Below are 72,089 nucleotides of genomic sequence, written 5' to 3'. Positions count from 1 at the left end.
AGTCCCTGTCTCCTTTCCTGGAGCGACTGCTGCTGCCACCGGTGCAATATTAGGATTATAGGGAGCATAAATTGGCTCCTTCTCCCAAAAAAAAAAGGAATCTTATTGTTTACACATAAATTTCAAGCCTGAATTTTCATCAGACTCGTATTTTGGCCAAAATACTGCTGTTTCCTTAATTGGTTCTTTTGTCCAGACTGATACACAATATTTAACCACTTTCTTCTTTTATCATCTCCTCCAATTTTGGGATTATTTTTCCAATTTCTTATCATTCTTCAGGAAGAACGTTTGGTAGGCACTCCCCCAGGGATATTTCCCTGTCCCCCGGAACTCATATTTCCCATTTTTCTTAGCCTTTGTCAGTGTGCTGCTACAGAAATTTCCCTCCTGCAGGGTACCACACACTAACTTTCCGATTCTGGAAAATGGGGCTGTACTGCCAAGCACTTCCCCGTGCAAGGGGTACCGTACACCAAATTTCCCAAGACTCTTCCTTTTTCTCCCTTATCTCATGCTTTGTCCGTCTCCGGCCGCACCCCTTGCGGAGCTACGGAACCGCGGATCAGGACTCCACACTCGCTTCGTACAAAAGTACGTCTCAATCACACGTCACACAGAGTCTCACCCGACCCCCAAGGCAATACTTCATATTTCTTACCTTGGTCTGTGCACAGAGTTACCGGATCAATTCTTAAACCCGGAGTGCCTACCTTCTTCCCTTCCCCACTACTTCACGGATCCTGCCTCTTTAATCAGTCTCAGGCCCTCTGTCAGCTCACCGCAGAACCGCCACCCTCGATGCACAGGACCCTGAAATCAGTGGGGCATGCCTTCCTGCTGCTGCGGCAGTGGGGCTCCCCAGTAGGTGACTGGATCCTGGACGAGCCCCCAAATTGTGAGAAACGCTCCGTAGCCAATAACTTTGGCTCAGGCGAGGATCTCAGTGAAGTAGTAATTTATTCGCGATTGCAATGGCGGGCGTCCCAAAAGCAGGAGCGCACCTGCTAGTTCCATAACAGTTTATATACTTTCTTTCTCGACGACCAGGACCCTCCCCTGTTTCCCCATTGACTGGGTAATCCAGGTTCACAACCTATCCGATGCTTCACAGAGAATACATGGCTTTCAGTTGCCGGCCTGTTATAAGTCAATTTATTTTGACTTTTATACTCTTTGAGGTGGTAATGTTTCTTACACATTCATTTCCACCTAATTGCTCTAAGGATTCTGGTTGTCTGCATTTTACAAGGTCGTCTGCTAAGCTTTCTTATCACTGCAAGCATATCTCAATACCACATTCCTTCCCTCTAAACAATGTAACTCTGTGCAAAAACAGCATTTTTATTCCCACACTCCCTTACGGGGACTATGCTGCATGCCAGACGTCTCTGCGCGATTTACCAGCTGTCCCGGCCACACATACGACTTACAGGCCGTTTTTGTACTGTTACACATACCGTTTGTCCACGGTCCAGCAGGTCATTGTGTGCCCCCGCAATGAGCGGCCAAGGAGCAGAGTTCCTCCAGGGAATTGTGCCCAGTGCGCTCTAGGACATCTGCGGCGACGCTACGCCTGTGGACAGGCAGAGAGCCTCCTGCCTGGCTGTTGTGGTTTAACCCGGCTGGCAGCTAAACACCACACAGCCGTTCGCTCACCCTCCCCCCTCCCTCTCTGGGATGGGGGAGAGAAACGGGAAAGTGAAGCCGGTGAGTTGAGATAAAGACAGTTTATTAAGACAGGAATATAATAATAACAACAATAATAATAATAATAATGTGTACGAAACAAGTGATGCACAATGCAATTGCTCACCACCCAGCCTATCCCCGAGCAGCCGGCCCCCCACCCCGGCCAGCCACCCCTATATATTGTTTAGCATGACGTCAGATGGTATGGAATACCCCTTTGGCCAGTTTGGGTCAGCTGTCCTGGGTCTGTCCCCTCCCAGCTCCTGCTGCACCCCTAGCCTGCTCGCTGGCAGGACAGAGCGAGAAGCCGAAAAGTCCTTGGCTTGGTGTAAGCACTGCTCTGCAACAATTAAAACATCAGCATGTTATCAGCGCTCTTCTCATCCTAATCCAAAACATAGCACCCTACCAGCTACTAGGAGGAAAATTAACTCTGTCCTAACTGAAACCAGGACACTGGCTCACCAAAATGATTCGTGGAAGAACTGCAATTCAAAGCAAATGAGTTATAAAGTAGGTATGTGGTTTATTTCGGTGCCGGGAGCATGCGGGATAGCTCCCAAAGGCATGCGCACCCCAACACGGCAACTTGCTTTGGTTATATGCAGTAAAAAGTTACATATGCATGAAGTTTCCCAATACGCCTATACATATTCATAACCTATCCCCGCTTTGTATTAAAATTAGCTCCAAGAAGCCATTTCCATAAACTCCTCCCATCTGCGCCTACGCAGTGCCTTTTGGTGGTAGTCGTCGGGGGGGTCATGGGGATGAAGGTTGATAACTCTTCTTCATCACCACTAGTTGACCCCCTGCCTTTGTACAGACTCAGCTGCTCCTTGGCTCTTGTCCAAACCACAAGGTCGGTCTCAGCTGCTTTTTGAGATAGGTTTCCCAGTTTTGTCAGGAAACATCTTCTGTGAGGGGCCCCGAGACTCCTTGTTTCGGTTAATTTGCACAGTAGTAAGCAAAGACACTCAGCAACATCTATTTTAATGCGATTAAGCAAGCCCCCATTCTTCCATTCCTGGCTTTAATAATAACAATTGTTTTATTTAGAAATCATTAATGCGATTAAACAAGCCCACATTCTTCTATTCCTGGCTTCAGTACCTATGTATAAATAAATTATATAACTGTCTGTGCATTTTTGTGCGAACTCATACACATGTAAAATGCATAAATTTTTATATATGAGCACTTGGTTTCAGCCAGTCACAAGGTGCTCTGAGATCATGTAGGTATGGCCATTTTCAGACATTGCAAACAGCTGATTGCAGCACAGTTTAAAAGCATAGGGGGGTATGACATCTAAAATGGTAGCCTCCACGTATGCAGGGAGTAGGAGCTTCCTGCTCAGTTGCACTTCCATGTAAACTGGAATGGAGTCCTGGGTCCTGCCAGTCAGTCATAAGGCTGTATGAATGTAGATGGTTATGGCCTTGCCAGAAATGGTGGCTCCCTGCTCTAAAGTGGCAGCTGAAACAAAATGTCAGAAAGAGAAGGCTTGCAAAGCCCAAGTGACTGGAGGGCTGGGGGAGACTTTTGGAGCAAGTAGAGCAAGTGGCTACTGGATAGGGTGGCAGTTCTGATGGAAGTTGGGGTCTGGATTCCTGCCACTCTATCTTGGAGAAACATTGCCCTCCTAGTGACTTTAAAGCTACCACCAAAACCAGGAGAACTCTTGATCCATTTAGAGGCCAAGGTCACAGGCTAGGAAGAAGGAAAGGGGAAATTACAGGGAAATAGGGCTTGTTTTTGGAGTTGGTAGGAAAATACCGCCATGATGTCCTTGGTTCTGGACAACTGTGGCTTGTTCATGAGCTGAGAGGAGGCTGAAGAAAAAGAAAGAAAAAAAAAGTGATGCAATGACAGTCTAATGGAGCAATAATAAAAGAAGGAAGAAATGCTGTCTTCATTAATCCTTTATTAAGATTCACCTAGTACATCTGATAACATTAAGTAGCTACCAATAAGATATGAATTAGCATCTGCATCACTGGAAACCGTAGTATCTCCCTCAAGTGTTCTCTGTTCAAAATGGAAGAGGAAGCATGCATAACATTTTTAAAAAGTTGTAAATCTGCTATAGCAGCTGAACAAGGCAGATCTCCTTCTGAGTTAATTCCTCGTGGTGTTCACTGTAAAGTTTTAATCACCAGCTGCTAATCGATTTAGTCCTGCAGTAATATTGTAAAATGGGAAGATACCATCATTAAAAAATTGAAGCCTGTAGAGCTACCATGTTTGTCTACATGGATATATAAAATTGAATCTACAGTTACCCCAAAAAGATTGACACCCCATGAGCTACTCTTCACAGTCCTGTAGTCAAAGCTTATCCTTTCCCAATTGACTTAAAATCAAACCAGTCTTATCCCCATTGCTGTTCTTATTTGCGAAGTGGAACATTTCTGGAAATTACTCAATAGCTTCTTTTTAAAAATTATTTCAGTAGCTTTTATAGAGAGACAAATTATAAAATTAGAGAAGGGGTATAGGAGGAGAGGAAATTAGGAGTAGAAAATTGTGTTGTTGTTGTTGGAGGGCTCTGCTTTCAAATATTGTTGTGAATATGAAGGTCGCAAGCACAGTTCAGACATGGAAATAAATGAGAATAGGGCCAGCATAGTCAGAAGTGAAGCAGAGTTTCCAAGATCATCATGGTTGGCTCCTGAAGATAAAGATAAGCATTCAGTTTAGAAGTTCAGGAGGAATGATTTTAGGACCACATTAAGATCAGATTTAGTGCCTTGTGTAAAATTAAGCAAAGGAATTGATAAAGTTCATATAACAAGTTCTTGAAATAAATTCCTTGCTCAGATCCTGATCTAGCAGAAAGTGGCATAGAACAGAATCACACTGACCTTAGACAGCTGCATTTCTGGCCCCAAGATCAGAAAATCAAAGTTACATTTACTGGATGGAAAATTCTATTCTGAGAAGCTGTGATTTTGTAAAAGATTTGAAGGAGAAAATGAGAATCAGTGGTAGCTCATCAGAAGAGTACAAGATCCCAATGAGATGTTATGTTGTAGAAGACTAATATGATCCTTAAACACAAAAATGGAAATATTTCAAATAGGAGAAAGGAATCTATTTATTAGTTTGTACTTGGCATTGGCATGAGCATTACAGGAAAACTATCCAGTCTTGGTACCTGCTGCTGAGAAAAGATATTGAAAAAGATTGGAAAGGGTTCAGAAAAGTTTCATAGGAATTATTACAGATTTGAAAACTGTGTGCAATGAATTACTCCATGCTCTATTTAATTTTTCAAAAGGAAGATAAAGGGGTAACTAGACATAAATATATAAATATCCACTGAGGGAATAAAAATGTGATAACAGAAGTTTCTTCAGTCTTAGAAGGAAAAACTAAAAGATTCAATAGTTATGAACTAAAACTCAGCAAACTGGTTATATATCTTTTATCAAAAATGGTAGAAAATGGTAGAATGACTTATCAACAGTTATAGCAGGATTTTCATCACCTGCCATTTTCAAATAAGGAAATAAAGTTTTTGTTTGTAAAATGTACTGTAATTCAACCATAGATCCTAGAATTAAAACTGGAATTTCTTCATGGATGTTGTGTACAATTAAAAGTTCAAATACACTTCATGTATTTTGATCAGCTAGAAATTAGGTATTTTTTTCTAAGCTAATGTAAAAAGATTTTCTGTGTATTCAGCAGAGAAAGACCTTTACATGAGTATTCGCTCCACTTTCCTTAGACATGGGACTTAGGTAGGCCAAATCATCCTGCAAAGGTATCTATTTCCATTGATTGTACAGAGAGATAAAGGGTAAGATTTGTCTGAACAAGCACAGATACCTTAATTTAGTCTTACTCATAGTCTATCTTGTGGTCAAAAACAGAAATTGGTATTTGTAGGGCATAATTCAACTCATTCTAAAGTGAATTTGAAAGTAGGGCTAAGGAACCATCTCCTGAAAATGCCTATTTATTTTACTGTCTTGAAAGTGATATTAGACCAGGTGCAGACGTTGTCATCTTTTGAAACTGAATGAGATAAATCCCATCCTAAACAAATACAGTGATTTCTGTTGGTATTAGGCCAACAGGAAATCCTGTGAATAATTAAACATTCAGATATCACAATGGTATTTTGCAATATTAGTGAGGATTCATAGCTGAAACTGAAAGAAAAAGAGTTGGTCTTTCTGTGTCATTTAAATTTTGCTGAGTAACCAACATTTTCATGCAGCAGTTCTATTTAGTCACTGAGTGGAGCTTTATTTTAAAGGACCAGGTCACGACTTTGGGTTATATTACATAGGCAATCTCTATTCTACCCAGAATGCTTTATGTGTCTGAGATCAGACTCTTAGACACCTCATTAGCATCTTTTTAACTTAAAGATGCAAAAATCCAGTAAGGTGAGACTTGGCCTGGGCAAAAGGTGGGAAATCAGGAAGCTTAATAAAGATTTAACAGTTTTTACTATCTAATGCCTTGAATTCTGTTGCCCAAACAGCTGCCTCTGGTACCATAAATTATATGTCTATTTTGAATAAAAGGAACTGCATGATGAGTTGTGAGGCTTATAAAAATTAAGTCAACATTAGAGGAAGTATCTGGATGATAGGCAAATAGACAAAGTATAATCTCTGTGATTCCCTGATGAAACATACACTGAGGCTTAACACAATCCCTGAAGGAATGACAGCAAAAATAAGGTGCAAGACCAATTAGCCCTCTCCCATACTAATCCTGGTTAGAGCACCATGGAAAATCAAAATTGTACTGAACATACCTTTTTTTCAGAATAATTTCACTCAAACCTAACTACCAACAGGTTTGTCACACACCAGAGTTGAAAGATTTCTAATCCCGCTGTAAGATTTGGTAGTGGTAAATTAAGAAGATAAGACAGGCATGAAAATTAACCCCGGATAGAGTGATTTTAAGTTGATTCTATTCAAATTAAATGAAATTATGAAAGTAGGTCTGTAACTAAGATTTCCAGTGATAAAGGAACAAAAGGAACAAGAGGAAATTAGGCTGGGCGGAACAGATCCAGAACATGAATATAAAGAAGGTCTGTATATTTTCCCTTTCCAACATGGGAAAAATACAGATGACCCCCCCGCCAAAAAAAAAAAAAGTTAGTGTTGTGGTTTAACCCGGATGGCAGCTAAACACCACACAGCCGTTCGCTCACCCTCCCCCCTCCCTCTCTGGGATGGGGGAGAGAAACGGGACAGTGAAGACGGTGAGTTGAGATAAAGACAGTTTATTAAGACAGGAATATAATAATAACAATAATAATAATAGTGATAATGATAATAGTATTAATAATAATAATGTGTAAGAAACAAGTGATGCACAATGCAATTGCTCACCACCCGCTGACCGATGCCCAGCCTATCCCCGAGCAGCCGGCCCCCCACCCCGGCCAGCCACCCCTATATATTGTTTAGCATGACGTCAGATGGTATGGAATACCCCTTTGGCCAGTTTGGGTCAGCTGTCCTGGGTCTGTCCCCTCCCAGCTCCTGCTGCACCCCTAGCCTGCTCGCTGGCAGGACAGAGCGAGAAGCCGAAAAGTCCTTGGCCTGGTGTAAGCACTGCTCTGCAACAATTAAAACATCAGCATGTTATCAGCGCTCTTCTCATCCTAATCCAAAACACAGCACCCTACCAGCTACTAGGAGGAAAAATTAACTCTGTCCTAACTGGAACCAGGACAGATATCCACCCCTTATTCCATACCATTTATGTCATGCTCAGGTTACACTCTTTCCAATACCTTGTAATTAATCACCATTTTCATCTATGATATATAGCAATCATGGTAGTGATGACATACATTATTATATAATAATTAACATACTACAATTCAACTCATGGGCTATTCTCACCCAGTATCAAATCCCCTTGAGGTACACACTGGACCTCCCCATTCTTTTGTATTACCCACCAAGTGCATCCAGGTCCCTGAGCAAAAGCAATTGCACGAATGGGTTTGCCTTTTCCTGAGGCAGGAGTAGCCCAGACTGTTTTACCCAGCATGTTTCTTACGTGCACTACAGGAACTTTATCCCCTTCTACAGTGCGTAACAGGTTTGATTGGGCAGGTCCAGCTCGGTTGGCAGATCCCCTGGTATTGACTAACCAGGTGGCCTTTGCCAAATGTGTATCCCAATTTTTGAATGTCCCAGCACCCATTGCTTTCAGTGTAGTCTTCAACAGTCCATTGTATGGTTCAACTTTTCCAGAGGCTGGTGCATGATAGGGGATGTGATACACCCACTCAATACCATGTTCTTTGGCCCAAGTGTCTATAAGGTTGTTTCGGAAATGAGTCCCGTTGTCTGACTCAATTCTCTCTGGGGTGCCATGTCGCCATAGGACTTGCTTTTCAAGGCCCAGGATGGTGTTCCGGGCGGTGGCATGGGGCACAGGATATGTTTCCAGCCATCCGGTGGTTGCTTCCACCATTGTAAGTACGTGGCGCTTGCCGTTGCGGGTTTGAGGGAGTGTGATGTAATCAATCTGCCAGGCCTCTCCATATTTATATTTCAGCCATCATCCTCCATACCAAAGAGGCTTTGACCGTTTGGCTTGCTTGATTGCAGCACATGTTTCACAATCATGAATAACCTGTGCTATAGTGTCCATGGTCAGGTCCACCCCTCGATCACGAGCCCATCTGTAGGTTGCATCTCTACCTTGATGGCCTGAGGTGTCATGGGCCCATCGGGCTATAAATAATTCACCTTTATGTTGCCAGTCCAAGTCCACCTGAGCCACTTCAATCTTAGCAGCCTGATGCACCTGCTGGTTGTTTTGATGTTCTTCAGTAGCCCGATTCTTGGGCACATGAGCATCTACATGGCATACCTTTACAACCAGGTTCTCTACCTGGGCAGCAATATCTTGCCACAATGCCGCAGCCCAGATGGGCTTGCCCCTGCGCTGCCAGTTGTTCTGCTTCCATTGCTGTAACCACCCCCACAGGGCATTTGCTACCATCCATGAATCAGTATAGAGATAGAGAACTGGCCACTTTTCTCGTTCAGCAAAATCTAAAGCCAGCTGGATGGCTTTTACTTCTGCAAACTGACTCGATTCACCTTCTCCCTCAGCAGCTTCTGCAACTCGTCGTGTAGGACTCCATACAGCAGCTTTCCATCTCCGATGCTTTCCGACAATACGACAGGACCCATCAGTGAACAAGGCATATTTCTTCTCATTTTCCGGTAGCTTGTTGTACAGTGGGGCTTCTTCAGCACGAACCACCTCCTCCTCTGATGATATCCCAAAGTATTTGCCTTCTGGCCAGTCCATAATCACCTCCAAGATTCCTGGGCGACTGGGGTTTCCTATTCGAGCCCGCTGAGTAATCAGTGCAACCCACTTGCTCCATGTAGCATCAGTTGCATGATGTGTAGAGGGGACCCTTCCTTTGAACATCCAGCAGTCGGGGTGCCAGGAGGAGCTGCGCTTCAGTACCGACCACTTCCAAAGCAGATCGAACTCCTTCACATGCTGCCAATATCTCCTTTTCGGTTGGAGTATAGCGGGCTTCAGATCCTCTGTATCCCCGACTCCAAAACCCCAAGGGTCAACCTCGAGTTTCCCCAGGTTCTTTCTGCCAGAGGCTCCAGGTGGGACCATTCTCCCCAGCTGCGATGTAGAGCACATTCTTTACATCTGGTCCTGTTCGGACTGGCCCGAGGGCTACTGCATGAACTATTTCCTGCTTAATTTGTTCAAAGGCTTGTCGTTGCTCAGGGCCCCATTCAAAAGCATTCTTCTTACAGGTTACTTGGTAGAGCGGGTTTACAATCAGACTGTAATTTGGAATATGCATTCTCCAAAACCCCACGACACCTAGGAAAGTTTGTGTTTCTTTTTTGCTAGTTGGTGGAGACATAGCTGTTATTTTGTTGATCACATCCATTGGGATTTGACGGCGTCCATCTTGCCATTTTATTCCTAAAAACTGGATCTCTCGTGCAGGTCCTTTGACTTTATTTTGTTTTATGGCAAAACCGGCCTTCAGAAGGATTTGGACTATTTTCTTCCCTTTCTCGAAAACTTCTTCTGCAGTGTCGCCCCACACAATGATGTCATCGATGTACTGCAGGTGTTCAGGAGCTTCCCCCTGCTCCAGCGCAGACTGGATCAGTCCATGGCAAATGGTAGGGCTATGTTTCCACCCCTGGGGCAGTCGATTCCAAGTATATTGGACTCCCCTCCAAGTGAAAGCAAACTGTGGCCTGCACTCTGCTGCTAGAGGGATGGAGAAAAATGCATTAGCGATATCAATTGTGGCATACCACTTGGCTGCCTTTGATTCCAGTTCATACTGGAGTTCTAGCATGTCCGGCACTGCAGCACTCAGTGGTGGCGTGACTTCGTTCAGGCCGCGATAGTCCACTGTTAGTCTCCACTCACCATTAGACTTTCGCACTGGCCATATGGGACTATTAAAAGGTGAATGAGTCTTGCTGATCACTCCTTGGCTCTCCAGTTGACGAATTAGCTTATGGATGGGACTCAGGGAGTCTCGGTTGGTGCGATATTGCCGCCGGTGCACAGTTGTGGTAGCGATCGGCACTTGCTGTTCTTCGACCCTCAGCAACCCCACAACAGAAGGGTCCTCTGAGAGACCAGGCAAGGTAGACAACTGTTTAATGTCCTCTGTCTCCAAGGCAGCTATGCCAAAAGCCCAGCGGAACCCTTTTGGGTCCTTGAAATATCCTCTTCTAAGATAGTCTATGCCAAGGATGCACGGAGCATCTGGGCCAGTCACAATACGGTGCTTTTGCCACTCATTCCCGGTTAGACTCACTTCAGCCTCCAATACAGTTAACTGCTGGGATCCCCCCGTCACACCATAAATACAGATGGGCTCTGGCCCTTTATAGCTTGATGGCATTAGAGTACATTGTGCACCGGTGTCTACTAAAGCCTTATACTTCTGTGCGTCTGACGTGCCAGGCCATCGAATCCACACAGTCCAATAAACTCGATTGTCCCTTTCCTCCCCCTGGCTGGAGGCAGGGCCCCTCTAGTCCTGGTCAGAATCTTCGTTTCTGTGTTTAAAGGACTGCCTGCTGGAAGTTGGAGCAGCAAGCTTTTCAGAGAACCCCTTTTTCCCAATTGTTTTCTTTTGCAATTCACGTACCCATGCCTCTAGGGTCGCAGTAGACTTTCCATCCCATTTTCTCATGTCCTCTCCATGGTCACGTAGGTAAAACCACAGGGTGGCGCGGGGTGTGTGCCCACCATATTGTCTTCCTTGCATAGATGAACGTTTACCCCTAATAGCTGAGACACTGGTTTGTACAGGTGGGGAGGAAAATAATCTCTCTTCAAGTTGGTGGATCTTTTCAGAAAGTTTCTCCAAAGTATTCTCTTTTAGCTGGTGGACACGGGTTCGTTCAGGTGGAGGGGAAGATAAATTCTCTTTAAGTTGGTGGACCTCTTCAGAGAGTTTCTCCACAGCCGAGACACAGGCCTGTAGGGAAGAGGAGAGATTTCCTTCGTACTGCCGGAGTATTTTAGTCACTTCATTCACTGGGGGATTCTCCTCCTCTTTCCAGGTTAGTATTGCCAATGAGCTGGCATATGATGATGGCGCACTCCGTACAAACTTCTGCCACATGGGTCGTGTACACTGGACTTCATCTGGATCTGTGGATGTTTGTGCGTCGTCTAGGTCCTTATAAATTACTTCCCGTACGGCCAATTCCCTCAGGTACTGAATTCCCTTCTCCATGGTGGTCCACTTGCCTGGTAGACATACAAGTTCTTCCTTGAAGGGATACCTTTCCTGCACAGCTGACAGGAGACGCCTCCAGAGGCTGCGAGATCGTGCTCCATCTCCAATTGCTTTGTCAATACATGCGTCCCTAGCAAGGGATCCCAGCCGCCTGGCTTCCTTGCCCTCTAATTCCACATAATTGGCTCTGGTATCCCAGCACCGGAGCAGCCAGGTGACAAGCTGCTCACCTATACAGCGACCAAAATCTTTTCGCACATCTCGTAGCTCACGCTGGTATAGAGTCCGGGTAGTTACTGTTGATTTTTCGACATCCCCATCCTCATCTTCAGTCTCCTGCACCTTTGATGGCCCAGCCTCGTCTTCACTATGCCCAGACCTAGCAGAAGACTGTCTGCGTTCTAAATGACCTGAGCCTCTATACCATTTTTTCACCTTGTCTACAGGGGCAACTTGCACTGCTACAGCTCGTTTCTCTGACCCAGACACAGGGTCTGCCACAGGGGTTGGAATACCCTCTGCGGGGTCAACTTGCACTGCTACAGCTCGTTTCTCTGACCCAGACACAGGAGTGGGAGCAGCTGCAGGAGCTGGAGCTGCTGCAGGGGCTGGAGCGGCTGCGGGAGCTGGAGCTGGAGCGGCTGCAGGAGCTGGAGCGGCTGCAGGGGCTGGAGCTGGAGCGGCTGCAGGAGCTGGAGCGGCTGCAGGAGCTGGAACTGGAGCGGCTGCAGGAGCTGGAGCGGCTGCAGGAGCTGGAGCGGCTGCAGGAGCTGGAGCTGGAGCGGCTGCAGGAGCTGGAACGGCTGCAGGATCTGGAGCTAGGTTGCTAGTAGCATCAATTGCAGCTCGATAGGCACAAGCCAGACCCCAGCACGCTACAGTGATTTGTGTCACTTTGGAACTGCCAGAGTCATGACACCTTTTTTTCAAGCATTCTGCCAGCTTTTTAGGATTTTGCAGTTGTTCAGGGGTGAATGTCCAAAACACTGGAGGTGACCACTGCTCTAGAAACCTGCCCATATCCTCCCACACTCCCTGCCACTCGCAACTATCCTGCCTCAAGACAGATCTCCGGATGAGATTCCTAAGTAGTTGTTTAACCCTCAACAAAACCTGAAGCGCATTCAGGAGACATAACAACAAGAGCAGGCTGGTCTGAGTATCCCAAGGATATTCAACATCTCGGAGAACCACCGTAACTAGCTCGGGGGATAAGAGGGTGGTGAAGGACAAAGGGAGAGTGAACAGGTAGGGAAACATGTCTTCCCCTGTCCCCTTCACAGATTGGCTCCCTAACGAAAAAAGGCAATAGGTGTAATTGCTAATAGTTTCCGAGATATGGTTTCCAAAGTATAGAGTCGACGTCAGTGCTGAGTACAAATACCAGGTTAGAGTCATGACCAGATATTTCATCATTTCATAAGCCATTGTTACACCGCACAGTACCATAACAATCTTAAACCAGGGCCCGGAAAGGATAAACAGTGCAACAGGGAGCACATACAGAAAGTAACGCACTATAAAACTCAATCTGGAAAACAGGCACAGCAGACTTGAGATTAAGGCAATCCACATCGTGACTAGCAACTATTAAGCAGGTCCAATACTTATATCAATTTTAGTTTAACACACTCTGGTCAAATTTGTCGATATCTCAACCCTTCGAGCCCCACGTTGGGCGCCAAAAGGGCTGTTGTGGTTTAACCCGGCTGGCAGCTAAACACCACACAGCCGTTCGCTCACCCTCCCCCCTCCCTCTCTGGGATGGGGGAGAGAAACGGGAAAGTGAAGCCGGTGAGTTGAGATAAAGACAGTTTATTAAGACAGGAATATAATAATAACAATAATAATAATAATAGTGATAATGATAATAGTATTAATAATAATAATGTGTAAGAAACAAGTGATGCACAATGCAATTGCTCACCACCCGCTGACCGATGCCCAGCCTATCCCCGAGCAGCCGGCCCCCCACCCCGGCCAGCCACCCCTATATATTGTTTAGCATGACGTCAGATGGTATGGAATACCCCTTTGGCCAGTTTGGGTCAGCTGTCCTGGGTCTGTCCCCTCCCAGCTCCTGCTGCACCCCTAGCCTGCTCGCTGGCAGGACAGAGCGAGAAGCCGAAAAGTCCTTGGCCTGGTGTAAACACTGCTCTGCAACAATTAAAACATCAGCATGTTATCAGCGCTCTTCTCATCCTAATCCAAAACACAGCACCCTACCAGCTACTATGAGGAAAATTAACTCTGTCCTAACTGGAACCAGGACAGTTAGAAAGTTAGATACAGCAAAATTATGTTGGACATCAAAAGACTAATAAAAGAAATATTCTTGAGGTTCTTCAGGAGTCCTTAGCAAGAGAATATAAATGAAGAGAAAGAATAAAGAAATAAAAGATTAACAAAATAAAATAAGGGAAAATATTATCAGACTTGAGAAAATATATATTTTGGTTTTCAAGGTAAATTAAAATATTCAAGAAGCATTGAGAAAAAGTAGAATAAATGTAAAAAAAAATTGTTCCAATATATTCCAGCCATACATTTTATCATTTCAATCTGAAGAGAATAAGGGATACAATAATGCATGACTTAAGTGATATTGGAATGGCAGAGGATTAAAAACAAGCAAACAAACAAACAAAGAAAACCAATAACAAACCAAACAATACATTCCAGCTGAAATCAGTACAAAAAGTTGGGGAAAAGAGGACAGATATTGTATGTGTCTGAATCTTCAAAACCTCGTGATAGATTTTAGTTTGATTTATGATTGACATTAAGTCTGACAGAGGTAATTTTCATATGAGAGGTTTGCCTATTTGTCAGTGAAAAAGCATAAAAAATCTTGTAATATTTATATAATTTCTTGAAATGTGACACTCATCTTTTTTTACTATACCTTTGCCATGTACCTCTGGGGGGTTGGACACGATGATCTTTCGAGGTCCCTTCCAACCCCTTCGATTCTGTGATTCTGTGATAATGAAATTCTAAAAATTCTGTTTTACATAGAAAGGTTCATTAATAATGGATCCTAGGATGATTGTCATTCAAAGTTTTAACTTCTTCACTGTTTGATGAGAAACAATCAATTTCTACATGAAATTCAACATTCAAATTCAAAAACATTCAAATTCTACAATGAATATCTACATGAATTCTTTTAAATGCTTTGCATGTTTTGAATTCTGGAAAAGAAAAACAAAAAAGGTAGAAACTCCCTTGCTCAAACAATCCAATATACTTGACCTAATAAACACAGGTGGATAATACTACCATAGAGATACTACCATATCTCTATAAACCATTATTCCTTTCAGAACAGTATAAACAAGACATATTATTGTATGCCCTTTTTGTGAGAAGAACCAGCAATCTTTGCATGTGATCACAAGAATGTCCTCCAGCTGGGGACAGAAAAGAAAAGACTGAGAGTGTGCAACATCCAAACAATGTCCGTAGGAATTAAAGTCATGTTACAAAAGTTGAACGTTTGGAGTAAAAAATACCTCAATAAATAGCTGATATTTTTAGCAGAAAATATTCACTCTTGCAATACATTTTGTATAATCAATAAATTTTCAAGGATTTTTTTTTTTAGCTAGAGCAATTCACCATGCTGTAATGTTAATTATTCTGTTTTCAAAAGAGGAATTAACATGATTCTGGATTGAAAATAAAATAAAGATCTGATATAATAAAAAAATAAATGAAACCACAGAACAGAACAATGTGGTATCAGCTGGGAGGGACCACTGGTAGTCCCCTTCTCTACCCTACTGCTCAAAGCTGAGCCAACTTTGATCAGGTTGCTCAGCGTCTTGTCCAGCAAAGTTTTGAATATCTGAAAGGATGGGGTTTCCAAAGCCTCTTTGAGCTTACAGTGAGAAATTATAAGTGGAAAAAAAAAAAAAAGGAAGAAGAAAACTAATAGACAGAATGAATAGTGAAGAGGAAGGCCTTTAGAACCAAATCAAAAAAGTGCATAACAGAAAAAGGCAGACCCAGCCATAGTAATGTCACTCATCACTCATACAACGTCTAGGGTGGTTGAATGGTTATAGTAGATCCTGATCTCATTATGATCCTTGAATCCTTTTTATTTGAACCAATGTATGCAAGATCTACTTCATATGTCCAGAGATACACTTCCCGAAGTGAACCTATTGGTTTTGTCTCACCGTATAGGTACTATAGGCTAAAAGGGGCACCATTTTGACACCAGCATTTATAATAGTGCACTGAGTCTGTCTGGAATGGAGTTAATTGTTGTCATAAGAGCCCATAAGAGCCCACATGGTGCAGTACTTTGGGGATATGACTGAAAGTTTTGATAACACACCAATGCTTTGGCTAACCTTGGCTTGCACAGCATCAAGGTTTTCTCTTTCTCACTCTACACCTCCACAGCAAGTAGGCTAGGGGTGGACAAGAAGTAGGGAGAGGAGAGCCAGAGCAACTGTCCCTAACTGACCAGAGGTATAGTCCATGCCATGCGATGTCATGCTACACAATTTAAAATTGGGACCGGGGAACTGGGGAGTTGTCTTCCAAGGTAGTTGTTGCCCAGAGACTTGCAGACATACAGTCTGATTGTGCAGGTGGTGAATGATAGTCTTTGCATAACTTAGGGTTGTTTGGTTGTTTGTTTGTTTTCTTCTGTCTTTATCTTAACCCATGATTTTTCTCACTCTTGCTCTTCCTGTTTTCTCTCCAGTTCCACTGCAGGGGTGGTAGTGAATGAGCAGCTGTGTCAGTGCTTAGTTTCTTGTGGATCAACCCACAGCAAATGGCCGGAAAACAGGATGGAAAGGACCATATAAGAATTTTCCTTATATATATATATATATCCCTGAAAAATCATAGCTCTACTTCTGGAGCTGTTTGACTACTGCTACCATATAATGTTATTTCTTTTCCTTTACTTACACTTAGAGACCTTAGCTATATTTAAAATCTTAAACATAGGTATACTCTATTCTATTCATATGCATACTACTTGAGTTTATACATTTGCTTCTTTGTGTACTTTTGTCTTACACAACATTTGTTTGCAGAGGAAAAAGTGAAGAGTTGGTGTTATATGTGAAACAAACAGGTAGTGTTTCACTCAAGGGAACACCTCCTCTAACAATTATAATTTATAAAATAGAATATCCTGAGTATGACACTAGTCAATTTAGTCTGATATAAAACAGGCCCTATGTTTTCTTTCATTTATATTTTTATGATACGTAATGTCTTTATAATTTCCACCACTCCACATCAAAGCTGCCAACTGCTGAGTGTCTAAATAAGTAGCATGTGAAGAAAATGAATGAATTGCTAAGTGTCCCATTACATCCATGGAGAATACCCTTACATTTGGAGTCAGGAATCTTAAAACTGAGACGACAAATGAATGGTTTTCACTCCAGTGAAGTGAGGGTTTTGGCAGTGGGCTTCTCCCTATGAGAATAACTTGGCACTGGGCTGTCAAACTATGATAGGAAAGATTTAATCCTGTTACACAGCATCATTTTGGGGATGAATGCTACCAAAAATAGCTATCTTACCAAGAAACCCAAGGAAAATCCCTGAATGTATTATGTTATAGTAAGTAACTGTCCAAAGGGTGAAAAAAAACTCAAGTCTTAAATTATAATTCATGAAGTAAAAACAGGATGTCACGTTGTGTTAGGATACTCTGGGTTATTATGTCTTATATGGTGTATCTTAATGTAAATTGACAGAAGAAAACACTCACTGATTTATGTCACTAATTTTAGGACATGATTTTCTTTTTTTTTTGGTTTTGCTGCTGCTCTTGTTTTTATTTTTATTGTTACTGTTATTGTCATATTATTCTTGATCTATTATGGCTTTTTTCACACCAAGATTTGAGAGGTGGATAATGAATATTGTCTATTGTGCCATTCCTGTGATTAGAAGTGGATAGCATTTGTTCTGCTATTGACTCATTTCTGCTATTGACAAGCTAATTCTGACTTTTTTTGACCTTTTTTTTTTTTTTTGCTTATCAAGATCTATTGTCAAATGAATTGTATCCATTTTGTGGTTAGCAAGCCAATCTTTTACTAAAATTATAGGATCCAGCCCATTATTTCATCAGTCAATGCATGCAATAGTTTTTTATTCTATGCAGTTATTTAACTGTATTTTAGTGGCATTCTAAGTCATCAGTTAAGATCAAAGATGAGTGATTCACAGACAAAAAAAAACCATCTTGGAATAACCATGCAATCCTCAACTAACCAGTAGTTTGGGTGTTCAAGGTGAAATGCTTTGCCATATCATCATTTTTAACAGTCAGAAAGTTAATTAGCTAATACAGGCTAATCTTCTTCGTTCACACTATAGTGACTCCAGAGAGCATTTCATCCTGCTTGTCACTGACATTTTCTTTTACTGATGTGACCTAACTTCTGTAATACTGAATACAGAAAGAGCCTGTATAAACTTTTAAGAGTGACTGAGTTCATAGGTTTGTAGGAGAATTCAGGTTGGAAGGGATCTGAAGTAGCAATCTTGCTCAAATTCTTGTTCAAAGTAGAGTTAGACCAAGTTGCTGAGAGCTTTATTTGATCTTGTCCTGAAAATCTTTGAGGATGAGGACTGCACAGTCTCTCCGCAGAACCTGCTTGGAACAAGCAAAGTTAGCTGAGATGAATCTTATACCAAGGATCCCAATCCCATACTGAGGATGTCTAAATAAGTAACAGTCAATATAGGATTTAAAATCCTGACTTCTGGATGTGATAGGTAGAAGGTATCCTTTTACATCTATATCTAAATGTGTTATTACCCATTTCTAAAATTAAGAAATATTAGTGAGTCACTCAGGGTTTTGTTTGTGTGTGTTTGTTTGTTTTAGTATCAGTTATGGTAACAGAGGATATACTATTGCTGAAGTTCCAGCTTCTATGTAAAGCACATTTAGGGCAAAAAAGTCTTGTTAAAGTGCATAGTAAAATATATAGTAAGCCTGGAGTTTTCAGTTTACAGGGGAAATTATTGTCCCTGTACATGAAAAAGTAACCTCCAGTGGGCAATAATGCCTGACGCTGAATTATATCCAATTTTTCATCTTATAAGTCAATAGCTTTCCACTATAAACATCAACTCTAGTCAGTATGATATGCTGCATACTGATATATTGACTAATGGTACTATTAAAAGCTCACAAAATGTCAGCAACTGGGAATTTCTCATGCATATCTGTCTGCATTTCAGTAAGTAAGGGTGCTCTGTGTAACTTAGAAAGCCATGCCCAGTTGGGAACAGTCTATGTAATGCTCCCTATTTTGTTTTCCTAAGGGATTCAAAAGTTCCCCAATGCCTCCACTCCCTTAGTTTTATTTTGTTTTATTTTTTACTATTTTTTTAATAGACTTCTTCAGTCTGTAAAAGAAGTCATCCAGAAAATTCCTCTCACAAAACAGCTATAAGAGGTAACATATGATTACCTTTTTTCTTCTTCATATAAAATATACTATACAGTGAGATTTTTCTTTTTTCTTTTACAGTGAAGACACTGGCTCATATCTCCTTTGCTGATAGAATGTCTCTGAAGAATGAATTTAGATGGCAGGTAAATGAGAAGTAACCTCCTAAGTTTTCAAGATGTGTTTGTTTAAACAGTAATGATCAAGGCTAAAGGTAACTCCTGGGGAAGAGCTAGGAAAAGCTGCTGGCCTGGTGAACACCTAGAGAACATCATCGCCACCTAGTCATTAAGTCCAAATAGATGCCTTATATCAAGGTCATCTCTTCTGTTTAAAGCACAGTAGAAGCAAAACAGTTATTCTGTATGGGCAAATCATTTACACTTAGTTTGAGATGAACATTTCTAGAAATATAAAATGTGTTTTTGTTTGTTTGATTTTTAAAGGTTTACCAGCCTAAGAAAAGGTATGGGTTCATAAAAGCCAGTTGAGCTGGAAAGACAAAAATAAGTATGGAAATTGATTATTTTCAGGTCTTAGTACACTTTCAGCTTGCAAATGTCATATTTACACCTACAATTGTATTAAAAACCTGCATAAATTAGAAATGAAAATGTACATTTATTTGTGAAGCTGGTCTGAAGTTCCTGACAGTTTGTCAATGACCACTTCAAGATCTTGCAGTCTTGTTAGTCAGACAGATCATTTGAATTTTCTTCAGCTATACAGATGTCACCCTACTAGTGGCTGTTCGCCATGCATGTCATATGACATCATTTGTTGACAGTCTAAAAAGCCCTTCAGGATTAAAAACAGCAACCACAGGAAGAGTGGTGTTGGTTTTGTTATTAATCAGATGCACTTTTCAGGAGAATAATTAAAGGGTGTAAAACAGTAATAGCATTTTCATGAAAGATAATTTCTCTTTTTTTAAAAATTTATTTCTATTCTCCAATTATTTCCACTACAGTGGCTGGAAAACATTTCTGTGTATGTTTTTAGCTCTGTCATTTCTCTTGCGAGCAGGTCATTTTTACCTTTCATGGAAAACATCTTTTTTTAATAGCACTTATTTATTAGACTACAAGATTTTCACACAAGCCTAGGACCTAAGAGCATGTACCATTTCAGAAACCTACATACTATGTCTATTCTGACAAACCTGTGTTAGATCTTTATCCTGTGCTTCTTGTGCATTGACAAATTAACTTTAACAGACACCCAAGAGGGAATAGCAGCTCACCACAGAAGTTTTATTTAGGATGATCAGTGTTTTGGAATGTTTAACAGAAACAGTAGCAAATAAGAAAAAAAAAAAAAGGTTTTATCCATGTGACATATTCAGCATTTTTGACACCCCACTTGCTGAGTGGAGTTCAACATGGGAATGCATAGCCATGGAGGAATTGGGGAAACATCATCCATTTTCAGAACTCAGATGGCAGAGAAAAATGAAAAGATGAAGACCACGAGCTATAAATCCTACTAGGTAATTTGCTGACTTTTTCTAAATCCAAATTCTTTTGGTTTTAGTTGAAAATTTTTGAACCATTTTTTTTAATTTTTTTGTTTTGATTTGAGATGTACCTTTTTCCTTTCCAGAAAAGTTAAAATTTTTATGAAAAGAAAATAATCTCAATTTATTTTAAAAACAGCTTAATTATAAATCCAGGTTTCTATCAAAAGGAGATTAGATAGATTTTTTTAGTCTAACCTATAAATAGCCATGATTTATCCTGATTCGTCTGACCACACTGTATCAGTTGAGAAAATAGAAATAACGATAACTACTGCTATTCTTGTCGGAGCTGTGAGCATGAATGGACATTCTTTAAGCACACTAAGATAGAAAATGACAGACAATGGGAATGTCCAAAGTACCCTTATTTTGGGTTGTACCTGACAAAGGCAAACGCAGCTATGGGAATTATTATACACAATATCTCATTTTGGTATCAAACTTTTCTTATTAGCATGGTTTAAAAAATAATTATCATAGTCTTTATTTTTTTTATCTAAGAAATATATTTACAATGTAGATCTTTTATAATTCTTTCAATTAACAGTAGACACTGCTTGATTACTTTCTAATTAAATCATTTCACTCCAAGACTTGGTAATTACAACAAGAAGTTATTAAAATTAGAAAACATTTACTAACTCAGTACTTTTGATTATTAAACCTTTATCGCTTAATGTCGCCAGTCTATGAAGATATATGAGGCTGGAAATGGATTTTAATGTATGCAGCTATGATAATTAACCACAGGTGTTCCAAACAATGCAATGCCTCTTTCCTGTCATATACTTTCCTATGAAATGTATTGTTCCTGTCATTGAACGTATTTTTCGTTTTATTAAGGTACCTTTCTATCAACAATATATTATTGCTCCTACTACAGGAAAGAACGCTCTTGATACTACTCTATTCGTATGGAAGAGTTAGCAGTGAATAAAATAATCTCTATTAATGTGTCTCTATATAGGAGAAGACAATTTATGTGCATTTACATATGGTATCTAAACATGATATGTCCCTGCTGTCCCTGCACATACATGAAGAGAGGAGTCAAGTGCAGAGTCAACAAACAACATTCTTAATAAGAGAGAATTTTGGTCAAGGGCAGTATCATGGAAAATACTGCACTTAAGTAGAAATGCTATCTTGTATTCAGCGTACTCAGAGAACAGAAGGGTCAGCAATTTTCCAAAACCACACAGTAGAAAGAAGGGGAAAGAAAGAAGACCTATAATAAATAAATAAATAAATAAATGCATGCTGGTACGCAATTTAACAATCTCTTGAGTTGGCCTGAAGAGCTGCAGTGACAAAGGCCTGTTTCAAATGGAAGTCTCCACTACCACGTGGAATGAAATCTTGGCTCTACCACAGTCAACAAGAATTACTCCTGGAAACAGAGGAGCCAGGTTATCATCCTGGGTTTTTAAGGCTACTGTTGTCTTTCCAGTTAAATTCTACTCAATAAAACTGAGTTTCCATTGATAGTACTCTTACTTTGACCAATGCTCAATTTGTTTTCAATTAGATACATACAGTCTAATAATGTTCTTCTGATGGAAATACTACATGAAGGAGTCAGCCAAAAATAGTAACTTGGACTTGGATTAATCCTGCTCACTTGCGAAGCATCTGAGGGTTTTTAAACTGGAATCACAGAATCATCTAGGTTGGAAGAGACCTCCAAGATCACCTAGTCCAACCTCTGACCTAACACTAACAAGTCCTCCACTAAACCATATCACTAAGCTCTACATCTAAACGTCTTTTAAAGACCTCCAGGGATGGTGACTCAACCACTTCCCTGGGCAGCCCATTCCAATGCCTAACAATCCTTTCCGTAAAGAAGTTCTTCCTAATATCCAACCTAAACCTCCCCTGCTGCAACTTTAGCCCATTCACCCTCGTCCTGTCACCAGGCACGTGGGAGAATAGACCAACCCCCACCTCTCTACAGCCTCCTTTAAGGTACCTATAGAGAGTGATAAGGTCGCCCCTGAGCCTCCTCTTCTCCAGGCTGAACAACCCCAGCTCCCTCAGCCGCTCCTCGTAAGCCTTGTTCTCCAGACCCCTCACCAGCTTCGTTGCCCTTCTCTGGACTCTCTCGAGCACCTCCATGTCCTTCTTGTAGCGAGGGGCCCAAAACTGAACACAGTACTCGAGGTGCGGCCTCACCAGAGCCGAGTACAGGGGGACAATCACTTCCCTAGACCTGCTGGCCACACTGCTTCTTATACAGGCCAGGATGCTGTTGGCCTTCTTGGCCACCTGAGCACACTGCTGGCTCATATTCAGCCGACTATCAACCAATACTCCCAGGTCCTTCTCTGCCAGGCAGCTTTCCAGCCACTCATCTCCCAGCCTGTAGCTCTGCTTGGGGTTGTTGCGCCCCAGGTGCAGGACCTGGCACTTGGCCTTGTTGAACTTCATACAGTTGGCCTCAGCCCATCGGTCCAGCCTATCCAGATCCTCCTGCAGAGCCTTCCTTCCCTCGAGCAGATCGACACATGCACCTAACTTGGTGTCGTCTGCAAACTTACTGAGGGTGCACTCGATCCCCTCATCCAGGTCATCGATAAAGATATTAAAGAGGACTGGCCACAGCACTGAGCCCTGGGGGACTCCACTAGTGACCGGCCTCCAACTGGATTTGACTCCATTCACCACAACTCTTTGGGCCCGGCTATCCAGCCAGTTTTTAACCCAATGAAGCGTACGCCAGTCCAAGCCACGAGCAGCCAGTTTCTTGAGGAGAATGTTGTGGGAAACGGTGTCAAAAGCCTTACTGAAGTCAAGGCAGACCACATCCACAGCCTTTCCCTCATCCACTAAGCACGTCACTTTGTCATAGAAGGAGATCAGGTTCGTCAAGCAGGACCTGCCTTTCATAAACCCATGCTGACTGGGCCTGATCGCCTGCTTGCCCTGCAAGTGCCGCGTGATGACACTCAAGATAATCTGCTCCATGAGCTTCCCTGGCACTGAGGTCAAACTAACAGGCCTATAGTTCCCCGGGTCTACCCTCCAGCCCTTCTTGTAGATGGGCGTCATGTTTGCTAGCTTCCAGTCGACTGGGACCTCCCCCGATAGCCAGGACTGCTGATAAATGATGGAGAGCAGCTGGACCAGCTCTTCCACCAGTTCTCTCAGTACCCTCGGGTGGATCCCATCCGGCCCCATTGACTTGCGTACATCCAAGTGCTGTAGCAGGTCGCCAACCATTTCCTCGTGGATAGTGAGGGCCACATCCTGCTCCCCATCTCCTTCCACCAGCTCAGGCTACTGGGTATCTAGAGAACAACTGGTTTCGCCGCTAAAGACTGAGGCAAAGAAGGCATTAAGCACCTCAGCCTTTTCCTCATCTCTCGTCACTAAGTTTCCCCCCGCATCCAGTAAAGGATGGAGGTTCTCCTTGCCTTGAGCTCCATATCTACTTGGTGAAGAGAGATAAGTCCCTTTACCAGTTAACTGAGATTAGAGGAAGGCTGAATTAACCTCTGGAGAAATTAAGCTCCTGCTTTTAACATCGTAGAGTAGTTTGTATGATTATAACCAGTCAGTTGCTTAGGGTACAGTGAATCTAGGCAGTTGTGAGTGTGCTTTTCAATGTTTGGTTAGACATCCTTGACAGGTCTTTTATTTTCATGGGATTTTTACATTTTATTTATTTATTTATTTCATTTTTCTCACCCGTTGACAATGAAAATGTAATCTGTCGGAGTTCAAACAGAGAATTCTGCAGGATCCAAAGCAGCTCATCTTTCCCTTTCTGTCATCCATCCTGTGTAAAGAAATCAGTTAGTGACAGAAATTAAGGGACCACAAATCTGGAAACAGGCTTTAAGAAATAAAAATCAAAAATTAAAATTAAAAAAAAATCACAAATCTTTTTACTTGCTAGAATTTTCATGCAGACCTCTGAGTGAATACCATCTGAATCTACTCACCTTCTTAAAAATAAGACTCTTGGATTTAACTTCCTTATATTCAGAGAGTGTCAGCAAGTATATTTGCCTTTTCTTATGGATCTCAACAAACAGTTTTAAGGCTTAATTAATGTGGAGCATTTTAAGAACCTCAGATTAAAAGTGATATGGAAGCACAAAAGCACTGCCATTAATGTTAATGTCCAATACTCAGCAAGCATGCCAGATGGCTTTATTTATTTATTTACTTATATATTTCACAGCAAGTTAGTCATAGAAAATACTAAATAAATGTAAATAAATAGTAGCATTAATGTTCCTTTCTATATGTCGTATTACACACCTGGTGATTAGAATACCTAAATGTCCTGACCATTACACATTGCCCTTATGGTGCTTGTTTTTCAACAGTCACCTTTATAGTTCCACCTATTTCTGTATTCTTCTGCGCCTGAAACATGAGTCTGCAAATAGGGTAGTTTCCTTTGTTTATTGTCCGCTATTAATTCCAGATCATTTATAAGCTGGTCTGCGAGAGGGCTTTGATAACTTCAGCAGAGCTCTGTGATATTCTGGCTGAGGAATTAACTGGATATTTCTGACAGCTACTTATGAGAACTCACAGAAAACCAAGTCCTATTTTTTTCTAACTTTTCTGTTGTCATCAGCAATCTTGCCCTGATTGATAGGCAAGATGAAATATATTAAAAGTTTTGGAATCTATAATGATACCACGTTTCTCTGTTCCTGTCTGAAGCCCATCACAACCTAGATTTCCTCTCCCTTAGGAATCAGAACTGATGAGAGTAACTATGTAAGAATGTGGTTAAACATGTATGGAATATATACCACTATGATAGCCAATCAGATAAGAGTATTTTATGATTTATTCTAATTACCCATACAGATACTTTCATCTCACCAACACCAACAAGATGCTCTCTATATGCTGTTGAGCTCCTAGCAGCACTTAACACTGAATTAAGATATTCTAGAAAAATAAAAGACACCACCACCACCAGCAACAACAACAACAACAAAACCTGCCTGAAACAAGGCCTAGAATGGGAAAATCTGTGTGCTTAGGTGTGTGACATCCATTCTCAACAACCATACACAATCTGTGTTACTATTGTTTCTAAGATAACAATGCCCTTAAAAATATAAAATGTAGACTAAAGTTTCTCCTCATTTTTTACCTCCAATAACTGTCTCTTGCTCAGAAGTGGAAAAACCCTGCTGAGTTGCACTTAATGCCTGCACTTAATGCACCTGTCCATAAAATTCTCTGCCTTCCTCACCAGCCTTCTACAGCCAGATGCTCCCTTGTGTGATTATTGGAGCTGATAGGAAACTTTTTAGCATTTGTTGTCACTGCTGTCAGAAAAGACTGATTCATTGAAATGAAAACTTTTCACAAGAACCCAGCGTACCCAGTGAATCAGCTATCTCAGGAAAGAGTCTCAGCTGCCCCATAAAATGCAATATCCCAGTAATGATAGGGGACTCCAGTTCAAATGCCTGGCCTACTTATTTCCCACAAAAGACTGTTTCTCCCATATCACAGGAGGACTTTGTGCACCATATGCTACACTGTGAGGTGCTTCTAGTTGAGTGTGCTTTGGAAAATGTTCATGAGCTAGAGTGTTTGCTTCCTATCATCTCTCGTCTTGTGACACTCAGGACAGAACGTCTAATCCTTTGGTATTTTCCGGTCAGTTGTTCTGATATGACATGCTGAAAAAAAGGGAACTATAATAAATCCTGGGCTAGATCCTCACCTCAGGCTATTTCTTAAACAATGGCAGTGGAATCAATAGAATTTCTCCAAATTTACAAAAATATAATTGACAACAGAACTCTCCACATATCATCACTCTTAGCACCCTGCAACTGCTAGTACCACCACGTTGCTACTGAGGCTAGATTATCAGGGTGAAATTAATTTTGTCACATTTTATTACATGATCCCTGCTGAAATACAGCTCTCTGATAAAGGAGAGAGCTTAATTTAAGAGCCACGGATCTGAGCTGTGTAGCTGTGGCCTCCAGACTTTCATCAGTCTAAATTATTTGATACAGTTTAATTAGTCCAATCAAAAGGCCCAGCAGTTCTTATAACTCTGCTCAGAAAAGAGGAAAGGAAAAAAATCAGTGCTTTGTTTACTTACAGTGTTGTTCCTGATGCATGAAGACACACCAAAATAGCTGCTGTTTATTTTACAAGATGGAAAAAATATTGTACACCTTCTGGTCATAGAAGCCATTTTCTTTTGGGATTACAAGTGCAGAGATGAATTAGGTACGCTTAGGATCAATATCTATTTCTCTTCTCAGCTCAAGATGGGATTTGTCAAAATTCGAGAGCAGCTTCTATTGAGTGTCAGCTACAAATCCTTCCAGTACTGAGTCATATACTCACTGAAAGTTGAAATATAAATGGCAAAGGGCTTTTTCAGCTACAATATCTGAGGTCAGAATGGTGAATCACCTCTCTTCATTCTTTTTAATGAGCTTTGGTTTGATGAAGTGACCTTGCAGGTCTGGAATCTAAGGACGTAAAGGGTCTTTACAAGCTCTGGCTGTGTCAGGTTCTGCGTAGAACAGCTCCAGGAAGCAAAAAGCACCATACAGTATAATGGAGATTTCAGGACCTGATCATTAGCATTGATAAGTGAAAGATACAGCACATACTGAGAAGATTTTAATTGAGTCTTGAATGTGGTCTGAATGCAAGAGGAGGAATTAGCTATGGCTATAAGGTTTCAGTATGGTCAACAAGTGTTAATCAGCTGCATGCTGTTGCTGGGGACAGTGAAATGACCAGCATTATCCATGCCTCATGAAAAATGAGGGTGTGTTGCAGTGTAGAGAATGTTAATGTCTGTGTCCTAAATTCTCATCTCCAAAACTTTAGATGAGTTGGGGTCTTACTCCACAGTCCAGAAATTCAGAAATCTCCAAAGTGGATCTTCTATCAGCTATTTGTAAACTGAAACAAACTTTGAAGATAGAACCAGGATGGAAAATCAAAGAGGTTCCTCATTCAAGATAAGATTTTGCTCTGTAAGTTGGAAAAAAATATATTTTCTAGAAGAACAAAACACTTTGAGGTTTCAGTTGACCATGGAAGCTAGGTCTTGCCATTCAGCTTCTTGGTGATGATAAAGACAGTAAAAACAAGTAAGCATCATCTAGGGCAGAGAAAAGAGAGAGAGAAAATATTCACTCAATTCATGAGGATTTTGTAAAGTTTCAGATTTATTGGAGTTTCTTTGGGAAGTATGATCAAAAGAGTGCCTTCTGACTTTAAATATCTTTGTTTGAGGGCAATGACATGCTATAGTGAGGGTAAATTGCAAAAGAATAGGTCATTAGAGAGAGAGAAACAAACAGATTTTTCAAGGGCACATGACCATTTGGTTATGTAGTCTGAGCTTCTGTGTATCACCATAAAATTCACCTATTTGTGCCTGCAGGTGAAGAGACAGAAAGATACTGCCCTGCAGAGCACTTTGTATGATTGAAACAAATGCCTGAATTACCTTTTCCACTTGGAAAGATTGGATTCACACCTGGGCTATCCGTATGTCACAATGCACTCAGTTTTCAGAGGAGCCTAAATTTTCAGCATGTCTGTTGGGCTGATGCACCTCTAATTAGCACCATTAAACATTGAGTCTGTGTCTTATGTATGAATTATCACCTTAAAGAAATTAACTAGGGAATTTGAATTGAAGGAGCTGATTTTTTTTTTTAAGTGGAAAAAATACTGTATAATTAATATTGAAGCCAATAACAAAGCAAAACTATGCTTTTCATCCTTGAAACTTCACTGACTGGAAAAGTTAGCCTCCTCTCCTTCTCTCTGTCCCCCTGCTTCCCCTTTCTCTCTCTCTTTTTTTTTAAATTATAACTTGCTGAAGCACTAGATAACACCCTTTAATCTCCCTTAATAACTACCCTATCCCAGATTTTACTATGCATCTTTTTGCACAACATCTGCAAATCCAACACTGAATCGCTCTTAAGATTGACTGACTGACTGAGCTCTGAGCTCTGCTGATTTACTGATCCATGGCTTGTTCCTGCAGTTCCTCAGATTGAGCGTAGACTAAAGGGTGGGAGAAGAATGGAGGACAGTTACTGTCTCCTGTAGAGCCACCACCTGTCCTCAGTTTATCTGACTCATCCTCATGAGTTGACAATAGCACTGTAAGGAGTCCACTGAACTGAAAGTCAGGCTGACCTTGGAAGAGATGATAGCTGAGTCATTTTTGCATCTCCATAAAGGGGTAGAGTAAAATACTGGAGGAATAATGATGAACTAATTGACTTTATGGCACTGAAGTCAGCTGACTGCAGTTTAACTCCCTACATTTCAAGAGATGCATGAAGCACGAACAAACAAAAGAACTGATATTTTTCAGTATTTTCAGTCTTAACTCATTGGATAACATTCATGTAACATTATTTAAACAGCCCTCAAGCATCATTGCTGATGACTTTCATTCTTTCACATTTCTCATGTTAGTTAAGGTGTCTCTAAGTATATGATGAGTAAGGCAGATGGTACTGGATTTACTATATTGTGGCTCTACATTTTGTTGATCAAGATGCATCCAAATCTAGTGTTGGTCATATTTCACTATTTACATATCACTTACATTTCTTGTATTATTTACTTGGTATTTTTGTAAGAGAGAAATTTTCCAGCAAGAACCCCACTGAATTTTAAACATCTACTTCTAGTTAGTATGTTTCCTAGACAGAGTTTGCTTATGGAATGATCAAAAAAATAATCCATATTTAAATTCTCTCCAAAGCTGTGCTAGAGTTATTAGTTGCCAGTATCTACACTGCTTTTGATCATTATTTCAAGGAAGGTTTTGGGACATTTACATATGTGAACAGAGGTTCAGTGTCAATGAAACACCACCTCAAACCAGAAAACTTAAATATATGTATATATTTATTTTACTAATTCTAAGCTATCTTAATAAAAAAATCTAGCAAACTATTTTAAAATGTGTGTAACTGTTAATAGTATAAGATTGTCTTATTAAACAAAAGACAAAAGATGGTTTGTCTTTAACCACATTTTCTGATCACATCCAACAGAAATTTTGTAGCCCATTTCTCAGTTCTGAATTTTCCCATCATAAAAAAGAGTTACCTTATTTTCCACTATTATGACTAAAACCAACCAGGCCATATATTGCCTCTAATTTACTCTTTTACACTTTGCTAGTCTGTCATCTATATTGTTGTCTTCAGATACTTCTTGTATTTTCTAATATTGAATAATTGAATATTACTAACTACAGTAAATGTCTTAAAAGAAAGTAGTAGGTCAATAATAAAGATGTGCATTCCTTTAAAAAGTGTTGTCTGTCAAAAAACATGGCTTTTGAGAAACAAAGGAATTATGTCAGTCAAAAAATTGAATTAAAATTTGAAATAGGTGGAGGGCATGGGATCCGCTGACTTGCATCTTAGACTAAAAGAAAGGAGATTTCAATTTATTTCCTCATTTTACTATTGGGTGTTAATGGACAAGCTCCTTCACTGGCTCAGTTCTATCTATGTTTGACTACATTCACACTGGCATTCTTCAAGGACATGCACTAATTCTGTATCCATGCAATGGCACCCTAAAAACAGTCAGGGGCTTTTAGAAATGCCTGAAATATAGATAATAAGGAAAAAAGAAGAAAAAAAAGGAAGAAAAAGAAGAAGACTTACATCTCAGCTGTAGTGGAGCGTTCTGCAGTGCTTGGCTGCCTTATTATTAATTAACAAACAGCAGCACTATGTTCCTTCTTTCTTTTCCTCTCCTTGATATGAGTTGCAGCATGAATGCAGCTCCTACCAATACCACTTTTTAATTTCATGGTATAAATTGGGATTGTTACGCTAGTTAGCAATAAATAAAGACCTTCTGAATGATTGAAATGGAATTTCTTAAGGAAAGAGCAACAAATAATTAGACTTCTATATCACTAATTATTATTGGTGGCTTGAACAAAATTATGTTTCTGGCCTATAGAATTTCTAATCAGTAAATCAGTAATCAGTAAACTCAGAGCATCATAATATGATCTCTTCAAACAGATTTATTTTTCAGATGACTGGTTCCTAATGCCATTTTGGCATTGCACACTTTTGCTATTGGTTATATGTCTCCTGCCCTTAAATATATTGTTTACTACTGCTACAAATTTTATTTTATTTATTTTACTTTTTTTTTATTTTTTTATTTTACTTTTTTAAAAATTTTTTTTTTAAAATTTTTTTAAAATTTTACAAATTTTATTTATTTTACTACTGCTTACAAATTATTATTTGTAGCATGGTAATGACTAGAAACTACAGGCATGGATTAAGCCTGTAGTGTGCCAGGAACTGTACAAACCTGGAGTCAAAGACTGTCCCTGATGCAGACTTTAAGATAATTACATAATCATTTAGATATACTGCAAGCCCTTATGTCTAACCATGTTCACCTATTGCCCTTCTCCTGCTTATTTGTAAAAATCAATTGAAAACAATCAAAGCAAAAAGCTTGGGCTTTGTGGCATTTTTTGTGCCCAAAATCAAAGTAAAGAATTGCATCTGGAAGGTCTCAAGTTTAGATAATAATGCAAGGCTGGTTTCATCCCAGTTAACTTTTGACATCTAATGACTAAAGCATCTAATTTAGAAGCCTGGTTACTACAGGTGATGAAATCAACCTTGCCGAGTGTCCATGAACAATTAGGTCTTTTCTAAATGTAAGTGTATAAGGATGTATAATGAACATGTAGCACTCACTTATGTCTTTCACTTGCATACAAACATGGGAAAACTTCAGAGATCAAAATCATCCCTCACATTAAAGATTAATAGGATTTATAAAGGTCAGTCAAAAAGCTAAATGTCTTTTCCCTCCCTTAATAATGTGGTTCAGCCCATTTTAGTTGCAAATGGAAACGCAAAGTTCTTCCTTGATTCTGCTTAAACAGAAAGCTATACAAATCTTGAGTCTGGGCCTCTTACGAATGTGGAGATCTGTGCAACCAGGGACCACTGAGGCAAATAAATAGAAAAATGGGAAAGATAAATACTAAATTTTAAGGTGGCGAATGACGATATGCTTTGGGGTGACAAAAAGACAAATAATTTTACTGTAAAGCTTGTGTACATAGATATTTATAGAAATTGCAATGGCTCCCTTTTTCACCTCCATTAAGGACTGTTAAAGAAAAGAACAAACACTGAATTAGGATGATGAGTGACTGTCCTGGTTTCAGTTAGGACAGAGTTAATTTTCCTCCTAGTAGCTGGTAGGGTGCTATGTTTTGGAATAGGATGAGAAGAGCGCTGATAACATGCTGATGTTTTAATTGTTGCAGAGCAGTGCTTACACCAAGCCAAGGACTTTTCGGCTTCTCGCTCTGTCCTGCCAGCGAGCAGGCTAGGGGTGCAGCAGGAGCTGGGAGGGGACAGACCCAGGACAGCTGACCCAAACTGGCCAAAGGGGTATTCCATACCATCTGATGTCATGCTAAACAATATATAGGGGTGGCTGGCCGGGGTGGGGGGCCGGCTGCTCGGGGATAGGCTGGGCATCGGTCAGCGGGTGGTGAGCAATTGCATTGTGCATCACTTGTTTCGTACACATTATTATTAGTAGTACTGTTATCATTATTATTATTATTGTTATTATTATTTTCCTGTCCTAATAAACTGTCTTTATCTCAACTCACCGGCTTCACTTTCCCGTTTCTCTCCCCCATCCCAGAGAGGGAGGGGGGAGGGTGAGCGAACGGCTGTGTGGTGCTTAGCTGCCGGCCAGGTTAAACCACAACAGTGACAGATGGGTGGCAAGGCATGGACATGCTAGCTGGTTGTGTTCTTTCACTAGCATATAATGAAACTGTGGTATGTCCCACTGAAAGGTGGTACAGAGGCAGAAAAATGACATATTTTCAAAAACTAATTAGGCTAATTATAGAAAATTTTAATCGAAGGCTATCAATTAAAAGTCTACATCTGTGGATAAGAAATTGTCTCAAAATGTTGGAGGCTGGGAGACTCCTGAGGAAGTTTTGCTTAAAACCGTCAGAGACAACACACTGACCAAGATGGATATGGTTCAATCCAGTCCAGTTATTTCTGTGTTTCTATGGATGGGTCTACAGGTGCAAACAGGACAACGTGGGGCTGCTGGGGGCAGAGGACTGGTAGAAAATGATGTAGAGCAGAAGAAAGCTGAATGCACACAGGGGTCATGAACAAACCCTTTTACTACCTGGTAAGAAGGTGGGGATGGGACCACAGGAGAATGCTCTGCCATGCCCCAGTGCCTGTCATGGAACAGATAACACCAAGGCCTTTGTGTGTCTTAAAACCTGTGGCATGAAGGTCCCACCAGGTGGAAAGGCCAGTATTTGTAACACTGCACTAGGTGCTATAAATATAGTTTGCAAACTCAGAAACCTTTCAGAAGAGCCTCCTCAGAAGGGAAACAAATACTGCCAGCCCATTCCACACAAACGACTGTACCTGGCTTGGCTACAGTACACTAAACAACTGCAGAAAGTAACAAATCACCACTCTATGTGACAGGCCATCCCAGCTAAATCAAGCCATCATTTATTTTTGACTTGCTCTTGCCCCAGGATCAGTAGCTGTTTCAGGTTGAGAATGGAGCAATTTGAAAGTGCAAAAGTCTATTAGAAAAAATGGCATGAAGGGTTAGTTACAGCACTGACGGTTGCACTTTGTCAAGTTTGTCAAGGGTTTTCGAGACTTTCTGTATGGTTCACAGGGCACTCAGAAGCTCTGCTACAAGTAAGCATTTAAAGGTGGAACCTAGGAGCAAAGCTGCCATGAAGACATGGGTGTGTACGTGGCAGAGGGGAGCTGTTAATCAAGATAATATTTTGAATGCAAGGCAGCTCCCTAGGAGGGAAAAAAAAAAAAAGAAGGCAAATTTACTTCTTTCACTTGGTAGTAAAAAATGCCATTCGGTTAGGGAAAGTAGATGTTTTCAAACAGTATGTTGCAGCTAGCTTCTCTTCTTCGTTGCTGCCATACAAACCAGAGATCACTGCTGAATCCTGGACTTGATTGCATTAAAAAAAAAAAAAAAAAAGGCAATAGCAAGTGAAATTAATGGCTCTGCAAGGAGACCCAACCGTTCTTCCAGGTTCATATCCAGAAAACCAGTATCTGACATCTGCATGTACAGTGAAGTGTTTAAGAAAAATTTTAGTGAAATTGTGGCTGTACTATTTTGATTTAAACTAGGTTTTCTGTAGAAGGCAGTGCCTATATGTGTTTTTTGTTCTACTAACTGCTTTGCTCAGTACTTTGTAGCTTGATTATATTTGCCTCATACTAATGGCAATGTTCAGAGAAATATTTCCTTTTTTTTTTTTCATTACTGCACTAAAGGATGGCCAGCCAGACATGCTTGTACAGTTGGATGGGTGGGGGTAAAAAGCAGGATTTAGGAAGGAATGAGGTCTTCAACTGATCTGTTAGCCACTGAGCTGGCAAAGAGACATGTAGATGCAATGCCAGCCTCAAGAAAACAAAACAGCAACAACAACAAAAAAGGCAGCTTTTGTGCATTTTCTCCGGCCTGTCAAGATAATATGTGTATCTGAGATGCATATTAAGACTGAATAAAGCAGTTCTAACTATTATACTGTTTGTTTATTCAAACATTTCTGCAAGAGCATGTCAGAAGGGCTTACCTTAACAGTGCTAGTATGCTATCCCCTGTTAAGGGATGCAGCCTTTCCAAAAGACTGCATAGCAGTAATCACTAACGGTGTCAGAATAATTACAAATTTGCACATGATCAGTGTTGTGGGCTTTTTTCTTTTTTTTCTTTTTCCCCAGACTTCCTTGGTCTACATAAACAAGTGCAAATCTGCCTCTTACTCTGCTAACCTCAGATACTGGTAGTCTTGGATATCTTAACCCGAAGAGCTAAAGCATTTCTCTTTCTCCTACTATTCCCACTAGATCATGAATAACTGTGCTATGACACTATGTGTCTATACTGTACTATGATCTCCAAAAGTTTGCTATAGCTTTTTTCATCTCTTTAAACTTGGCTTTTCTAAAAATCCTTAGGCATCCCGACTTTACTTTCAAAATAGAACAAGGCTGACAGATTTTGACTCTTCTCTGGTATTGTGAGGGAGCAGTAAGATATACTAAAGACCCTCTGACAATTCAAAACTGTTATAAATGACTGAGTCCCAAATAGGACTGCAATCAAAGTTTACAATTTATTAAACGAATAGAGGCAAGCAAACAGCGCTGGGTGCGCCGGGCGTCTCTGCTCCACCAGGACGCACACCTGTTACGTTTCCCTCCTCTTTCCCTGTGGCTCCAATTGTTGTAGTTGTCTTAGTTCCTAATCGTCCTTTTAAACTACTTAACACTGAATATGTTGCTCCTATTACATTTACTGACTAATTAACACAGAGAAAGAAGCTCCTGTAACCAACAAAAAATTCAAGCCTCTGTCTTCGTTTCCTAGCTTTATTTCAACTAGTGGACCTGCTAGGGTAGATGCCCTAGGTCCCCATCATTCCTGACTGTTGTAAGTTTGTCCTGCAGCCTAAGACAATTTCTTTCTGATATCAGGGGCCGATTGCCCTGGAAAGAGGCTAGCCAATTGCCTCTTTTTTTTTTTTTTTTTAAACCAGGTCCATTTTTTTTTTCTCATTGCATTTCAAAGTTGGTCCAAAAATTCAAAAATTCCATAAATTCCATAGGGGTTTCTTTTAGACCTTGTTGGAACAGATTCTTAATTCCCAATAGCCAATTTAACCAGATTTTGGTATTTACATAATTTCCGGGGTGATTAGGGTCTCAGTGGGGGGGTCGGTCAGGGGAATGCAATCGTTGACAGTTCCCTGAGCGGTCCCATTGGCAATCTGAGCTCACACAGGAACTCAGGTTGCTTTAAGAGTTAGCTGCTTTTCTGTTTCCACGACAACTCTCTCGGACCCATCACGGTCCCTCTGCCCCAGAGGGCTCGCACCCGCGATTTAGAGATCTCAGCCTCGGGTTGAGGCAGAACTATTAACATTCCTACATCCTCTTTCCCTGCTCATTCAAGTTCAAACAGCTCTGTCAAATACTACATGCCACACAACCTTTAACACCTTCAACAACCCTTTTAACACTTCCTTTATCTTTCTCCAGCCTGTACTTTTCTAATGCCAACACCAAAGGCTCAGTCAGGGGCCAACTTAATTCCAAACCTTTTCCCTCCAAGATGCTGAAACAACTCAGTATACAACATTTCATCCTATTTTCCTTCTCTCCTCAGAAACAACATTAATTGCAAGACACTGTTATAGTCGATTGATCCATAAAGTGGCCATTTAGTTTATATAGTGGCCACCATTGATTGCAATACTTAGTGAAAGTCCTCTTGCTTTCTGTGCCCCCATTTCTAACAATATCCTTCCAATGTGCCAATATGCACCCAAGGAGGCTTTTTTTTTTTTTTTTAGGACGTCTTTTTTTGGATTTTACCCATTTCCTTGATTTCCCATTCCCTTTTATTTGTTTATATTAGTTACTGTCCCTTGTTTCAATTTCCACGCAAACCTTTTTATTGCAGGTTTTTACTATCTTTTCCTAATCTTCTTCCCAAATGTCCCAATTCTCTGGGATTAAACTCTTCTTTCCACATACAAACTTCACTATTTCAGATTCTTAATGAGCCCCATTCCAATCATAAATCCGCAGGACTTCGGAAAAACACCAGAAGCACTCAGCCTTCCGTCTTCTAGACAAGCAATACCACCTTTTTTCACAAAATTTACATTTCAACAAGACCGAATTTCAAGCCGAATGCTAATTTTTCTCATGCACTTTGTTAGTAAACCCACACAAAACAAGGAATCACTCCTGTGTATCCATCAATATGGGGGGTTTAAAAAGGTATTGAGGCCTAAATAAATTCGCTCTCCCCCTTCTTACCAAATTCCCAGGGCTCAGGCCCAAACCACCAAAGAAGTGACTCTCCGTTCTACCGCTTTGATAATCAGTCAGCCCCCCTCCCCCGATACTTGGGAAACTGACCGAACACCACCGCGAATATACCCAAACTTCTAAACTGTTACTTAGATAATGCTCCCACCTTCCTCCTTGACACAGTCAAAACATTTAAGAACAAAACAGGATTACAAGATGCACCACCGGGGTGGATTGTTAGAATATAGAGGTGGTAGGTTATCCAATGACTCCCATTCATCATCTTTTTTTTCCTTTTTTTTTTTTTTTCTTCTTCAAACTTCTCGTCTGCTTTTAGTGTAAATATTGAGGCTGGAAAAGGACGTGAAGTCCTGATCCATAATCCTGCATAATCACTTTCCTCCTGGCTAAAAAGGTTCCTTTGAATTAACGTGTATATTTAAGGCCTGGCAAACCCAGTCTTCAAAGGATCTGAAAATGGGCCAAAAGACATGTGGTCTTAAAGGCTCCTTTGGCCATTCTATCATACAATACTGGACCATTTTTAATTTACTTTTTTCCTTTTCTGGGGCCCCTATCGTTCCAATTCCTAATCATTATCCCTAATGGACTTTCTGGTGGTATGTCTGGTAATTTGCTCCCTTTTCTCTGGTCCCGGGTCTTCCATTTTGTCTGACCCATCTAGGAATTTTACTGTGGCAATTCCTACAGCCCTTGGTTGCCTTAGTGAGAGTGTCTTGCAGGGGGTTTAGGACCTATCACCCACCCACGAATCCTATAGGAATCGCTTCGGTCCTTCACCGGCCAAGTCCCTCGCGGGAGATTGGAACCGCGGTTAGAAGACCTCCACAATCGCTTCGGAACTACGTTCCATCTCAGTCACACTCTCACACACACACAGGCAACCGAATCCCACCCAACCGAACGGTATACGCCTTAAATACTTACGACTCCGTCGTCTTCGTTCGGATCTTCGCGCGCAGAATTACGGGCAAAATATAGTGCTGCAGCCAGCAAAGGGAGCTCATAAAAAAATCTAAATCTTTGCTTGCCCTTATTCAGGTTCAAGATGGTGTTAGTCCTGACCCGACTCAAACAGGAGCCACCAAATGGTGGGGGCACCCCTCCTAGATCAAGTCAGAATTCAGGAACCAAGACCATCCCGGACGAGCCCCCAATTGTTATAAGTGACTGAGTCCCAAATAGGATTACAATCAAAGTTTACAATTTATTAAACGAATAGAGGCAAGCAAACAGCGCTGGGTGCGCCGGGAGTCTCTGCTCCACCAGGGCGCACACCTGTTACGTAAGGCGGCTGGTTTTTATGCTCCTAGGCTAATACATATTCATTACTACTTCTAGAAGAGGCAGGGTTATTATAATTGGTTTCCCGAATCCAAAGTCCTCCCAGGTGCGCCTGCTTATCAGTCTCTGTTAGTCTCTCGGGGGCCGCTCGGACGGGGAGGCTCATATTCTTCCTCCTTATCTAGTGGTCTCTTGGCCGGCTGTCAGAAGTTACTGCACGTCTGTGCAGAGTCAGCAGTTTTTCTCTGAAGAAATCCCTTTGTTCTCTTATCACCTAAACCCAGGCCTGAATGTTAACCCTTCAAACCCCTTAGTGGCACGAATTGCTGGACCATTCCTTACAAAAACAAAGACATTTTTTGTAGCAAGCTTGGCAGTGGTCTGAGCCCAACTTTAGTCTCTGCTGAATTGTTAAAAGATAAAAAGCAACTTACCTAAAGGGGCAGTGAATGAGGGGAGCTGGATGTATCATGCAAGCGAAATGAAAACTATCACCATCTATTATTCCACTCTTAGTATTTGAGCAGTGTCTCAGACATTCTGGAGAGATTAGCTCAGAATAGGGAAATGCTAAAATGGAAGCTGTCTACACATCCCTGTCCAGTGCTTCACCCAGGATAATTACATTGTGCTTTATAAACTGACCAGGTCAGTCCCAGCTAAATCAGGCATCTCTCAGACATGAATTTATCAAGTCAGATGAATCTGACATGACTCAGTCAAAAGTTACATAACCTTCAAGCAAGTTGTCATACAGATACAGAGTAAAGGTACCGTGGGAAAAATCTCAATTTTCTTCAGACAGGATCTTCTGTGAAGCTATTTTATTCGCAGTTTTTTTTTCCTTTCTTATGTTTTGAGAAACTGTGATCTTTGTTTTACTGTTCTCACGCTGCTCATCCTGTTTTTCTCAAGCTTCCACCTTATTTTGGAACAGTGAGGCCTTCTACTGTCCACTTATCTACTTAGTATTTCTCCTTGTTATGACTACACAACTACCTTGGAATACAGAAAATTAGTTCTCTACTGCAAAAACACAACTTAGTTTCTCACACTCCTCAGTACCCATCATGTTGCCCTATGAGATATAAATATGTGACCTTATTTTGAAAGGAAAATCCTTCCTAGCTGCTTTGCAGCTCCATCACTTATGCATTATAGACTTTCTACTCAATTGCAGCATAATCTCATAGGAATTTATTATGCATCCTGTATATAAAATAGTATGTACCCTCTACAGAGAACATCAGAAGGTAGTTAATCGAGATGTTAAATTATTATTGGTTGAAAGGAGCTGATGCCCTAGAGTAATCAGATTCTCTCTTTCTCCCACTTGCTTCATATACTATATATAATATATACGATTAATAGTACGCATATATCAGTTTCTGAATAGATCTTTATAAAGTCTGCTTGAATGTTAGAGGAACTGATGTATAAAACGTGGAACCAAGCAAAGATGTCACATTAGGGCACATTACAAATACTAGCAAAAGAGTTGATGGATAAGGCAAAGGAGATTCTACGAATCCAAGGGAAAAAAATAGGCTTTCTGTTGTTTCCTGCTCTCACCATTTGTTTGTGGGGAAAGACAGTCAAGGTGCTACAGACTGGATTGAATAGCTGCACAGTTCTTTATTAATGGTCAAGAAAAAATGTCAGATGCGTATACTGAACTAATTACTTATTATATCAGAAAAGGGTGTAATATGGAACTTACTACCCAATGATTAGATTAATTGAGATGGGATTGAATTAGAAATGTCATCCCTCAGATAAGGCTCTGAACTAGGAACCAGGAAATCTGTTCCCTGCTATGGGTGTATTATGAACTATTGCCTAAGTCCATTCATCCTAATTTATTATATCCTCCTAAGAGTTTAGACTCTTCTTTTTAGAGAATCGACCTTTTCTATCTGTTTATTCATAATACAGTGTCATCCCAAACAAGGCTAGCACCCTAAAATAATATTTGCATTAGAAGTGAATATCACTAATAATGATAATTAAACTCAGAGCAACTGGTGAAATCTAAATATCAACATGAATTTTTAAATGTTTCTCTAGGAGGTCATTTAAAATATGAGAATTAGATTAGCTTAGTCCAAAATGCAAGATTGTGGCACAGTGGGAAGTGGAAGATGATATTTTAAGTACATATATACCTATATACATTTAATGTAGAGAAAAAAGTGCAGCTCCGTAGAACATGGGTATCTGGCTCCCTTATTCATAGAATCATAGAATCATAGAATATCCCGAGTTGGAAGGGACCCATAAGGCTCATGGAGTCCATGTATTAGTCTATAGGAAGATGTAAATTTGGACTGGAGTTTCTTTCAAAACAGTGTATTTTTTTTTCCTCCATTGTGCTACTTAGTAGTTGAAAGTATAAGAAGAAATTATAGCCTCTGTACTAGGTTCTTCAAGAAACATATGAAGAAACATCCCTTCATATCTCACGTTACCTCTTATTTTTCCTTAGAAGGGTAGGTATTTTGGTGGGGTTTCAGATTTGTTTTATCTGCTAAATGCTTCTGCTAGAAAGAATCCTACAGAGATCCTTACAGAGATCCTTGCTTGCCAAAGAACAACAGCCTGTTGGATGTTGGAGGCCAGGTTGGATGAGGCTTTGAGCAACCTGGTCTAGTGAAAGGTGTCCCTGCTCATTGCAGAGGGGGTTGGACCTAGATGATCTTTACGATCCCTTCCAACCCAAACCATTCTGTGAGTCTATGTAATCTTAAACCTTCTGTCTGAGAAACTCCTGTCATTATCACAGACAGGATTTCTACAATCTGTATAGTGTTACGTGTTATATCACATCATATATCATATCCTAGATAGTGATGTGTTTCTAAAGACAAGACAAGACTTGATTTTCACTTGAGAATTAAGGTGATCCCCAGGTAGAAAAAAATATCCAAGCCACACATCATATGTACAAGAAAGACTACCAATCTGGGACTTTTCTGTTTTAGTAAAATAAGATAAATTACTCTTTTTATTCTGCTCATAAGAAATTGGGGTGTTTTGCTGTTCCCTTCATCATCAGCTGTAGCTATTGCACACCTGAAGGTTCATTCCCATGAATGGGTTCATTCCCACAACTACACTTTGTTGTAGTGAAGAAACATGCTAAGAAGAAAAACAGTCTTGCAAAAGACTTCCTACTTGTTCCTCTCGGGAATTCTGCAAGGAAAACCCCAAATGTGTCCAAAGTCAAACAGCAAGTTGATGCCACTAAAAACAATCCAGCTGCAGATGTCTACCTCGTAGAATTCTGAATTACTCCTATCTTCCATACCAAGTGAGACCTTGTTCAAATGGCTTTGTCCACAAACAATTGAAGTATGTTTAATTGCTATTACTTCCACTGGCCTTAGTTTTGGATCATATTAATTTAAAATTAAAAATAAATAAATAAATAAATAAAGGAATAAAGTTAAACAACTCTTGAAGATCCAAAAACTGCTAGGACATCTGAATCATATTAGAGTTCTTTTCTGTGGTGTTTTTTTGCCTTGTATGTGTAAGATATGTTTGGTGTCTTTAAACACAATTACTTTTGTATAATAAAAGTGTTGATTTGATGTTGTGACATTTTCTGCAAGTGTGTTTAATACAGATTATGTTTTCATAAGTTGCAATGAAACTCAGTTATGTATGTGTAATAAGGCTCTTGATTGTTACACTTCTACTTTTCTGTATAATAAAGCCAGCAATTAGAATTTGGTTGCTCTATGGCATAGGAAAACATACTTGTTTTGTAGACAAAAGATCTTAATGAGCATCTTCTTAAAAAAAACAAAACCAAAAGTTCAAAAAAAACCCTCAATAACTCAAGCATGTAATCAGATTTCTTAAGAAAAAATATTTGTTTCCTGACAATGAAATAACTTCAAGGGACAAACAGTCCAGATTACATAAACATACTTTTTACTATGGACAAAGAAATGAATAAGAAAACATTTCACCATTAAGGTTATGGCCCTTACATTGTTAAATTACATCTGTAAAATATGTCTTCTTGACTGCAGGTAACTGCATACAGCTTGTATGATAATAAACCCTAATCACACTTACTAGTGGATGCATTTACATCAGTGCTTTCCTTTAGACTAGAAGAGTGCTTCTGAAGCAAATTTCTCAATTGTCTTAATTTACCATGCCTTGGTTTGCATTATGTGGCAGTCCTGGAGTGTGCAAACTATTCTTTTTAGATTAAATTAAACCATAAGATATACTCCAGGAGTTCTTCAATGCCTTAAGTCTGTTAATGGGACTGCAGTCTGTGGGTCCAGACTACAGCTAGTCCCAAGCAAATATTCATGAAATATCTACGGCATTGCCATCAAGTGCTCAGCACCAGCTGTTTTGCTTATACAGCTACATTTCTTTCATACAGCACTACTAGATAGTGTAGATAAAGATAATGTCACATCAGAAGGAGCAGATTTACCAGTAAATCTGGTTTATTTAAAGGTTTACTTTTTCTTCTTAGTCTTTTATGTTTGGGCTATGGAGTCAAACTGAGCCCAAACCAACCCATTGAAACCATTAGGTTTTCTTAAACCATAAACCTGTGTCTATTTATTGATGCAGTGTTAAACATGAACAAGAAAAGCAGAGCAACTTTCAGTCACTTCTGATGACCGGCACAGCCAAAACCCGGATGGGAAAAGAGAGAAGTCATCTTGTAGTGCAGTGGCTGAGACAAGAAGAAGTAGGATTCACTGTGTGTAATTACAGTTGTCTGAAACTGATAATTAAACACTGAGCCAATCTCCCTAGAATCTTTTCGATTCAAGTAGAGAAATAGGCAATTTTAGGGCATGGTTCATCTGAGAAATTTTAAGCAATTACTTCAAGATGAGATGAGCTATGACCAAAGAGTTTCTCTTTCTGTCCATAGACCACAAGTGTGGGAAAGGAATTCACAGGTGGCTTTGCGCTGTTTCACACGTCCCTGAGTTAGAGATAATGAGGAAATAAGCAGTAGAAACAAAAACTTGAGCAAGGTCGAGATAAATTAACTTGGCTACAGTGTTAAAGATGAGCTTTGGGCAGTGGCCAATTGCTGGCTGGCTTGAGGAGCATCTGAGGGTCTCTAACCAATTGTATGACAGCTTCGAGCGCGTGGACAGCGCGTAGGGCTACGGGGAAAGTATATGTAGTGGTGAAAAATGGTAATAAAGGTCTCCTGTTCAAGAGCCATCAGGAGTCCATGTCTGTCATCCCTTCAAATGGTGACTGCGACGTGATTCGCGGAGGAGCAGCGCTGCACGAGCGTCCGAAGGGAACCCAGCCGAACGAATCAAGCTTGCAGCCGGACTGCAGCTTCAACCCTGGGACATCACCTGAAGGACAGGTGAGCGGCTGGGCATTAATCGTGGGAGCTAATATCTCTGCAGAAGAAGAGGCTATAGTAAAACTATTAACTCAACCCCTGGTAAAAAGAGGAGTGAAATATGACGTATAAAGTGAAACTATTGCTAAAGTTCTTACAAAAGAATGGGGCCCTGTCGACAGTTTCGGTGGTGTTTGATTTAAAAACTTGGGAAAATGCTGGGACAACTATATGGGACGCTACCTCGTGGGGAGATAAAACAGCTGCTGAGGTGATGATGACCTGGCGCTTAGCAACTGAGACACTGAGATCATGGCAAGTGGAAAAAAGGGTACAGACAGCGGCCGCTCAGGCTATGCAGGCGGGTGAGAAAAAGCGGTGACTGAGTACCGCCAGAGAAAGCGAACCTGATAGACTTGGGAATAGAGGCAGAGACAATATCCCAACCCATGGCGGCCACTCTGTGCTTGATGCCATTGCGGCCATCAGCGCTGCCAGCGCCGCCGCCCGTCCCGCTGTCAGCTCCGGGCACCCGCCCGCCCGCCCCGCCGCCGGCTGCTGCGTTTCTCAGGTTTGAGCGCCCGCACGCACGCATCGGGCGCTGCCATGTTCCGCCTGCTGCTGCGCCCGGGCGCGCCGCTCCGCGGGCCCTCACTCGCCGCCTCCCGCCGCCGCCGCCGCTGCTGCCCCCCCCGCCACCCTCCCCCCCGGGACCGGCCTCCCCTCAGCCCGCCGGCCCCTCTGCGGGCCGCCGCCGGCAGCTCGGCCAAGGATGTGGGTGGATCCCCTGAAAAGGCAGCCACAGATCTCAGCAGTGAAAACAAGAAACTCAATAAATCCCAGCAGCTGAAAAAAGTTTTCAAAGAATGTGGTGCTGCAGGGGTTTCATTCCACGCTGGAATTTCATCAGTATCTCCAGGAATCTCCTACCTGGCTGTGTCAAGTGGTGTGGATATGACCGCAGTTCTCTTCATACTTGGTTTCAGTGAATTGCAGTGTTAGCGTAGCAACCACATAACCACCAAGTGATTATATGAAGGTGCTTTATTCAGCGCTGGAAGCCGGGGCAGGTGCCCAAATCTGGCTTCAAGTCCCGTTACATCCCAGCCGTTATTTATACATTCAACATTACGTAAGGTATACATATTCATTACAGGTTGCAACATCAGCCTCACATTCCATTCTAATTAGCTCTCCTCCCATTTGCACATGCGTGGTGCTCTCTGGTGGTCGTCCAGGTGGTCGTCCAGATGAAGTAAGGAGTCTTCCTCTCCGCTAAACTTTTCACCTTTCTCACTCGACGCATGCTCTCTCCGCTCCTTGGTTCTGGTTCAACTCATTTCAGCATTTTCAGGTTCTTATCAGAGGTCAGGTTGTACCTTTTCCCTCCCAGGGTTCCCTTTCAAAGATTCATTTGACTGTTTGGTATACTCCCTAAATATCTCAGTATACATAGATTAATTGATAATGTAAGTACATTTGGCAATGCTTAATTATACTTTATGACCCATCACCTAAGAGACATTAATAAAACATCCATTCGATTCTCCCCAACACTAACATTTCCCCCCTTTGAAAATGCTTCACTCATACCGAGGGCAAGTATTTTCATTATTATTAGGTTGAATCAGGTTAGTAGAGGTTAGTAAGTATAACTTGATATAGAGATTAGTAAGTATAGCTTAATGTATCTTCGTTAGTCTACTATCTTATTGATACCTCCATGCCTATTTATTAACGCTAGTACTATAGGATGGAGGTGGAGTAAATGGGATAGGGTGTTCTGGGTGATCCCTGGTAAGGACTCTCATTATTCGGCGATTCCATGCACTACTCCTAACTATTTCACCCTTCACACACGAGAACATTACTCCCATTGCAAGGAATACAATTAGCAGCAGCACAATGCTTTGTAGGAGGGACTTGAGCCATCCTTCCAGATGAAGGCCTAGTCCCTCAAAAGTTGCTCCCAACCAATTTTGCTCAGCTTCTTGCTTTTCTTCCTCTAGCTTATGTTCCACATGACCTAGTTGGGATATGTCATTTTCTACATCTGTAGTTACATTTGGAATATGTACACAGCAATGATCAATCTTATCTTTCAAATATTCACATACCCCATGCTCTTTTAACAAAAGCATGTCCAGAGCCATTCTGTTTTGCAGGGTCATTTTGGTTGTGGCCTGTAATTGTAAGTTTAAATCTTTGAACCCCTTCTTGGTTACCTTTGCCAACCTGTTTACTTGGCCCATTAAGCTATATATTATTTCCCTATTCCGGTATGTTGCTATTGGGGCAAATAGTGATTCTATCACCCATCCTATCTTGATTGCAGTAGAGGGGTCTTGCCAATCATCATCTTGGTCTACCTCCCTTCTCATTCTAGTTTGCAAGTTTGCCGAATTTCCTTTAAAAGGAGATTTCTTCCAGAGCAGACACAAGGTGGGCAAGCCTAGTGTTATTTCTTTCGCTGGACCATCTAGTCCCAGGTGTGTTGTCCAGGTTCCATCATTAGCAGCCCATACGAAGTGTCCCATACTCCGTATTGTTGAATATTTGCAATTTACCTTGATTCTCTTGTTGCTCTTCTGACTGGTTATATTTCCATTAACTCGCAGTCCCCTACATGCACACCCGGTTGCCAAAGCTATTTTTACTGGGAGTAAAGGTATAGTTTTCAGGTCCATATCTCAATCCAGGATCTGGGTACAGTTCCACCATGGGACTGCCTTCACTCGTTCTCGACTACTAGTTTCCTTCTGATCTGCCATATATTTTTGGTCCTTTTGGCTATCGTTTGTCTTACCAGTCCATTGTATGCACCAGGGAGTATCTCCTCCATATTGATATCTCTGCAATATGCTCATGGTCCATGCGCTATCCCAGCCTTCTAATTCTCCTGTTTCATTTTCTTCTTCACATTCCCATTTAACTTTCTCCTGTGATTTTGTACGTTGCTCATCATACTCACACCATTCGAGTTGTCTGCTCATGGTGTTTAAATTCGTGAATCGATAGTTTCTTTTCTTTTCGCATTGTGAGTAGTAGGTAATTACCTTTTCCCTGTGATACCCCTCGACCTTCACCGTTTCCACAGTCTTTTCTGCTTTACATTGAATTGTTTTATTCCGTTCAGTTTGGGGCAATGAAGATGTTATAATGCCCCATGGTATAGGATCCCCTGCTGACTTGGGTATAGGTAAGCAAGCAGTTACTTGACTCACATTCTGCATTTTTGCAAAATCCCTAATCAAACCTATCATCAGATTTTCTTCTCGATTCTTTACTGCCCATTGCATTCCTGGTGTTGTAGGCTGAATTGATCTTTTCCTTCTGGTTTCGGAGACTGTAATCTTACTAAATCCTGCAGCAGTTCTGTTATTATACGAACACTGATATTCTTCTAAGTCCTCCCTGGTAACTCCTCTAATTGTTAGGGTCATCTGGCCTCCCAATCCTATATCTGTCTTGTATTTCTCATCCTTCTCAACTGGATCATTGTTCCTTGTCCAGCTGGTATTGGCTCTACTGTTACCCTGTAACCCACAGTGATGACCAGGTCTGATTCCATAGTCCTCTTTTCCTCTCAGATTCTCACCAATTCTCACCAAGCACCTATACTTTCCTTGGTCTTCGAGAGTTAGGCTCCGGAGGTGCAGCTTTACACTTCCTTCTTTTCCTTGACATTTTTCATTTACCCACCCTTTCTTTTTCCAGCGTTCCCATAATCCCTTATGCCCACCCTTGTTGTCGTAAATTGTATCGGGGTTTTGCGGGGGGTCTCAGATCTTTTACCATACAATCCGGGCTTTAGACAAATCTATCGGGGAATCATTTTTGACCCTGCAGATCAGAGTGGCATTATTTCCGACATATACGGTCTTATTCTCTTTCTTCTGAGGTATTTTCAGAGAAGCAGCATTTGTCTCACTATAATACGATAGTACCCACCAACCCCAAAACACTCCCAAAATTTGATAAACAATCATATCAAATACTCTGGATCTTTAATTTTGTAGGGCCCAGTGACTGTGCCTCCCAAAGTCTCGGTACTCGTTTCACCCAAGTATAATGTATCCAAGCATCTACCCCTTCTACCTTGACAGCAGTGAAGGTTACCAGTAGAACTTGGTAAGGTCCATCCCACCGTTCCTTCAAGGGTTCCTCATTCCAATTTTTGATGTATACTTTGTCTCCTGGCTGTATATCATGCACTGGATTCTCCAAGGCCAGGGGTTGGTTAATTGATAATGTAAGTACATTTGACAATGCTTATTATACTTTATGACCCATCACCTAAGAGACATTAATAAAACATCCATTTGGTTCTCCCTAACACTAACAACAGAATCACAGAATCATCTAGGTTGGAAGAGACGTCCAAGATCACCTAGTCCAGCCTCTGACCTAACACTAACAAGTCCTCCACTGAACCATAAATCGCTGCAATCTAAAAGGGCTGCTGGTACAGGCACATTTCTGTTGGCATATACTATTCACAAATTGCTTGCTCCAGTACAAATACATATTGTTCTGACAAAGAGCCCATGGAATTCACCAGTGTTTGTCATCAAGAAGAAGAGTGGGAAAGGGAGATTACTGCATGATTTGCGACGAATCAATGCAGTGATTGAGGACATTGCAGCCAGAAAACAAGAAAAAAAAGGGGAAAAAAGAGGGGGGGGGGAAGGAAAAAAAGAAAAAAAAAACAGTACCTTTGAATATTGTATCAGACTCGCAATATGCTGTAGGTGTCGCTCAGCGCATTGAGAGGGCACATTTGAGACATATCCCAAAGGAAAACTTGTTTCTAAAATTTAAAGAGCTGTTATTTTTGGTAGAGCAGCGAGTGCACCCGTATTGTATTATTCACATGTGGAGCCACACACCATGTTACCTGGTATTTTTGCAGAGGGTAACGCACGCGCTGACCGGCTAACTAATATGACCCTGACTGCCCTGGTGCCTAAGGTGCTGGAGCAAGCACAGTTATCCCATGCCTTTTTCCATCAATCCGCTAAAGTCTTGGCGAAACAATTCACTATATCGATCACTGACGCCAAATTGATTGTCCAAACATGTCCTGACTGTCAACAACATGTTTTGACCCCGTCTTTAATGGTAAACCATAGAGGTCTACGGTCCTTACAGTTATGTCAGAACGACGTAACGCATATTCCAGAATTTGGTCGCTTGAAATATGTTCACGTATTGGTAGATACCTTCTCTCATGCTATTTGGGTGACAGTTGCGGTGGGTGAAACTAGTTGCCTTGTCCAGGCTCACTTCCGTGTTGCTTTTGTGGCGCTAGGCATCCCAAAAGAAATAAAACCCGACAGTAGCCCCACCTATGGTAGTCACTCCCTTCAAACCTTTTTTCAAACTTGGGTATCCGACACATCACAGGCATTCCTCATTCCCCCATGGGTCAAGCCATTGTAGAGAGCACACATCGCACCTTGAAAGCACTGCTAAATAAACAAAAAGGGGGAGACACCCAGGAAACACCACAGAACAGGTTGGGAAAGGCACTTTATGTAATGAATCACCTGTCATTACCCTTTCCTCACGAAGAGGTACCGCCCATAGTAAAACATTACAAAAATATGAATTCTGCTCTGTCACAGGTGCCACAATCAGAGCAGGCATTAGTGATGGTAAAAGATTTAAATACAGGTCTTTGGGAGGGACCCCAGCCTCTAATAACTTGGGGTCGAGGGTATGCTTGTGTCTCCACAGGTCACGGACCAAGATGGGTACCAGCAAGGGGGGGTAAGGCCATGGTTGGCCGCCTCCTCACAGTCGCCGCTGTCATTGGTTATTGCCAGCCCTGGGTCTCCATCCAACCACGCCGCAACATCTGGGTCACCCTCGCCAACATGACAGGACAAGAAGCGATGTGCCTGTCCTGGGCTAGTGCTAACAACCTGTTTACGACATGTCTGGTGGGGATCCTGGCAGATAACAAAGATTGGACTGTCTACTTACCGCAAGCACCCCTAGAGCCACAGGAATTAGATATCCTGGGATGTGTAACAGCAACAGCATGTGTAAGGTTCAATTGCTCGGGCAAAAACCAAACCATGAAACAAATCGTCAGCGCCACACTTGCTCCTTATTGCAATGCATCTCTTTGCTATAATTATACAAAACTATAGAATATCCTGAGTTGGAAGGGACCCTTAAGGATCATCAAGTCCAACTCTTGACACCGCACAGGTCTACCCAAAAGTTCAGACCATGTGACTAAGTGCACAGTCCAATCTCTTCTTAAATTCAGACAGGCTCGGTGCAGTGACCACTTCCCTGGGGAGCCTGTTCCAGTGTGCAACCACCCTCTCTGTGAAGAACCCCCTCCTGATGTCAAGCCTAAATTTCCCCTGCCTCAGCTTAACCCCGTTCCCGCGGGTCCTGTCACTGGTGTTAATGGAGAAAAGGTCTCCTGCCTCTCGACACCCCCTTACGAGGAAGTTGTAGACTGTGATGAGGTCTCCCCTCAGCCTCCTCTTCTCCAGGCTGAACAGGCCCAGTGACCTCAGCCGTTCCTCGTACGTCTTCCCCTCCAGGCCTTTCACCATCTTCGTAGCCCTCCTCTGGACACTCTCCAACAGTTTCATGTCCTTTTTATACTGTGGTGCCCAGAACTGCACACAGTACTCGAGGTGAGGCCGCACCAGCGCAGAGTAGAGCGGGACAATCACCTCCCTTGACCTAATATGCTATAATAGCATCCTTCCTTGCACCAGGAGCCGCTCTGCTCGGCTGTGGGATCGACTGTGGAACGGACGCCCCTAGGTGCACCCCGAGCATTTTCCTCGGAGGGGTCTCCACTCTCAGCCGCTCACCACGGGAGTAGACGAGGACCTCCTGAAGCCGCGGACAAATTATTTTAAGTGATATTTTCTTGTGGTATGAATGAGAAGTGCAAGAGGCCTCTTTGCGTGACTGTGTGATTGTGCTGTGCGAGTGAGAAGCAGCATCGCTGCGAAGCAACATCCCTAGCGCTTAGTGGCTTGTTGACTGATGTAGATTCTAGTAGGCACGCTGCTTTACAATCGTAATTCTGCATGTGATTTTCACCCTGTTGCTTATTGTACCTTGCTTATTGCAGTGTCTGCGGTGCTTGATAGAAAAATCTATAGAAAGCGTTTGGTTGATTGAAAATAAAAAAGGGGGAATCGTGGGAAAGGAATTCACAGGTGGCTTTGTGCTGTTTCACACGTCCCTGAGTTAGAGATAATGAGGAAACAAGCGGTAGAACCAAAAACTTGAGCAAGGTTGAGATAAAGTAACTTGGCTACAGTGTTAAAGATGAGCTTTGGGCAGTGGCCAATTGCTGGCTGGCTTGAGCAGCATCTGAGGGTCTCTAACCAATTGTATGACAGCTTCGAGCGCGTGGACAGCGCGTAGGGCTACGGGGAAAGTATATGTAGTGGTGAAAAATGGCAATAAAGGTCTCCTGTTCAAGAGCCATGAGGAGTCCGTGTCTTTCATCCCTTCACACAAGAGAGCACAGATGGCTAGCTCACGTTGAAATGTGTGCATTTAGCCTTATGAATCACAGAATCACAGAATTGTAGGGGTTGGAAGGGACCTCGAGAGATCATTGGGTCCAACCGCCCTGCCAAAGCAGGTTCCTTAGAGCAGGCTGCCCAGGTAGGCGTCCAGACGGGCCTTGAATATCTCCAGAGAAGGAGACTCCACAACCTCCCTGGGCAGCCTGTTCCAGTGCTCCATCACCCTCACCGTGAAGAAGTTCTTTCTCATGTTGGTGTGGAACTTCCTGTGCTCCATTTTGTGGCCATTACCCCTTCTCCTGTCCCCACAAACCACTGAAAAGAGGTTGGCCAAATCCCTCTGTCTCCCACACTTAAGATATTTGTAAACATTGATAAGATCCCCTCTCAGTCTTCTTTTCTCAAGGCTGAACAGACCCAGGTCTCTCAGCCTTTCCTCATAGGGAAGATGCTCGAGGCCCCGAGCATCCCCAAATGACACCCAGAAATGCCTGGTCCTTAGCAAACTAGAAAAAGCAACGAGGATTTCTACCCTCTGGTGAAAGAAAGGGAAACCTAAACTGAGAACTTTGACAGGTGATCCACTTGAAAGACTGAAGACAGCAAGAGTGAATGCAAACCTTCCCTTGATTTTAAAGGAACTGATGTTTTACTGTTAAAATTAAAATACCACTGAAATGCTGGCAATACAAATCATCGCAATATCACAGTCAAACACACTAGCCAATGAAAATTCAGATGAATCTGAAGCAACAGGGTATCAAGTGTTATACACAGGCATTTGGATCCATTCATAGCAGATAGAAATAACTAGGCATTTTACAGGTGGAATTCCTGTTTCAAAAATCTAGTTTAAAATTGTTTTCTTCATGCAAGAAAAAAAAACTCTGTTGCTGTTATCACAAGCGTTTTTGATTGTTTTAATATCTATATTTTCAAGAAAAAAGATGAAATTATGCTATGGTAAGCGTATTTTCCTACAGCCTAATTTCTCTTTGAAATATAACTTTTTTTAGAGCTTAATAAAAGTACCAATAAAAATATCACCCAGATTAGGGTTGTCTTTGTGTTTTTTTTTTTTTTAAGTCTGTGAAATGCAAATGACTTCCAAATCCTGAATTAACTGGTTTAAAATAATTTTCCCTATTTTTAAGTAGGTGTATAATTGTGCTTGCATTTAATTATGGTCCAAGAAGAACAAGCTTTGTTAATGATCTTATTCTTCTTAAATTATTGTTGAACCTGGGCTTTTACTGTAAAGGCCAAGTGCTTTGATCTTTTTTTCATCTTATGCTAGAGTGCCTGACATAGCCATCCACAGTGGGTGTGTGACATCACACTGTGGTTCCTTTGTGCTTGTTAAAAGACCCAAAGCCTATAAATCGTGATGTACTTTTTCTTCTATTTAAGCTTTTTTGAACAAACGAGATTATACTGAGTACCACATTGCAAAGTAGAGTGGTACATCGGGATAGAGGTAAAGGTGAGGATGGAGGGGTGGAAGGTAAGTTTTTAGCACCCCATATTCCTGTGATTTGTGGCGGTATGAGGCACCCTCAGGTATTTCCATAGTTCAAGACCTGACTATATCATGGGCAAGTAGCCCAAGATAGCTGTAGGCTAGCTACCTCGGGTAAACATAGCCTAGATTCCTATGGATGTTATGCACCAAAAGCGTGCTTTGGGTCCTGGATAGGTGTCTGGGTTATTATCGCTTGAAGTGACCAAATAAGCCTGATCATGTCTGCATGCGTGCAGCGACTGACCCACCATATGGCGGTATCATCACAGCCTTAAACAGGTGCTTGGGACTGACTAAATTTAATTTGGGGGACTGACTAAATTTAATTTGGGTCCAATCGAAAAAATATTTTGGAAGCATAAGCATGTGTTAAACTTCTTAGTCCCTCTACACACATCCACATACATAGAGAATGCTGTTTTCTTTGCTGTGGCTTTTACATGATTAGCACAGAACATTATGCACTGGTTTTAAATACAGCATCTGCCTTCTCATTTCTGAATAAATGCAAGAAACATGGAACATTTATTTTAGCTGTTGTTTTGTTTCTCGTTTCATCATTTTTTTTTTCCCCTGCCATCTGGGTTTCCACAATTACAGATAGGATTCATCTCAACTAACCTTCACGGTCTGAAAGGTGAATGGCCTAAAATAATCACCTAGGGTCTCTCTGCAGTCAGCAGAGAAAAACAGACAACTCCAAATAGTGATTTGTCCCAAGCCAGATGTCTGACACAAGCAGGACAAATCAGTCTCTGAGGGTGCCCATTTCTCTCCACTGAATATAAAGAGAGTCCAGCTATCTAGCTTGGACCAAGTATCAAATTTTTGGACAACTAAAGGAAGGTGAGATAAATCCTGTCCTTAGCATCTTATGATACTATTACATGTTATTCCTTATACTCCGGCGTAAAGTATTTATGTGAAAAATATTACTTACATAGGGACTGTTCTAAGAAGGAAATATAACATTCAATATTAGAGAAAATGGAATAGTAAATACAGAGATTTTGAATTAAATTGCAAGATTAATTATCAATTACTGTAAGACTGCCTGTTAGCCTTGGCAATACAATTATACAGTTGCAGATTAATACAGTTAAATACTTTATACCTGGAAACATGCATGCTTTTTGTCAGCTTACAGAAAAATTCCATTTTCCATTTCTGTGCACTTGTCCAATTAGATATATAATGATAGTAACATACAGTATAAATTCTGCACACAGTTTCTCATTAAAGAAACATTTTAACAATATATTTTTAAAAATTGCATACATACTTTGTAAAAGTAATATTTTCTAAAGACAGTTTGAGGCTAGGTCACATGAAAAAATAATTACATTTTTTCATATTGGGACATGGTCAAACAAGGGACATGGTCAAACAGGAATTAATATTAAAAATTATTCCTTTTAAAAATTGCTCTGTATTTCTGAGAAACAGCTTCTGAGGTACTGTAATAATAAATTACAGTTCAGAGCAGTGTTGGCTTTAAAAAAAGGACCTTCTAAATGTACAATGCTTAAATGCTGAGGACATTATAAAAATTGCATACGCTAAAGGAATATTACTAAGTTGCAGATTAAGTACTCAAAAGTTAATACAACAAAAAGTGTTGAAAGAACCAGGACTCAGTCCCCTTGTGGGGACTCAGACAGCTAATATTTAATTATCTGGTCAGATATAATTATTTTCAACAAACTCTATCAACAGTTTTACATGCCTAAGTGACAGAAACTAACATTTGGGAAAATGCTGAAACCAAAATCTTGGCTTTAGGAACATCTTTAACTACCAGTAAATTCACTGGATGCAGAAAAAATTTAAGCACTCCCTAAAACATTTTCTAATAAGAAATACACAGTGCTGAAACACTGGCAGAGCGTGTGCCTGTTATATTAGTATACAAACTGATCAGATGATAAGCAACACAGCTGGTCAAAATACTCATCAAAATCTTCCAGTCTTCCCTTAGTATAATTTTTCCTTTATAGTATAAAGGATTTTGGGGGTGTATAGGGGAGGATTGGGAGGGAGAGGAGGCTTAAGAGATACATAATTGATTTGTATTCCTCCCAAAGAGTTTTTATTGAAAAAATTAACTCTGACCCTTTCCATGCAGGGTTGCAGTCTTTCTTTTTTTTTTTTTTCCCCCAATGGTTTAAAGGAATCAATTTGTAAAAGAGCACAATTATCCTAAAACAGTTTAAATACCTACGTGATCTTAATGTGATTGTTTCTGTCCATTGACTCTAAGGAAGTCCTGAACTGACCACTTCATATGTAAACATCTACATTTGTTAAACAAATTACACTTTCTTTCCTGGCACTAATAGTATTGAGATGTGGCTATTTGATTCATTAATTAGGGCAAAGAATTTGGTCACTGCAGTTATCTGGGAGTTATAAAAGTCTACAGATATTTCCAGTGCTGAGAGCAAGCCTGAGAAGGACTTACAAACTCTGCCCAATACATAGATATTTATGATCTTCCATTTGCAGCCAAACCCCAAATAAGACACCTGCTGCCTTGAACAGCTATCAGCAGCAGCTTTCTTTCCTTCAGGTATAAAAATGAAATGAACAACTGGGGTAAGTTTCTCTTTAATGAAACATTTCACATTTTTGAAGTAGCCCTCCCCAAATGTACATATTCAATGTATGGCACTTAGGAAAATAAATAATTATAATCTCCAATAAGTAAATCAATTAATAAACAAACTTCTGAATCATATTATAACAAGTAGTTGCATCATTAAGTAATGGCCAAATGCTCCTTAAGGAATTATTTTAGGTAAAACCATGTTGTGTTATCTATGCTTTACCTTTTCATCCATTATCCAGGGTTAGAAAGAAGCTGTTTTGTTTCCTAATGCCTTGATTTTCAAGTGGAAAAGTGGTGAAATGTGTGTGCCTATGTTTTGTGGGATTTTTAAGTCAGTTTAAGGGGTTTTTGTGCTTGTATCTGAACCAACGTAGGAACATGACAGCTCCTCAGGTTGTATAACCACAGAGCACGTAGACACGCTTCAGAGCCGCTGGCTTCAATAAGGACTGAGTGCAAGTGGGCAGTTCTTATCGAAGTCAGTGGCTCTGAAGCACATGCCTGTTTGGTGAATCAATGTCTCCTGTGCTTCAAGATCAGCCCTGCCCCAAATGTGTTGAGTATTTCACTTCCTTTAGTGAGAGTTAGCAGGTCCATCAGTGCTGCATTTTGTCTGCCTTACAGCCTGCTCAAGGGTCCAAACTTTCTAGAACAGCACATTTCAAGGGTAAATGTTCATGCTCAGATGCACATTTTGGTGAACACATAGCATGAAAATACTGATCTATGCTACCCTGTGTCCACTGCTTGCAGTAGGGCTGAGATAGGTATGCTGTTGCTGACCAAGCTGTCTCTGGGATCTCATTTACTGTCCTGGTTCCAGTTAGGACAGAGTTAATTTTCCTCATAGTAGCTGGTAGGGTGCTATGTTTTGGATTAGGATGAGAAGAGCGCTGATAACATGCTGATGTTTTAATTGTTGCAGAGCAGTGTTTACACCAGGCCAAGGACTTTTCGGCTTCTCGCTCTGTCCTGCCAGCGAGCAGGCTAGGGGTGCAGCAGGAGCTGGGAGGGGACAGACCCAGGACAGCTGACCCAAACTGGCCAAAGGGGTATTCCATACCATCTGACGTCATGCTAAACAATATATAGGGGTGGCTGGCCGGGGTGGGGTGCCGGCTGCTCGGGGATAGGCTGGGCATCGGTCAACGACTGGTGAGCAATTGCATTGTGCATCACTTGTTTCTTACACATTATTATTATTAATACTATTATCATTATCACTATTATTATTATTGTTATTATTATATTCCTGTCTTAATAAACTGTCTTTATCTCAACTCACCGGCTTCACTTTCCCGTTTCTCTCCCCCATCCCAGAGAGGGAGGGGGGAGGGTGAGCGAACGGCTGTGTGGTGTTTAGCTGCCAGCCAGGTTGAACCACAACAGTCCTTTTGGCGCCCAACGTGGGGCCCGAAGCGTTGAGATATCGACACATTTGACCTGAGTGTGTTAAACTAAAATTGGTATAAGTATTGGACCTGCTTAATAGTTGCTAGTCACAATGTTGATTGCTTTAATCTCAAGTCTGCTGTACCTGTTTTCCAAATTGAGTTTTATAGCACGTTACTTTCTGTATGTGCTCCCTGTCGCGCTGTTTATCCTTTCCGGGCCCTGGTTTAAGATTGTTATGGTACTGTGCGGTGTAACAATGGCTTATGAAATGATGAGATTTCTGGTCATGACTCTAACCTGGTATTTGTACTCAGCACTGTCGTCGACTCTATATTTTGGAAACCATATCTCAGAAACTATTAGCAATTACACCTATTGCCTTTTTTCATCAGGGAGCCAATCTGTGGAGGGGACAGGGGAAGACATGTTTCCCTACCTGTTCACTCTCCCTTTCTCCTTCACCACCACCCTCTTATCCCCCGAGCTAGTTACGGTGGTTCTCCGAGATGTTGAATATCCTTGGGATACTCAGACCAGCATGTTCTTGTTGTTATGTCTCCTGGATGCGCTTCAGGTTTTGTTGAGGGTTAAACAACTACTTAGGAATCTCATCCAGAGATCTGTCTTGAGGCGGGATAGTTGTGAGTGGCAGGGAGTGTGGGAGGATATGGGCAGGTTTCTAGAGCAGTGGTCACCTCCAGTGTTTTGGACATTCACCCCTGAACAACTGCAAAATCCTAAAAAGCTGGCAGAATGCTTGAAAAAAAGGTGTCATGACTCTGGCAGTTCCAAAGTGACACAAATCACTGTAGCGTGCTGGGGTCTGGCTTGTGCCTATCGAGCTGCAATTGATGCTACTATCAACCTAGCTCCAGATCCTGCAGCCGCTCCAGTTCCAGCTCCTGCAGCCGCTCCAGTTCCAGCTCCTGCAGCCACTCCAGCCCCTGCAGCAGCTCCAGCTCCTGCAGCTGCTCCCACTCCTGTGGCTGGGTCAGAGAAACGAGCTGTAGCAGTGCAAGTTGCCCCTGTAGACAAGGTGAAAAAATGGTATAGAGGCTCAGGTCGTTTAGAACGCAGACAGTCTTCTGCTAAGTCTGGGCATAGTGAAGACGAGGCTGGGCCATCAAATGTGCAGGAGACTGAAGATGAGGATGGGGATGTCGAAAAATCAACAGTAACTACCCGAACCCTATACCAGCGTGAGCTACGAGATGTGCGGAAAGATTTTGGTCGCTGCATAGGTGAGCAGCTTGTCACCTGGCTGCTCCGGTGCTGGGACACGGGAGCCAATTATGTGGAATTATAGGGCAAGGAAGCCAAGCGGCTGGGATCCCTTGCTAGGGACGTATGTATTGACAAAGCAATTGGAGATGGAGCACGATCTCGCAGCCTCTGGAGGCATCTCCTGTCAGCTGTGCAGGAAAGGTATCCCTTCAAGGAAGAACTTGTATGTCTACCAGGCAAGTGGACCACCATGGAGAAGGGAATCCAGTACCTGAGGGAATTGGCCGTACGGGAAGTAATTTATAAGGACCTAGACGACGCACAAACATCCACAGATCCAGATGAAGTCCAGTGTACACGACCCATGTGGCGGAAGTTTGTACGGAGTGCACCATCATCATATGCCAGCTCATTGGCAATACTAACCTGGAAAGAGGATGAGGAACCCCCAGTGAATGAAGTGACTAAAATACGCCGGCAGTACGAAGGAAATCTCTCCTCTTCCCTACAGGCCTGTGTCTCGGCTGTGGAGAAACTCTTTGAAGAGGTCCACCAACTTAAAGAGAATTTATCTTCCCCTCCACCTGAACGAACCAGTGTCCACCAGCTAAAAGAGAATACTTTGGAGAAACTTTCTGAAAAGATCCACCAACTTGAAGAGAGAGAATTTTCCTTTTGTTAGGGCTGGAAGAGACTCAGAGCATCTGCAGATTGAACACACAAGGATGCCTGTAGTGCACAGTCTCCAATATGCTATTATTCCTCAGATCAAGAATTTTGCAGGAGAGTGGTTTAACATACTATAGTAGGTGTCCACAACTCCTATTTATTTTCATAGATGTAGGAAAAGGATATATGTGTGTATATATATATATATATATATTCAGAAAATCAGAAGTATTATCATACTCCATTTTTTAAAAACTCTTTTTACAATAATTGTTAAGAAAATTCATCTCCCTGATAATATTCCAGGAAGTTAAATATCTGGTGCAAAATAATGAACTAGAGGTTAAAAGTGGATGGAGGTATGAAATTTACCCATGACTGTGATGTCAGTGGTGGATAATCAATGAATGTGCTGCTTTTGGGAAATATTAAAAATCTTTGCTATGTTTTGTGATCAAGTCTTTAAAGCAACAACGATCACTTATGTGCCTTTGTGCTCTGATGAGATTCAAATGCTCAGTACTCAGTAATTTTGTGGAGTTTGCTGGGAACTTGTGACCTGTACATTGAAAATGCAGCTGCAAATGAATAAATTTCCAACTTTATGTTTTGTGCAGTTTCTAAAATTTCTGCTTGGGGGGGGGGGGGGGGGGAGTGGAAAAAGTTCAGTTTTACACAAACCCTTCTCAACCAGAGAAATCAAGGGCAACTTTTCTTTTTCAGCAAGGGTTCGAGGTTGAAGTGTCAGGGAAAGACCAAAAGCATCACCATATAGAAAGACTGAAAGATTGAAAGTGAAGATGGGTACAAAACTGAGTAATGTACATTGAAACTAAATATAATAAAAAATGTCAGTGAGGTTTATCTGTTTTCTATGAGATACTTTCACAGAAGAGATGGTAGGATACTGTTTTAATGAATGCCTCTTTAATGAAAATGTGACTGGTCAAAGAACTTGGAAAAAAAATCCAGTAATATACAGACCTGAATTCAGCATATATTCTTATTCAAAGAATTCTTATTCTTATTTTTCTCTATGTGAGAAAAACTTTTTTTTTTTTTGTAATAGTACAGTGTTATCATTATCCATTTTGATCTCCCACGGAACTTAAAGCACTGAAGTAATCTGTGAAAGCCGACTCAAGCAGTTTTTCTTTACTAGAGTTCATTGTGGTCACTGTTTGAAATGCGGCTACTCTGATGACTGAATGCTGGAACACATGTTGGCATCCAAAGAAAATACTTTGAAGAGAGAAGTGTCCCAGGAAAGTCCCCTTTGGCAGACACTTGTAAGGTAAGTCAATAGTTCAGTATTTCTGCTAGATTCCTCAGGCATGAAAATTCTGGTTTCTTTCCAGCATTTATTAATAACTTTTTCTAACCTGTTTGTTTCTTTAAAATGCTCTGTCCTGTTCTAGAAGGCAATAATCTTAGAAGGCAATCTCTCTTGCTTAAACACGATTATGTAGAGCAATGTTATGTACCTGAGAATGATACCACCAATGCTTAGGAGACTGTCTTATCCATTTATCTGGAACATGCCTGCCTAGAGTCTTGACCTGCCATACAATCTGGCTGTCTGTAGCATGTTAACTAGTGGACAGATAAAATTTAAGGTTTCAGTTGTTATCTGAAAAATGCACAGTTTTCTGTCTATACTAGCAAATTCAAGGTCAAAATATCTGCAAGAGAGCTATCACACAATTGTCCAGCCTGTTTGGTTGTTAGCCTGCTCCTTGGCATGGTTTTAGATTAGGTCATCTTCACCACTCTTCCAGTCAAGGTCTGCCACGTCACTTTTCATAGACATAACACACCTATAGAATGAAACAATGAACGTGACAAAATGTACTTAATATTTTACTAGGAGGTTCTTAGATACAGCTGTGATAACAACGATATGGGAAATCAAAGTGAATAGAAAAGAACCAGTATCGTGTATTAATAGACCTCTAGGTTGCTGTCAAACTAAATTTCATATATTTATAGGCAATCTTTCCTGGATAAGAAGTTAGAATTTTGTTCCATCTTTCTCTGTGACATAATTCATGAGGTTTCATTGATATGTAGGATTTGAATTGAATTGGCTAGTAGAAATAGGTATCATTTCCACAGCATAACTACACATGTGGCTCTCAATGGCAACAATATTATAACTAATGTATTAGCAAACTGTACAAAACATAACCACGATGCTTTTTATTTTCCAGGTGTCTGAACTCAGCTAGATTCATAAATCATGTATGTTGGACTCTGGAGTGTTTCTTTGTAACTCTGCCATGTAATGATTCTTGACAAGGTTAATTTTCTTTTTTAAAGACCCACATTTTAGATAGGAAATCAGTACTTTTGAAAGTCAGGTAGTACTTATCTTGATGTTAGCTACTAGGAAGAGAACTGAGCCCACATTTGGGTGTGGTGGCTGTCAAGGATCAAATTATGACTCTTCAGAGTTCTCTGCATCAGGCTTGCTAGCTGTGGGGATTTTATACATGCATGAGGCTTAGAATTGGTGTACAAAATGCACATCAACCTGCTAGTTGCATGTGTAATGTAAATGAGTAAAAGAAGCCATGTTTTTCTAATGCAACATGCTAATTCTTCATAAGTTTAACTGTGCTGTATCTTGTATTTAACTGCACACACAGATCACCCAGCATAAAATATAGTTGAATGTTCTTTACCGTCTTCTAAGGTTAGTATGAACAAGAATTCCTTTAATTTGATGATCACAATACTGGGAGTGAAGAAGGCTTATGCTTGTCCAAATCTATAAGTGATTTTTAGTAGGATACTCATGCTGTACAACATTTCCTGCCAGTATGCACTGCTGTTCATAGCCATCTCATGGCATCCTGAGTAGTCTGTAGAACAAGTAGTAGACCTTGGCCTGCATCACAATAGACTGCAAACTAGTGACACATTGTCCTAGCAAAGTCCAGAGGCAGCAATTTTTCAGTGACATCCCTGAAAGAATTATCATCCCTGCATGAGATCAAAGGCCCTTCTAGCCTGAATGGAAATAGCATAAGAGACAGGGCAGGTACAAAATTTACTATTTTCCTGCTGTAATGTTTCAGCTTCTATCATTCTTTTCACAAACTTCCCATGTTGATGGATTTAATATCTGCTAATGGCCCTATACTTCACAAATTTGTTTAATCCTTTTTGAGCTTTAGATACCATGGCATCATGAGGCAATGAATTTCATACACTAATGACATGATTCCTTTTAGTTGTTTTCAGTCTGCTTCATAATTATTTCATTGATGTATTTTTATATTTTGAAAAATACTGAATTGTTCCCCAGTTGCCTACCTGATATTATTCACATCCTCCCTTCATACACTCTTTTGCCTGCCAGAAAAATACCTTTTCAAATACCTTTCTACACAAATATCTTTATCTAGATGATTTTCCAAAGAAACATTGGCAAACTCTGGACTTTTAACAGATCAAGATAGTGATTTTCAGAGAGAAATGTCATGCCGATTCTGTAGCTTGCTTTTTTTCTCAGCTGGAGCATGGTTTTTGGAAGTTTGTAAAGGATAGTTTCCGTAAGTGGATATTCTGAATCTACTGTTTCTCAGTGAATGATGATTGTCTAAAATGATACAATCTCACCATGCCAAAATGGTTCTTGAATAAAAAGTTCTAGCACAAGGGATAAAGCAATAGTGAGATTAGTCATTAAACTGTTTGCATTCGATATATAGTACTCCAAAATAATCACATTTACTTGTTGTCACAGTCTTGCATAATCAAGTATAGATTACAACTCTACAACCCAAATGATATGTATCATCACCTCTTTTTATGACTACCTTGAATGGAAGAATCCTGGATTTCTGAAAAAATAGCCTTTCTCCCTCCTGTCTTGCTGGATCCCTCCCATTATGCACACCATAATTTGTCATTAATAGTGCCTCATAAGGATGGGAATCTGAGTTTGTCCAGCCTTAGGAGTAAGCTAAGGGGAGATATGAAGACTAGGCAGGCTATAGAGAAAGTGGAGCCAGACATTTCTTGGAGGTGCACAGTGGAAAGATGAGAGGCAATGAACACAAGATGGAGCATAGGAAATTCTAACTAGTTATCAGTTTATTTATTTATTTATTTATTTTCCCCTTAATGGATGCCCACAGAGGTTTTGAAATCTCTGTCCTTAGAGATACTCAAAACCTTGACAGATACTCAAAGGCTTCTCAGAAACTTGTCGTGCTTTAAATACTCTGCTTTAATTGGACTTGCTTTGAGTTGACCTGCTGAGGTCACTTCCAGCCTCTCTGATTATGTCAGTTTTTGATTCTGTATATCTCCCTGATTCAACTTCTGCCCACAGCTGTGCCCTAAATGAGTTCCACATATTCATATTCAACAGCAGGCAATCGTAGTTTCTTGCAGTTGAGGAATAATAATTTATATAATGTACAACAGATTGGTTCTTGCAAAAAAAAAAGTAAAAGGAATCAAAATGATCCCTCCTGTCATTACATCTGGGAGAAGCAAAGTATAAACATGGGTAATGAGAATTTAGCACAGACAAAAAAAAAAAAAGCCCAACAACTAATGAAGTGATTGAGGGAAGAGCAGCTCATATTATTCAAACTAGTAAGTTAAAACACAGAGAGGGATAGCCCAAAGTAGTCTTGACACGAACAGTCAATTCGAAATCTCCCTTAATCTGAATAGGAAAATTTACTGCAACGGGACATATCCTTCCGGTTTCATTATATCCCTGAATGGCTAACACCTAGAACAGAATGTCTTGTAAGGGGCCAGAGAGTTGTACTTTGCAAACCATGAAAATGTGAAAAAAGCATTGCAAATTCTGAGATCTGCCAGTAAAATATTGCAAAAGGCAGAAAAGAGAGCACAAATTGGGGCTACAAAGTGGATGATTTCTTTCACAGAGACAATAACATGTTGGAGGGAATGAAAGAGGAATTAAAAAAAAGAAGGATACATTTTCAGTTAATACTTCAAAGGAAAAGAAGGAAAGATAATGATAAAAATTAAGAAAAATAAAACCAAAATTAAATAATAATAAAAAGAAAAAGAAAGTAGCTAAGGCGGCTTTTTCATTAGCAGGGACTAAAATATTTCTGAAGCAGATCAGAAAGTCTGTCTGAAGGGACAATGGTGATTTGTGAAGAAGTGGCCAGAAGTGACCAGAGGGTAAGTGCATAAAGTGAGCAAAATAAAACAAAACAGAACAAAACAAAAACTAGGAGAATTGAATAACCTACTAAAAGTAAAATTTAAACCCAGTTTCAGGTGGTTATTCACAACACAGAGATTTCCCAGTGTCCAGTGTGCTTCTCTTGGCCTTGAGAGGTGGGAGAATTCATATTTACTGAATCCCCAATCAAATGTATGAGGCTATATGGTCCCTTGGCAATAAGAAGCAAAAGCAATGTTCTGGGTATTTTTAAGAGACTGATCTAATGTAATCAATTTAGAAATTACCAGAGAACATGAATTCAGAGATCTGAGACAGAAGTTTGTCTAAGGGATCTTGCAAAGATGGTTTAAAACATGTTTCCTCACACTTTGTGATGTTTCTAGAGTATAGTGAATGTCAGAAGGATGTTACAATTGCCAGACTTAGAAAGATATGCAAACAAATAAAACAAACAAATGCAAACCAGTTCTACTTTTAGTTGAGGCATTCCTCCCTCCGCCCTTTATTTTCCATATGACTACTGTAGCATGACTCTTTCAGATCGGAGATCACACAGTGGGTGGTGAAGACGGATCCATTTCTGTTTACCATGATATCTGTGACCATATCATTGATAATTTACCTTCTTAGGATAAAGTGATCTGAAGAATTGTCCTTTTTGCTCCTTGTCTTCAAGTTGTATTCTAAGCAATTATATGTAAGTTCTATTCAAAACAGCTACTTAAAAATAGATATTATTACCTGCTGGTTGTCAGCATTTTTGGAAGAATCTTGTGAGGAAAGAGAGGAGTAATACAAACAGGATTTTTCAGCTGCAATTCTTCCACAGATGCCTGAATCTTAAGATACTTGAAAAAGAAGGTACATGCACAGCCTTCTTACAAGCTTGACACATGTTCAAAACCTTTTCTGCATTTCATTCTTTTTTTATACTACTCCTGCATGTACCGCTATTACTTTAGTAACATTTTGGATCTTGGAAACTTTTAATAAAGTCATACAAGGCTCACAGTTTAAAAGCAATAACTGACAATTATTCTCTTAGGGGGTTAGAAAACTCCCTTGAGAATGTAAAGCACACTACCAATCGTATCTTTGTTATTTAATGGACAGCTACTGTAATTTAGTTGGTGCAACTGTCATGTAATGGGCCACAGTAAATTCACTTGAGAAGACCAAAGGCAGGATATATACCACTGCAAGGGCTCTGAGGTTCCTAAATTTATATTTTCCTGTAATGCTAAAGAGGTTTTTCCACTCATTTTCCATTCCGGAGCCTAAATTCTCCAGACTGAATAAACCATAACTCGTAAATTCACTGTGCCAAACAAGGAGGTGAGTGTATGCACATGAAATACAGATTTAATAATTTTTCCTCATATACAGGAAAACTGCTGATATGTGTATAACCTACTGGTGTCTCATCATGGACCTTTCACAAAGTATGACTGGCAATGTGCCATACTTTTTGGTGAGGCTTCTGAGAACTGACTTTGTTACCTTATTTCAATATTGCTTTTTCCTAATATTAAAACATTCAGGGGCCCATATTCATGAGAATAGTGGGGTGACACCCCTTAGAATCAAAAGATTGATTGCAAGTTACATTCAGTACTGGAGGAAAGGTTGAAATATTTTGTATGTTAACCAAATCCATTTAGTAATGCCTAGTTCCAAAGTTTCCTTGGCTTATTAACTCTCAAGTCCACTTGTACATTTTAATTATTAATGCAAGAATTAAACAACGTGGCCTTTTTGGACTGTTGAAACTCTGCAAGTTCAGTCTACATGCCTGTCTTTCTAGATCTGAGCCCAGAACCTCAAAATTAGGACACTATTAAAATAAGTAAAGAAAATACAGCTCCATCTTCTTCCCCCAGTTTGTAAGCCTTCAGCTAATCTATTCAGTAATATAGTATCCTTGTTATTCACTGTACAATTTGTGGTCAAATTATCATGCATTATTAGTACACAATTGTAGTGACTGTAGTGAGGAAAACAAAGAATTGAATAGACCTACTTTAAAATATTATTTGTACATTAAAACATTTTATTAGTATCTTTTATTTTCAGTAAAAAAGTATCTTCAACAATTATTTTTATTTGAAAGAACAGCGAGATGATAAGAAAATCCAATACAGAATTCTTTTTGGATTGCTAATTTAAATATTGAACATTTTTACCAAGATGGGAATTCCTCTAATGACTGGAAAGGGGAGGAAAACAAGAAGTCATTCATTCCTCACAGCTCTAGGAAAGCTTTGGCAAAGTGCTTCATACTGCAATAATCTCATCTTCTTGTCACAGATGCAGGAGAGTTGTGTTTATGGAGAGATTTTTGAATAAATAGGTCTGGAAACAAACTTTCTTACCATTTTCTGTGTATAAACACATTTGACATAAATCAGCATTACTCTTATACATGCATTCCCTTACAAATGCAAGTCTTTCTCACTTTACTCTTTAGTAACAGGTAATATTGTATAAAAGAGTGCAGTTTTTCTTATTCTCATTTTATGCTAATTGTGTTTAAATTCTACACCATATACCAGTGCCTGCCTTTAAAGAACCTACCACATTCTGGGATTAATGTGGAGTTCAAAACGTGCCAGTGATTGACTGTGTATTACAGCTGGAATATTTAAAATGCTCATTCTAATTAGTAATATGAAAGACTCTCTACCTGGCTTGACTTTACAGAGCAGTCATTGCAGAAGAGGTTACCATTAATGTGAGATACAACAAAGACTAATCACGAACGAGTAGAACAATGTGTCACCTTACAAGTGCTATGATGAATTACCATCAGAATGCTATTGAATATCTCTTTTCATTATCCTTTTGGTGTGAAAAAAAATCCATATAAAAATAGGATGTCTTATTAAGTAACCCAAGCACATATGTGTAAAATAAATCTGTCTTCTGAAAAAGGCACTTAAAAAAAAAAAAAGTCTTGCAGCTCTATTTGTGTAGTATGAAGAACACTTATTCACGAATCCATTTTTTTTCTCTGGAATGTAGACATTAAAGATATTACAATTTCCAATCTGCTTGCAATGAAATTGGTTCTTTGATGTCCGTTTTCTGTGTTACAGAACATTTAACAACTTATCTGCAGGTCAGAGATGATTTTTATTTTAGTGGGAGGTTATATTATTTCTTCTGTGTAATTGATGAAAACTTTCAATTATTTATTTATTTTATTGAGACTATAGTGTATGACCCAAAATCCTATGTTGACTCTAAAGGAATAAGAATTTTGAAGGCACCTGACTTGGATAGGTTACTTTCTGCTTCCCTTACTTCAGAAAGGGAACACTGCAGGAACATAAGATTGAAGCCATTGAGAAACTGAAGCAATCAAAATATACAAACATTTTCAGAAAGAAAGATTAGTCTGGATAAAGAAGAAATAATGAACCTTTTTTTGGGTATCCTGTAAAAAGGAAAAATATTGAAACATTTCCTATCCTGAGTAAGACTAAGAAGTCAGCGTTTTGAGAGCTCTTTTCCTAATTTAAAATGTGCAGACAAAAAAGTCTTGTGTCTATCAAACTATTTAAACATTAATGTTTTGTCTTGACCCTCAGTTCTTTTCTATAGTACTTCACTTAATATTTGAATAAAAGCAAATTCTTGTCTGGAACAAAGAATGTTTTAGTTTGGCAACATCAACATGGGACACTCGAAACATTTATTTTCAAAAATGTATCAAACCAACAAATTTTATCTGAATCCTAACTGTTCCTTATAAAAAGTGAAAAGGAGAAATAAATGAAGGAAAAAAAAAAGATTTAAACACATTTCTCATTGGACAGGTTTTGTTTTGGTTTGGTTTTAGGACTATTTCTGGATATCTACTTTTAATTTCTTAAAAAAAAAGGATTTAAAAAATATTCTTGATATGATAAGTTTCGAGTAAATCATTATTAGAGTATGTCTTTTGCAAAGATGATAACCTTCTGTTGTTATATTTAAAGTAGAGTTGGTAAGCAAAAGACTTGGGTTGAAGGACATAAAATGTTACTATGCATTTGGTTATGGAAATATCTCCAAAGGGACAATTAGAAATGTGAGAAATGTGTCATCCCCCCCCCCCCTTTTTTTTTTCAACAAAGTGGATAGTTTCTGTGAAATTTAGAGGAGAAAATGATGCTTTAATTGATGACAGGAAGCAGTTGTTCTGGAAAGTATCAAAGGACTATTCTCATGAATTAAGTCTCTGTAAATTATAAACAGGTTGCTTAGAAAGGCATAGTTAAAAAGGTGAAACAAAGTATGCTATGGCAAAGATCTTGTTATGTGAAAGTTAGTGCTAAATAACACTAACAGTATTACACAGTATTTTTTTGTCTGTATTCATTGTATTATTATTTTTTCTTTCAGTCTAACTGGTAGCCTGCTATTCCATCACGGATCTTGGAAGACTATGTCCTGGGACTTTGCCTACCTGAAAGCCAAATTCTAGCTCAGTGTATCATCAGTTGTAAACAAAGCAACTAGCTGATGAAAGACAAGAAGAACCTGTGATGATGTACGAAATTACCAAATCAAAGTAACGTAAAAGAATTATTTTTTCCTATAACACAATTCATATTATGCAGAAAGGAAAATCACACTGTTACATAGATTTCAGACTTAGTTGTATGTTTAGCTGGTGGTACAAGTCTTCTGAACGTCTAACAATTATTAGTTATGTTCAAGCACTGAACCTAACAGGTCCTGGATTTCAGCACAACATATAAGGATTGGATAGCAGTGAATACTGGAGTGGAACTACTTATTGCCTAGGAATCAGTGATTTCCTTTAGAAAATAGAACACAACATAGTGTGAGAGTAGAATGTACACAGAATGTACAAATATGCGGTTTTTGAGAATATCTAGTTAATGTCTGGTCAGCAGAAAAGATTAGGATGATGAACAGGAGAAGTAACATATTAAACACCCAGATCCAGACACATAAATCCTAACATGAGTTAAAGGAGACAGTACCAAGAACTACAACTCTCAGGTCACTGATTGATGGGCCATTGAAGGGACCACTCAAAGCCTTGACAGCTGATAGCAAGCATTGAGCCTGATTAGCCAGGAAACCCAAACAGGATCAAGCCATTTGTGTTATTTGTGTTTGTCAGAGTGAGTGGCATTTGTATATATGTGGTGCCTGTGAAGGTTCTCGAGTCCCAGACTCCCGTAGGAATCTTGGAACCCACAAAATTTAGATCCCCTTTAACATTGACTATATACTAACATATAACAGAGTCATACAAAGATACTATTTCTCTATAGCCATGTTATAATTCAATGCTTTGCATTAGCTGGCACACAGAAACATTCAGGTATTCTGCAGGTATCACAGTTTCTGTTCTGAGGTTCTCCAGGTGTTTCTGCTACCATTCTGTCTTGTAGAGGTACAGCTATAAGTCCTAGATCACAGAAGAAAACAGGTCAAGTTTCCAAGCCTGCCACATGACATGTTAACACAGTTCAAACGCCATGAAAGGTCTTACACCTAAACTTCAACAAATGTGGCAAAGCAACTGATGAATACAGCCAACATAACATATTGCTTGTTAAACTTTCTTCCTCAGAATCACAGAATCACAGAATCGTCTAGGTTGGAAGAGACCTCCAAGATCACCTAGTCCAACCTCTGACCTAACACTAACAAGTCCTCCACTAAACCTTATCACTAAGTTCAACATCTAAACGTCTCTTAAAGACCTCCAGGGATGGTGACTCAACCACTTCCCTGGGCAGCCCATTCCAATGCCTAACAACCCTTTCAGTAAAGAAGTTCTTCCTAACATCCAACCTAAACCTCCCCTGGCGCAACTTTAGCCCATTCCCCCTCGTCCTGTCACTAAGCACGTGGGAGAACAGACTATTCCCCACCTCGCTACAGCCTCCTTTAAGGTACCTATAGAGAGTGATAAGGTCGCCCCTGAGCCTCCTCTTCTCCAGGCTGAACAATCCCAGCTCCCTCAGCCGCTCCTTGTAAGACTTGTTCTCCGGACCCCTCACCAGCTTCATTGCCCTTCTCTGGACGCTCTCGAGCACCTCCATGTCCTTCTTGTAGTGAGGGGCCCAAAACTGAACACAGTACTCGAGGTGCGGCCTCACCAGAGCCGAGTACAGGGGCACAATCACTTCCCTAGACCTGCTGGCCACACTGCTTCTTACGCAAGCTGGGATGCTGTTGGCCTTCTTGGCCACCTGGGCACACTGCTGGCTCATATTCAGCCGACTATCAACCAATACTCCCAGGTCCTTCTCTGCCAGGCAGCTTTCCAACCACTCATCTCCCAGCCTGTAGCTCTGCTTGGGGTTGTTGCGCCCCAGGTGCAGGACCCGGCACTTGGCCTTGTTGAACTTCATACAGTTGACCTCAGCCCATCGGTCCAGCCTATCCAGATCCTCCTGCAGAGCCTTCCTTCCCTCGAGCAGATCGACACACACACCTAACTTGGTGTCATCTGCAAACTTACTGAGGGTGCACTCGATCCCCTCATCCAGATCATCGATAAAGATATTGAAGAGGACTGGCCACAGCACTGAGCCCTGGGGGACTCCACTAGTGACCGGCCTCCAACTGGATTTGGCTCCATTTACCACGACTCTTTGCGCCCTGCCATCCATCCAGTTTTTAACCCAACAAAGCGTACGCCAGTCCAAGCCATGAGCAGCCAGTTTCTTGAGGAGAATGTTGTGGGAAACGGTGTCAAAACCTTACTGAGGTCAAGGTAGACCACATCCACAGCCTTTCCCTCATCCACTAAGCGCGTCACTTTGTCATAGAAGGAGATCGGGTTCATCAAGCAGGACCTGCCTTTCATAAACCCATGCTGACTGGGCCTGATCGCCTGGTTGCCCTGCAAGTGCCGCATGATGACACTCAAGATAATCTGCCCCATGAGCTTCCCTGGCACTGAGGTCAAACTAACAGGCCTATAGTTCCCCGGGTCTACCCTCCGGCCCTTCTTGTAGATGGGCGTCACGTTTGCTAGCTGCCAGTCGACTGGGACCTCCCCCGATAGCCAGGACTGCTGATAAATGATGGAAAGCGGCCTGGCCAGCTCCTCCGCCAGTTCTCTTAGTACCCTTGGGTGGATCCCATCCGGCCCAATCGACTTGCGTACATCCAAGTGCTGTAGCAGGTCACCAACCATTTCCTCATGGATTGTGAGGGCCACATCCCGCTCCCCATCCCCGTCCACCAGCTCAGAGTACTGGGTATCCAGAGAACAACTGGTTTTGCCGCTAAAGACTGAGGCAAAGAAGGCATTAAGAACCCCAGCCTTTTCCTCATCTGTCCTGGTTCCAGTTAGGACATAGTTAATTTTCCTCATAGTAGCTGGTAGGGTGCTATGTTTTGGATTAGGATGAGAAGAGTGCTGATAACATGCTGATGTTTTAATTGTTGCAGAGCAGTGTTTACACCAGGCCAAGGACTTTTCAGCTTCTCGCTCTGTCCTGCCAGCGAGCAGGCTAGGGGTGCAGCAGGAGCTGGGAGGGGACAGACCCAGGACAGCTGACCCAAACTGGCCAAAGGGGTATTCCATACCATCTGACGTCATGCTAAACAATATATAGGGGTGGCTGGCCGGGGTGGGGGGCCGGCTGCTCGGGGATAGGCTGGGCATCGGTCAGCGGGTGGTGAGCAATTGCATTGTGCATCACTTGTTTCTTACACATTATTGTTATTAATACTATTATCATTATCACTATTATTATTATTGTTATTATTATTTTCCAGTCTTAATAAACACTCTTTATCTCAACTCACCGGCTTCACTTTCCCGTTTCTCTCCCCCATTCCAGAGAGGGAGGGGGGAGGGTGAGCGAACGGCTGTGTGGTGTTTAGCTGCCAGCTGGGTTAAACCACAACAGTCCTTCTGGCGCCCAACGTGGGGCTCGAAGGGTTGAGATATCGACAAATCTGACCAGAGTGTGTTAAACTAAAATTGGTATAAGTATTGGACCTGCTTAATAGTTGCTAGTCACGATGTTGATTGCCTTAATCTCCAGCTCCAGCTCCAGCTCCTGCAGCCGATCCAGTTCCAGTTCCTGCAGCCACTCCAGCTCCTGCAGCCGCTCCAGCTCCTGCAGCCGCTCTAGTTCCAGCTCCTGCAGCCTCTCCAACTCCTGCAGCCGCTCCAACTCCAGCTCCCGCAGCCACTCCAGCCCCTGCAGCAGCTCCAACTCCTGCAGCTGCTCCCACTCCTGTGGCTGGGTCAGAGAAACGAGCTGTAGCAGTGCAAGCTGACCCCGCAGAGGGTATTCCAACCCCTGTGGGGTTGTAATACATACAGAACTTGTAGACATACAGAACTTGTATGTCTACCAGGCAAGTGGACCACCATGGAGAAGGGAATTCAGTACCTGAGGGAATTAGCCGTACGGGAAGTAATTTATAAGGACCTAGACGACGCACAAACATCCACAGATCCAGATGGAGTCCAGGGTACACGACCCATGTGGCAGAAGTTTGTACAGAGTGCACCATCATCATATGCCAGCTCATTGGCAATAACGGCCTGGAGAGAGGATGAGGAACCCACAGTGGATGAAGTGGCTAAACAACTCCGGCAGTACGAAGAAAGTCTCTCCTCTTCCCTACAGGTCTGCATCTCGGCTGTGGAGAAACTCTCTGAAGAGTTCCACCAACTTAAAGAGAATTTATCTTCCCCCCCCACCTGAACGAACCAGTGTCCACCAGCTAAAAGAGAATACTTTGGAGAAACTTTCTGAAGAGGTCCACCAACTTAAAGAGAGTTTATTTTCCTCCCTACCTGTACAAACCAGTGTCTCAGATATCAGGGGTAAGCGTTCATCCGTGCAAGGAAGACGATATGGTGGGTACACACCCCGCGCCACCCTGTGGTTTTACCTATGTGACCATGGAAAGGACATGAGAAAATGGGATGGAAAATCTACTGCGACCCTAGAGGCATGGGTACGTGAGTTGCA

General features: G+C 41.0%; 1 long non-coding RNA gene across 1 annotated transcript; it reads right to left on the bottom strand.

Moving 5' to 3' along the window:
* Window positions 1–17,418: 17,418 nt before the first annotated feature.
* LOC310888767 lies at window positions 17,419–44,068 on the bottom strand. Its single transcript, XR_014576142.1, has 3 exons — window positions 43,928–44,068; window positions 24,113–24,203; window positions 17,419–18,095 (listed from the first exon to the last, which is right to left on the bottom strand). It is a non-coding gene; the product is annotated as an uncharacterized lncRNA (long non-coding RNA).
* Between the last annotated feature and the right edge of the window lie 28,021 nt (window positions 44,069–72,089).

Source organism: Anser anser (assembly GCF_964211835.1).
Source record: "Anser anser genome assembly, chromosome: W".
Classification (NCBI taxonomy): Eukaryota; Metazoa; Chordata; class Aves; order Anseriformes; family Anatidae; genus Anser; species Anser anser.
Note: the sequence above shows the minus strand (reverse complement) of the source record. Positions and strands in the feature narration are given on the sequence as shown.